The 72089-nt window shown below is 42.9% G+C and overlaps 3 protein-coding genes across 3 annotated transcripts; 2 read left to right on the top strand and 1 right to left on the bottom strand.

The window, feature by feature from the left end:
* Positions 1-6321: 6321 nt before the first annotated feature.
* On the bottom strand, positions 6322-11248 carry fgg (fibrinogen gamma chain). Its single transcript, XM_080533973.1, has 9 exons — positions 11098-11248; positions 10775-10834; positions 10216-10399; positions 9493-9577; positions 8955-9085; positions 8445-8578; positions 7853-8037; positions 7219-7496; positions 6322-7050 (listed from the first exon to the last, which is right to left on the bottom strand). The coding sequence occupies exons 1-9, from the start codon at positions 11155-11157 to the stop codon at positions 6863-6865; spliced, it is 1305 nt and encodes a 434-aa protein (XP_080390099.1). The 5' UTR covers positions 11158-11248; the 3' UTR covers positions 6322-6862.
* A 22944-nt stretch (positions 11249-34192) lies between these two features.
* lrata (lecithin retinol acyltransferase a) lies at positions 34193-35727 on the top strand (the record flags this gene model as incomplete). Its single annotated transcript, XM_080533633.1, has 2 exons — positions 34193-34741; positions 35281-35727. The coding sequence occupies 2 exons, from the start codon at positions 34193-34195 to the stop codon at positions 35431-35433; spliced, it is 702 nt and encodes a 233-aa protein (XP_080389759.1). The 3' UTR covers positions 35434-35727.
* Positions 35728-36865: 1138 nt separating this feature from the next.
* On the top strand, positions 36866-59771 carry LOC308160374 (lecithin retinol acyltransferase; the record flags this gene model as incomplete). The annotated part of the gene is made up of 2 exons (XM_080534289.1): positions 36866-37369; positions 59616-59771. 2 exons carry the CDS (start codon positions 36866-36868, stop codon positions 59769-59771), a joined length of 660 nt encoding a protein of 219 aa, XP_080390415.1.
* Between the last annotated feature and the right edge of the window lie 12318 nt (positions 59772-72089).

The raw sequence follows: 72089 nt of genomic DNA, 5'->3' as shown, positions 1-72089 counted from the left end.
TGCTTGTAGTTTCCCATGTCTTTGACATGTTGGATTCACCCGCTATAGCTACGAAAAGACAACAAAAGAGATCACCCCTAGAGTCTGCGAGAGCGGGGGCGGAAGATGACTCATCGGCTGACTTTATGGTAACAGACCCTGGACCGGAAACGACTATGAGTATCGGGAGCACAGTGCAAGAGAGTGCCACAACAGTTGCCCCAGCTACAGCCACGTCAACGGGCCACGAACAGCAGATATGTCCCTGTGGTTGGAGGAAGAATACATCCTACCGGGGGTTGAGAATTCACCAAGGAAAGATGAAGTGTTTGACAGAGGAGAGACAGAGGCCTCGCGTTGGTTACTTTCTGCGAAAGGAATCGAATAAGTCGAATGAAGTACAGCAACTGGACGCAAACCATAGCTTGCAGTACATCAGTACCACTGTCGTGGAGGAAGCAAACACAGAGGGGATAACAACAGTGGTAGAACCGACCCAACCCCCTAGACCTGTAGCCGAAAAGAGACTAGCAGGGCATAGACTGCATGTGAAGTGGCCTGGTGCCGGGGATAAGAAGCTGTGGGAAACTATCAATACTGACCTGACCCTGTCTCTTGAGCAACTTAAAGGGACAGTGGAAAAGAAGTTGGAGAGAATGGGGGATATCATCTACCAGTATGGGGCAGAACGCTTTGGAGTGCAAGAAAGGAAAGGCGGGAAAGATGTTCCAACTGCACCCGTTTCCAGGAGGAAACGGTGGAAAAAAGCCTCTGGAGTGGAAAGGGAAGGCATAAACGCACTTCAAGTCGACATCAAATCACGGCTGGCATCCCTCCGTAGAGCAGAGAACCTCCGGAAACGTAGAAGGAAGAAAGAACAAGCTAGAACACGGTTCTATAAGGATCCCTTCAAGTTCCTTAAAAGTATCTTCACAAAGGAAAAAAGTGGAGCTCTAAAAACAACAAAGACAGACCTGGAAAATCACCTGAAAGAAACACACTCTGACCCAAGGCGGCATGAACATCTGACCATTCCCTCTGATATCCCACCAATCGACCCCCCTGAACACCACATGCTGATCAGCCCTCCAACCTGGAAAGAGGTGGAAAACACAGTGCGTCGAACAAGAACGGCATCAGCCCCGGGGCCAAACGGAGTCCCATACAAGGTGTATAAGAACGCATCAGATGTCCTGAGGTTTCTCTGGAGGCTCATGAGAACAGCATGGCAGAAGAAGATAATACCTAAAGCGTGGCGCAGGGCAGGAGGAGTCCTCATCCCAAAGGAGAAGGATGCAGTCAACATCAGCCAATTCCGTCCAATCTCCCTGCTAAACGTTGAGGGCAAAATCTTCTTTAGTGTCATTGCACAGAGGATGGCCGAGTATCTGAGAAGAAACAAATACATCGACACATCTGTACAGAAAGCAGGAATATCAGGATTCTCGGGGTGCTCAGAACATTTCAGCATGATCTGGCACCAGATCCAAACGGCAAAGGTGGAGAGACGGGACATTCACGTCGTCTTTCTGGACCTTGCCAATGCCTTTGGCTCTGTGCCCCACAAACTCCTGTGGTCTGCCTTCGACTTCTTCCACATACCGGACACCATCACAGCCCTGGTTAAATCCTACTTCCAAGACATGCAGTTCTGCTTTACCACCTCTGACTTTACCACCTCTTGGCAGTGCCTGGAAGTAGGCATCATGGCGGGATGCACTATTTCACCCCTGGCATTTGTGATGGCAATGGAAGTCATCATCCGAGCCTCAAAATGGGTTGTAGGCGGACAGCGAGTTGACTCTGGTCAGCGTCTCCCTCCGCTCAGAGCTTACATGGACGACATTACAATGTTGACCACCACCGTCCCATGCACCAGGAGGCTGCTCAGAAAACTGGAAGAGAACATCAGTTGGGCCCGTATGAAGATCAAACCATCCAAGTCACGAAGCATCTCAATTGTGAAGGGAGTGCTCTCTGACCTGAAATTCTTCATCGGCGATGATCCAATCCCAACAGTGTCTGAGCAACCTGTAAAAAGCCTTGGCAGGTGGTATGATGCAAGCCTGAAGGACAAAGACCAGGTTCTACAACTGCGCAAAGATATCAGCAGTGGCCTGCAGTCCATCGATAAAACACAGCTACCTGGAAAGTTAAAGGCTTGGTGCCTGCAGTTTGGACTCCTACCACGGATGCTGTGGCCCCTCGCAGTGTATGAGGTCCCAATCTCAACCGTAGAGAAGTTGGAAAGAGGAGTCACAGGCTACATCAAGAAATGGCTCGGAATTCCACGATGCCTTACCACCATAGGTCTCTACGGAGATAGCATCCTCAAGCTGCCCCTCACCAGTCTCACAGAGGAGTTCAAGTGTGCAAAAACAAGACTCCAGATGACACTGAATGAATCCAGAGATTTAGTGGTGAGCAACAACGCACCAACCTTGACAACCGGGCGCAAATGGACACCAGCCAAAGCGGTGGAGGAAGCAACAGCAGCCCTCAAACATGCTGATATTGTGGGGTATGTTCAGCAGGGAAGAGGAGGCTTCGGGCTAACAGCTGCTCGCCCTGCTTGGAGTAAGGCCACAGCACCAGAACGGAGGAAGATGGTGGTGGAGGAAGTACGCCATCAGGAGGAGGCTGGAAGATGGGCCAAGGCAGTCTCTCTTGCCAAGCAGGGACAGTGGACGTGATGGGACAGTGTGGAGAGGAGGAAGATTAGCTGGAAGGACATGTGGGCCATGGAAGCGAGGCAGCACAACACCGCGGCTGGAACACTGAAGTCCGCCCAGTGGAGGTGGGGTGCAGAGGGTTTGTGGCAAGATCTACCACCAGATTGTTTACAGACCTGGGAATCAGAGGCCAAAGCCTGCGTTCAGCCGTCAAAGCTGCATCGGAAGCAGCCGAAAGAAGCAGCCAGTGGCTTTTTATGAGAAGGAAAGATCCCTGCTGGGCCCCGAAGTAGCCAACCAGAAGGTATGCGGTCAGCTTAGGCCTGACTCAGGGAAAAGGACGCCCCTGCCTTGCATAGTCTCATGAGACGTCAGCCATTCTCATGACGAATTAGGATTGACGCAAGTTCGGGGCTGATCCCCCTGAGCTGGCCACCTCTGGCGAGGGTGTATAGTGTGATGGCCGAAACACCCCATGACCTGGAGGAACACTACTGATGTTGCATCCGAAATTAAACCTAATCCCAGCCCCCCCCCCCCCCCCCCCCCCCGCATGAATCACTCACCATCAAGACGACACACACGCACACACACACACACACACTCTCACGTACGTACCTGCACAAAGGAATTTACATCTTATCCTGTGTTTCATAAATCCAAATCTAGTGTTTTAAACTCATGGCTGTTATAGTGTTTTAAACTCTCATGACTGTTATAGTGTTTTAAACTCTTGACTGTTATAGTGTTTTAAACTCATGACTGTTATAGTGTTTTAAACTCATGACTGTTATAGTGTTTTAAACTCTCATGACTGTTATAGTGTTTTAAACTCCCATGACTGTTCTAGTGTTTTAAACTCTCATGACTGTTATAGTGTTTTAAACTCATGACTGTTATAGAGTTTTAAACTCTTGACTGTTATAGTGTTTTAAACTCATGACTGTTAGAGTGTTTTAAACTCATGACTGTTATAGTGTTTTAAACTCATGACTGTTATAGTGTTTTAAATTCCCATGACTGTTAGAGTGTTTTAAACTCATGACTGTTATAGTGTTTTAAACTCATGACTGTTATATTGTTTTAAACTCATGACTGTTACAGTGTTTTAAACTCATGACTGTTATAGTGTTTTAAACTCTCATTCCTGTTACAGTGTTTTAAACTCATGACTGTTATAGTGTTTTAAACTCATGACTGTTATAAAGTTTTAAACTCTTGACTGTTATAGTGTTTTAAACTCATGACTGTTAGAAAGTTTTAAACTCCCATGACTGTTCTAGTGTTTTAAACTCTCATGACTGTTATAGTGTTTTAAATTCCCATGACTGTTAGAGTGTTTTAAACTCATGACTGTTATAGTGTTTTAAACTCATGACTGTTATTGTGTTTTAAACTCTCATGACAGTTGTAGTGTTTTAAACTCCCATGACTGTTCTAGTGTTTTAAACTCTCATGACAGTTGTAGTGTTTTAAACTCATGACTGTTATAGTGTTTTAAACTCATGACTGTTATAGTGTTTTAAACTCTCATGACTGTTATAGTGTTTTAAACTCTTGACTGTTATAGTGTTTTAAACTCATGACTGTTATAGTGTTTTAAACTCATGACTGTTATAGTGTTTTAAACTCTCATGACTGTTATAGTGTTTTAAACTCTTGACTGTTATAGTGTTTTAAACTCATGACTGTTATAGTGTTTTAAACTCATGACTGTTATAGTGTTTAAAACTCTCATGACTGTTATCTTGTTTTAAACTCATGACTGTTATAGTGTTTTAAACTCATGACTGTTATAGTGTTTAAACTCTCATGACTGTTATAGTGTTTTAAACTCATGACTGTTATAGTGTTTTAAACTCTCATGACTGTTATCGTGTTTTAAACTCATGACTGTTATAGTGTTTTAAACTCATGACTGTTATAGTGTTTTAAACTCATGACTGTTATAGTGTTTTAAACTCTCATGACTGTTATAGTGTTTTAAACTCCCATGACTGTTCTAGTGTTTTAAACTCTCATGACTGTTATAGTGTTTTAAACTCATGACTGTTATAGAGTTTTAAACTCTTGACTGTTATAGTGTTTTAAACTCATGACTGTTAGAGTGTTTTAAACTCATGACTGTTATAGTGTTTTAAATTCCCATGACTGTTAGAGTGTTTTAAACTCATGACTGTTATAGTGTTTTAAACTCATGACTGTTATATTGTTTTAAACTCTAATTCCTGTTACAGTGTTTTAAACTCATGACTGTTATAGTGTTTTAAACTCATGACTGTTATAGTGTTTTAAACTCATGACTGTTATAAAGTTTTAAACTCTTGACTGTTATAGTGTTTTAAACTCATGACTGTTAGAAAGTTTTAAACTCCCATGACTGTTCTAGTGTTTTAAACTCTCATGACTGTTATAGTGTTTTAAATTCCCATGACTGTTAGAGTGTTTTAAACTCATGACTGTTATAGTGTTTTAAACTCATGACTGTTATTGTGTTTTAAACTCTCATGACAGTTGTAGTGTTTTAAACTCCCATGACTGTTCTAGTGTTTTAAACTCTCACGACAGTTGTAGTGTTTTAAACTCATGACTGTTATAGTGTTTTAAACTCATGACTGTTATAGTGTTTTAAACTCTCATGACTGTTATAGTGTTTTAAACTCATGACTGTTATAGTGTTTTAAACTCATGACTGTTATAGTGTTTTAAACTCTCATGACTGTTATAGTGTTTTAAACTCTTGACTGTTATAGTGTTTTAAACTCATGACTGTTATAGTGTTTTAAACTCATGACTGTTATAGTGTTTAAAACTCTCATGACTGTTATCGTGTTTTAAACTCATGACTGTTATAGTGTTTTAAACTCATGACTGTTATAGTGTTTTAAACTCATGACTGTTATAGTGTTTAAACTCTCATGACTGTTATAGTGTTTTAAACTCATGACTGTTATAGTGTTTTAAACTCTCATGACTGTTATCGTGTTTTAAACTCATGACTGTTATAGTGTTTTAAACTCATGACTGTTATAGTGTTTTAAACTCATGACTGTTATAGTGTTTTAAACTCTCATGACTGTTATAGTGTTTTAAACTCTCATGACTGTTCTAGTGTTTTAAACTCTCATGACTGTTATAGTGTTTTAAACTCATGACTGTTATAGAGTTTTAAACTCTTGACTGTTATAGTGTTTTAAACTCATGACTGTTAGAGTGTTTTAAACTCATGACTGTTATAGTGTTTTAAATTCCCATGACTGTTAGAGTGTTTTAAACTCATGACTGTTATAGTGTTTTAAACTCATGACTGTTATATTGTTTTAAACTCATGACTGTTACAGTGTTTTAAACTCAAGACTGTTATAGTGTTTTAAACTCTCATTCCTGTTACAGTGTTTTAAACTCATGACTGTTCTAGTGTTTTAAACTCATGACTGTTATAGTGTTTTAAACTCATGACTGTTATAGTGTTTTAAACTCATGACTGTTATAGTGTTTTAAACTCCCATGACTGTTAGTGCTTATCCTCTTGTGTTTTGTCTCGTTGTCTTTTAATAGTTTTTATTCATATTCCTGTAAAGTGCATTGTGTTGCATCCATGTATAACATGTGCTCTCTAAATAAAGTTTGATTTCATCTGATCTGATATGCAATGACCACAACAGACAGCTTAGATTTAGAAAAGATGTGACATTTATTCCATCATGTATTTAACTAACATACCAAGATCCAACAAAGACACATTTAGACAGTGGGTTGAAGGTGTTTGAGAGTAACCTATGAAATATTACACACAAAGATTAAACAAGTTTGTTTGATCATAGGCAGTCGTTTTAAGGGTAGGTACACTACACACAATTGGTAGAACCAACCAGCACCAACCAGCAAAATAAAGGGCTATAGTTTCTTAGAGACATATTAAGGCTATTCCTGCACTAAAGGCCATGTTAAAATGCATTCTAGTCCAGGAGTACATTCAATGTGGGTCAGGGAAACCAGCCTGAGATGTTCCAAGGCTGCATTAGCTGCAGTAAGTTATCAGAGTATCAGGGACATACGAAGGATGTACTAGCGACATCAGGAAGTTAGCATCTCAGGGACGTACTGTCCAGAGACACTGTATGTATCAGGGAGTTGTTGTGTTTGTTGCTGTGTGTGGGTGTGTGTGTGTGTGTGTGTGTGTGTGTGCGCGTGTGCGTGTGTGTGTTTGTTCACTGGTCTCCCAGGCCTCCAAACTGTTTGACCCCACTCTGCTGGCCTCCTCCTGCAGTGATCCTGCTGATGGGGATGATCTTCATGGTGGTCTCCTTCAGGGAGTACCAGCGGTTGTGCCACGTCACCCAGATGATACCGTTGTCGAAGCCGAACTCGCCCGCGTCCTTCTCTGTGTATTTGCCGCCTGTCAGGAGGAGAGAATGTTCAATGTTCAATTGAAAACATCAAGTGAGCCACAGTTGACCGACAATGAGATGTCTTACGACTAGGTCTTGACCTATACATACAGTATTGGTCGTTGCAGGAAAAGCGCTATACAAATAAAAGTGATTATTATTATTGTTATTATTACCCGTGTAGTATTTCCCGTTGAGGTGCGCGGCGTGGCAGCGGTTCATCCACCAGCCCGAGCCGTCCTGCTTGGCGCAGTTCCCGTCGTACTTGTCGTTGTCCTTGTCATTGGTGCTGAACTGCATGCCGTTGTGTGAGGTGTAGAACTTGTCGCTGGGGTCGTCCCCGAAGTCGAAGCCGTCGAACGCGTCACCGGCGTCACCGCCGTAGTAGTAGGCGTAGGTCAGGCGGTACATGTCGATCTCGGGCCCCACTTTGAACATGGCATAGTCGGCGTACCTGAGGGAAGGTGGAGAGAGGGAGAAAGAGAGAGAAAGAGAGAGAGAGAGAGAGAGAAAGAGAGATACAGAGAAAGAGGGAGAGAGGAGGTACAGTATGTTGTATGCTTTGCAGCTCTTCAGTTATGTAACCTGGTAACAAATTAATCTATTTCAACAACTTTAAGTGCACAGGTTTGAGTTTTTGATTTACAGTTTTAAAAGCAAATGATTTTGGAAGGCAAACACCTTGTCTCATTATCAGTCAAAAGGTTAACATCCAGTTCCATTATTTTATGAACATGATTCTATGATTATAGAATGTTCTAATGTCACTACCACAGGTACTGGTCCCTCTTCTAAGGGGGTAGTACTTACTTCTTGTCGCCAGCCCAGTCAACAAGCTCTATCCTGAGCACGTAAGGGATGGCGGACTGGGTGGACAGCAGGTGCATCTTCTCCAGGCCCAGCCAGAACTCAGTGGTGTCGTCTGGGGAGAGATACCCGAAGCCCTCCTTGTACTGGGTCCAGTCCTTGTTATAGTCTACGCTGCCATCGCGTCTCTGAGGAGATGAATGAAATGAAATAGTTGTTAGCAATAGGCTAATAATGTTTTTTAGAATACATTTTCAAACTTGTATTTATCCTTTATTTACATAGGTAAATCCCATTTTGATAGAGAGAGAGCTGTTCCAAAGGTGGCAATAATACTAGGCTGCTTATTAGGTCTGCTTGGATAGGGTGGGGTGCACATCTACTTTAAAGGAAGAGTCAACCGGGGCGCGTAAGTGGCGTAGCACACAAAGGCGCGGACCATGTCATTGCTTGTCTGGTTCGATTCCGGCATATCCTGCATGTCGTCCTCTCTTTCACCCGTCCTTTCTGTCAATCTCTACTGTCTCTATCCCAATAAAGCAGAAATGGCCTAAAAACATAAACAAGCAAATAAAAAAAGGAAGCATCAACCCACCCTCTGCAGGACAGTGAAACCGCGGCCGAAGCTGTCGATCTCACAGTAGACCAGGAACTGCTCTGTGGCCTTGAGAGGTTTGACATAGTACAAACCACTGGTGGTGGCACCCTTGTTGGCTATATCCTGGCAATCTAGTGGTAACAACAACAACAACAACAGCATGTCATGAATCTGTGGTTAAAGTTATACTCTAGGATATTTTATCCACCAATAGGAAACAATGTAGTGTCGCTGACATTATCTTTCTCAGTCTGGTACTCCACAACTAAGTTGACTGTAGTTCAAAATGTCATTATTGCCCAAATTCACAGTAAACGTTTGGCAACAATATCTTACGTAATATTCTTTTTTTGCTGGATGAACCTGCCACTGGCTGGCTGACCCCTGCATTGATCGCCGATATTGATTTGTTTCTAAACTAAACACTCTGACGAGAATTGAACCAGGGTTGAGACACCAGGTTGTGTAATAGGAACCGACCACTGAATCGACCAGTGTGGACTTTACCTTTGCCTGTCGTGGGCTGGATCTCCACTGTGTCCTTGCAGGGGTCCTTACACTTCTGCTCCAGCTGGATAGACAGCTGCTTGACGTCCAACATCCTCTTCTCATTGGACTCCATGATCCCCTGAAGACGACTGAGAGGGAGAGGACACATTGACTATCTCTCTCAGATGACATCCTCAAAAATAGATATCGGATAGCGGAGTGCGTACTTAAAAAGAAAACGTGTCTGATCTCAGCAGGAATAGAAACCAACGCCAGGCTCTACCGACTGAGCCGCACGACACGACAAACAAAAGAAAATCAGGAAGATTTCATAGAATCAGAATGGTAATGTCTGCCGCCTCAAATAGCTGGTAAAAACCTAAGAATGAGCGAAGTTCTGGGTATCTGTATCTGGGTCTGTGGCCACCCCATCCTTGGAGATCACATGACCAAGATTTAGAGGAGTTCTTACTCTATTGAGTGGATCATGGCATCACTCTCAATTTGTTTGAGCTTGGGCGTTGATAAAGATGTGGAGGAGAAACGCAAGGCTTACTAGATCTGGTCCTCCTGGCTGACGATAGTCTTCTCATAGCGCAGGATGTCCTCCAACATGCTAGAAGACCTCTTGTAGTAGACGGCTGTGGGACATTCATAATCTCATTACCTTAGATTAGCTACTTGAAACAGAAATGACCATGATCAAATGAACCTAGGAAAAGGCATTTAACAGCCAAACCACAGATTAAACTGAAAGAATAATTCAGAAAGCTATAATTCAGAGTCAATGATGTACCTTTAATTAAATAGTTAGAGTTTTGCCTTTTCCTTAAGTTAGCACAAGCAGCACCTCACCTTATCAGTGAGTGTGTGATTTATTCATTATCTCAGCATAGTCAAACTACCAAAGACCCAGGCTATATCCCGATATCCACACACTAGCATACCACACACATTATCCACACTAGCATACCACACACATTATCCACACTAGCATACCACACACATTAGAATGCAGGGGAGGCTGGTGGAGGTAGAAATTGGAGGACAGTCTCATTATAATGCATGAAATGGAACAAGGAATGGTATCTGTCTCTGTTTACTATATCTATTCACTATTCCTCATTCCATTCCACGCATTCCAATGAGCCCTGTCCTCCGATTTCTACCTCCACAAGCCTCCCCTGGTAGAATGAGACAAATGGACTGGCCGTGCATTCTAAGCGCTATTCAGGATTCTAGCGTGAACATCAGAAGCTGTTCCTCACTACTCTCTTACCTGGGTCGGACTTCTGGGCCGAAGTTGTGGAGTCTTTCATGTAGACAACCTTGTCCTGCGCTCCCTTGGTGAGGTTGGCGATGTTCTCCAGGATGTCCTCCATGTCGTCCAGCTCCTTGTCCACCGCCGGCTTGTACTTGTGCAGGTAGTCTGCCACGCCACAGGTGGTCGGGCAGTACTTGCCCTGGAGGTGACACACAAACACAGACAGATTCAAACACAATCACAGAGATTTTAACCTTGTTGTACCTCTCTGAAGCGGTCTTCACAGTTCACACACATACAATTCTCTAAGTAAGCACGTAAACACACAAACACAGCACAAACTCAGACGGGATACCATCGTTGGATGGATTCATTGGTATCCTGTACAGGGCCCGGTTGTACAAGATATGAGAACTTGCATGTGTGAGCATATACTTTATACAGTATTTACTGTATACTTACAAAAGTATTACTTACAAAAATGGGAAAGTGTGTCCAAACTTTTGACTGGTACTGTATACACTATATATATGTATACTAACAAAGGCATCATATATAACATACTTATACTTACAAAGGCATCGCTTGGTGTGCATGAATCTGCTGCATATGGTGAAGAATCCCCTCTATATTGCTATTGGAACAGAAGCAGAAAGCCACAACGCTGCCTTAGCCTCTTATGACAGACAACCCAGAATCAAAGTGATTCACTTCATCTCTCTCTACAAGGGTGGTCAATAAAAAATAAAAAAGACCAAATAAACAATTCAAACATCAAACGGTATTTTCAGCACATTTCATTCACACACACACACACACATACACACACACACACACACACACACACACACACACACACAGACTTCAACGGGAAGGGAAAAGGTTGGTGGAACTTACCGCGGAGGAGAAGGAGAAGAGGAGAAGCAGTCCTGCGACTGACCGTAGTGAAGGAGCCATGTTTCTGTAGCACCCAGCTGTGCTGCTGTCCTGTGAGAATGTTCAGTCTCTGTCCCCAGGCGGTATATTTATCCGATCAAGGTCCTCAGCGTGTCCCTGTCTCTGGGTGATAAGGGTTAGGGTAGGTAAACATACCTGCTCATCCCACTCACTCACCGCCCACCCCCTTCCATGAGTCACACATGAGTTTGGGGACATTGCTATGACTCAGAGGGCCCTATGATGGTCCTTTGGTCATTTCGGAGATGTGATGCGATGTTTTGACAGACTGGCTACTATCACTTAGCCTGGCTAATAAGCCATCATGTGAAGCCATTGCTAGGTAGCGTGCTAAAGTAGGCCTACCATGTGATCTGGAAAGCCAGGTTATTATCACTAGTGGCTCCACTAGTGTATCCTGTATTATTTTTTTTCACTTGTGTCCTGTACTACTATCACTTTTTTTTATCTTGAATTATGCTTGAATTATTATTGCCTTATGTCTTGTGCTGCAATGTCAGGTACCGAAGCAAAGAATTTTACTCTCTTACACTCTTGTAATGTGACGTACCAACAAACGTGAAACTTGAAACTATACACCTCTAGCTGGCTCAGTCACAAGTTGTGTGTGGGTGGTTCACAGTATGGGGAAATCTATTTGATTGACATACCCCTTTTAACTTGTTGGATCATGAGTCAACAGAAAAATACAGGTCAGACCAAGGCAGGTCTCAAAAACTCATGACACAGCATTTTTACTCGTCCAGGAAATAGCTAATTATTTTTATACACAGATACATTCATGGTGACTTCTTACAGATAGACATTTGTCATTTGTGTAATGTACAGTATGTGTTTATATGTGTTATCAATACAATGTATCTATCTGACAGCTATAGGGCAAAGGGTTGGATAACATATATCAAACTCAATGTTACCTTCTAACTGTCTGTTTATGTTGTGGGTGGAGGTTGGTGGAGGGAGAAATCAGAGGCGAACTGGCTCATCATTGTAATGGATGGAATAGAATGAGGAATGATCTCAAAACATATCCTTGCCTATTCCTGCCCTACGATGTGTCTTGCCACCAGCCTCCAAAATACTGTACAATTACAGTGTAGTGTAATTCGAGGGAACTGTGAATAAGAATGTTCTTTCATCATTTGAAATGACCACACGCTCATTGACCTTCTGTCATTCTTCAAACAAAGAAGTCATGTTTATCTGTTTACAAATATATCGCCACCTACTGCATCCAAAGATAATAATTTTGCCATTTAGCAGACGCTTTTAATCCAAAGCGACTTACAATTACGAATTACAGGGACATTCCCCCTGGAGTAACTGAGGGCTAAGTGCCTTACTCAAGGGCACACTAGTAGTGGTGTGGTTTCAGGCGGGATTTGAACTCACAACCTTCCGATCACAAGTCCAACTCACTATCCACTAGACCACCACTACCAAGATCAGGAACGTGAACTTGATGTATCATCTCATCTGACACACAGAAGCCATGCTTCCCCAATAAACAAATATACATTGCAGAGAAAAAGTATGTGAATCGTACAGTTTTGTTTTGTTTGAAAACAAATCCAAAATTACAAATCTGCATGTGTTGGTTGAATAAGTATGTGAACCCCTAAGTCAGGATTTGTCGAATGCTCCTTTCTGAGCAATAACAGCATTGAAATATTTAAGATAAATCTCTACGAACATTTCCCCTGTACTGTTTCTCCTGTGTGTCTTCTAGCATGACGACTTACTTTTTCCTGCTATGATGATTGACAAATTATTTAGTCAAATGTACACTATGGACAAAAGTATGTGGACACAATGGTCTGGGGCTGTTTTCATGGTTTGGGCTAGGCCCCTAGTTCCAGTGAAGGGAAATCTTAATGCTACAGCACACAATGCGATTCTAGAGAATTGTATGTTTCCAACTTTGTGACAACAGTTTGGGGAAGGCCCTTTCCAGTTTCCTCATGACAATGCCCCTATACACAAAGTGCTGAGTTTGGTCTGGGAGAACTTGACTGGCCTGCACACAGAGACCTCAAACCCATTGAAAAGACACAGACCTCAAACCCATTGAACACCTTTGGGATGAATTGGAACGCTGACTGCGAGCCAGTCCTTCTCGCCCAACATCAGTGCCTGATCTCATTAATGCTCTTGTATTAAGTAAGTAAGTAATGATAAGTAATACAGTTTTCTGAGGTGCTGTGGAGTCTAGTGGGCATGTAGTGTCTTTTGCCTCTTCAGAACAGAATTCTCTGATCTTCTCAAAAAGATACTTCTGTCTGGCCATGTCAAGTCCGAGTGGGCCTTGCACATGAAGATCACCTCCGGGGGGCTTGACATCAGTGATTTTCAGCAGCTGAAACTCGACTGGTTCTGCCTCATGGTATTCCCTGGCCATAACCACGCCAGGTTCCTTAGCATCAAAGCTGGAACAGACTTTAAATGAAATAATATTACCGCCATACCATGTTCATATATGTTACGCAACAGTGGCGGCTGGTGCTAAACATTTTGGGTGGGGCACAGGTTATGGGGGCATGCTCCACGGGGAAGAATATCAACTTTAAAATCTGGATTTACAGTCGATTTTAGCATGAGAATAACAGTGTTTCCCCTAGGTTTGCTGCCTTGGGGGGGTGGCATGGACCGTGGCATGGACCCCCCCCCCCCCAGGGGGTAAGACCCTGCGACATACCAGCGTCATGTCCAGGGGGTGTACTAACTTGTACATTAAGCCGCCTCACGCTACGGAAACAGGAGATAGGCTCCTTCCCTATGGGCCATTAGGCTCGAGAACCATCGGTTCTCAAGGCTACTTACTTATGTGGTCTTGACTACCTGTCCACTTTCTCACCTGGTTCTTGCTCTCTCTCTCTGGTGTGCTGACACCATCCTGCTCTCTCTCCTTCTCTCCCTCTCTATCCTCCTCTCTCCCTTTTGCTGTCAACCAAAAGGCAAACATAACAACCAGAGTATTTATAATCTAATAAGAGGTATAAATTGATCCATATCAATTTATAACATAATTATAATTGAATTTTGGATTGCTGTGGGCAATGCAGTCAGATAATGTCATTTTGACATTACTCTCTCACCTGGAGAAAAAAAACATGTCCAACTATACTATACAAAACAGACATTTCAAATGCTTCAATCCACTGTCCATGTACTGTAAATATGCCATTATGGTATTACCAATGAAGCCCAATTCTAGCAGAATAAGAAAGATTGTATATCTACTTTAAGTAAAATAATAAAGTGCCTCCAGTTAGCTCTTTAGCTGGCATGTGTGCAGCAGACTAGCTCATCTCATCACCTCTGAGCATATATCACTACATCTTATATATCACTAGACACTACATCTTATATATCACTACATCTATATATCACTATATATTATATATCACTACATCTTATGTATCACTACATATTATATATCACTATATCTTATATATCACTACATCTTATATATCACTATATCTATATATCACTACATCTTATATATCACTACATCTTATATATCACTATATGTTATATATCACTACAGCTTATATATCACTACATCTTATATATCACTACATCTTATATATCACTACATCTTATATATCACTATATCTTATATATCACTACATCTTATATATCACTACATCTTATATATCACTATATCTTATATATCACTACATCTTATATATCACTACATCTTACACTATATCTATATATCACTACATCTTATATATCACTACATCTTATATATCATTACATCTTATATATCATTACATCTTATATATCACTATATCTATATATCACTACATCTTATATATCACTACATCTTATATATCACTATATCAGTGAGTTAGTTAGCTACCTAGTTAGTTAGTCAGTTAGTTAGCTAGTTAGCTACCTAGCTAGTCAGTCAGTCAGTCAGTTAGTTAGTTAGTTAGTTAGTTAGTTAGTTAGGTAGTTAGTTAGTTAGTTAGTTAGCTACCTAGCTAGTCAGTCAGTTAGTTAGTTAGCTACCTAGCTAGTCAGTCAGTCAGTTAGTTAGTTAGTAAGTAAGTTAGTTAGTTAGTTAGTTAAGCCCTGTCCGGACGGCATATAAATTACCTGAGGACCTCGGTAATATATGTTTTACCTGGGGTAATTCGTTAATTTTTATCCCGTCCGGACCGACCATGTCAGTGATTTACTCCGGGGACCCCAGTAATTATTCCGGCTGGAATTACCTACTGTGTTTCAGCAAACCCTGAGGTCCTCAGGTAATTTTATTACCTTCCGGATTGACATGTCAGTAATTGGTACGCATTGCATGATTTTGCGCGATATTAATACTAGAATTTACCGTTTTGACCGGGGTAGCTCTGTGCAAACAATGGATGTGGATGACATTATTAACTCCCTTGAATCTCCACTATCGGATAACCAAACCACCTAAAAGGTTAATCGACGACGACGATGTAAGTGACGATGGACTGATTTCTTCTTCTGAACCAGTTCTAGCGAATGTACCTAACATTAGCTTGTAAACTGTGCAGTTTGTATGGTCTGGATCTAGCACTCTATAAATCACGGTGTCTGACAACACACAGGGATGAAGTTAGGGGTGGGAATCGCAAGGTAACTGACGTATTGATAACCGTACAATATTACCCCCCGATAATCTATACATTGTAAGAGAAAATTCATCAACGATACATCCCATTATCTGTTAACTGATATTTCATAACGTGGTTCCAGTGTTAGCAGCATTCGGCAGAAACCTTCGTTTTCCACACCCCTGTACCGGCGAAGGTCCTTGAATGAATGAATGAATGAATGAATGAGCCCTCGGGGAGTTAAAGTTTGTTTTGAAATATAATCGTTCAAGACTTTAGATCTCGTATCTGTTTTTCCCCGCTTTGCGCCATTTCAGCCATTCATCTTCTTAATTTTAATAACATCAAAACATTCTGATAGAACATCGACATGCTAGAAACACATAACTACACATAATTAGATGCTCACACAGGGCCAAACGCGAACACATCCCAAAACGAAAGTATTTACAAATTATGAGTATTTCGTGATCGTTAAACTGCTGTTTATTATATCGAGTGGGTACTTTAAAACGTAAAGTTTCTTGTTATGAAAAAAACGAGTCTGCGAGTGGTGTCGGCTGCGTTCGTAAATTCGCTCTGGAAATCTGATCAGCAGTCATGGAATGCCTCTTGTCCAATCAAATGACTTGTTGTTGCTACACGTGCGTTGTGTTGTGGGTCTGACAACATATCCAGCGGGAACAGCTTCTTCTTCTGTGATGTTAAATGGCAACTTGCACGCGAAACGCAAACATGCATGGAGATTTTTTATTCCATCCGGATCGGTCATTAAAATCACTGGGGTCCTAGGGTAAAACAAATATTACCGAGGTCCTCAGGTAATTTATATGCCGTCCGGACAGGGCTTTAGTCAGTCAGTTAGTTAGTTAGTTAGTCAGTTAGTTAGTTAGCTACCGAGCTAGTCAGTCAGTCAGTCAGTTAGTTAGTTAGCTACCTAGCTAGTCAGTCAGTCAGTCAGTCAGTTAGTTAGTTAGTTAGCTACCTAGCTAGTTAGTTAGTCAGTTAGCTACCTAGCTAGTCAGTCAGTCAGTCAGTTAGTCAGTTAGTTAGCTACCTAGCTAGTCAGTTAGTCAGTTAGTTAGCTAGTTAGCTAGCTAGCTAGCTAGCTGGTTCCTGCGTACCTCTCCAAGGCCTTCACCGCGTCCTCGTCGTCCCTGAACACCACGTAGGCGTTGATGCTCGCGCGCACAATGTTGTATTTCTGGTTTGGAGCCGGAAATTGCAAAACGTCACGTTTGACGTCAGACTTAACAACCGGATATTCAGGGCGCAATTTATGCGCCCCGGCTGAGAAATAGGAGACAGCCAATTGGAGCACTGCTACAGCTCACGTGTAAGCGAAAAGTATTTGGCCTGCGATAGACTTGCATTCGACCGGCGCCTCGACTCCTCCCCCTATGTATTTTAACAGTGAATTTTACACACACACAGATAAAATGTTTATTGTATTGGAGGATTTTTAATGAATGCTGATAGGCGCCGACAGAATATCAGCCGCATTTTGTGAATGAACAATGTTTATTTAAAAAAAAAAACGTTTACAAATCGCAACTAGGAAGTGAAGGTGGGGAACTAGGAAGTGAGCCCTCTATCGGCCAGCCGCCACTGCTTGTTGAAGAACCAAAGCGAACTATTTTTATTCTTGTGTACTGTAAAATAAATTCTGATTCTGATTGAAGACTTTTTTGTATCATTAAAAGACTAACAATAACAGTTACAACAACCATAAATAATAATAAGCTGGGTAATTAGCTTAGGTAATACCTTGCTAGGTAATAATGTTATAGCTGTATAACTATAGCTGTCTGACCCAGTGACCAATACTGACAGGTATTGACAACTGATAGCTGTCAATCTAGAGGGGGAGTGGTTGGGGGTGGGGTTAACCAGCTATTGTTACCACCCATTACCTGCCGGTGTGAAGGTGTGAAAAAGTCCCACATCTTCGAAGGGCTTTTTCTCAGGATTTAGTTTTCAGGGTTAACAAGTTTCAAATACTCATGTCGTCTTACATTTTTTCCCGATGTCTATGTATGACACATCATTTGAAAGCTTACAATCTGTAGTTTAAGCATATTATGTAAAAAACAGGAAAATGACTTTGCCCCCTCCATGATCATTCCACCAGATCGCGTCACATATGTGTATGCATAATAATAAACGTTATCTGAATCTGAATCTGAATCTGACCTGAAATTTGTGTTACAGAATGACGAAGGTGAGAGGTTCTGAGAGATGACACCTTGATGAGAGTCATCAGCACTTTTTTTGGTATTTGTCATTGTCATTGCAGTAGCAATTCTATTTTTATCAACATAGTAGTATTTCCTAAAAATTGTGTGTTGTAACAGTGGACAATCATTTTAAATGTACTGTCTTTTTTTTATTACAGCTTTGATGCCCAGATGGGATGGGAAGGAACTACACCAAAGTCCCACTAGATGCTTTATGGAATATAATGATAAATGCATACACACAGACACAGCATTATTATTTTTTACCATTTTATTATTGTATTGCTCAATTGTATCTTGACAAATTGTTTCCATTGCCATGAATTTTACTCTTTTGTACTTGTAATGGGATGTAATAAACTTTTGGCACACATGGAAATACAAAATCATGAATCTTGAATTATTATTATTAATATTATTTAGCAATTTAATCATGTCAGCCCTGCAAGTTTGTTTCCTGAGGGTTAGCTGACAACCCCACTGACAGATGACAGGTAGATCATGACAGGTAGTGTAATGGGGAGTGGTTGTTTTTAGGGGGTGGTTGGGGTGGAGTTAACCAGCTATTGTTCCCACCCATTACCTCTGTGAAAAAAGTCTCTGAATACTTTGAAGCTGGATTTCTCAGCACAGTGGTTTGGGGGGTATCAACATTCAAATATGCATGACTTCTTCAACTTGTTTCAGATTCCAATGTGTGACATATCATTTGCAAGCTTACAATCTACCCTTTCATAAACTGAAAAATGACGTTGCCAGACTTGCAGATCTTTTCATCAAACTGTCACATATTGTAAAATCTAGTCTATCTTCTAGACTCCCCTCAGATCTTCAACTTGGTTTATCCTCTGAATGTCAATGGGACTCTCCCGGTCATTCTCTCTCTTTGTGTTAAGCCATTCCAGTTTAGGACTTAGTGCTTGTGTACTTTTCCAACTGATGGGTGAATTTCTACCCCGATGGTCGAAAAGGTTTTTCTCTCAGTGATTAGCAGGTTCACCCCTTAAGGCCAGTTCAGACCAAAGAACGCAACAAGACGAGACCGTTTCAGAACATCCAGCTTGTAGTTGCAGCAGTCTGAATTATCTTTAATCTTTGGTCTGAACTGCCCAGTTTTAGAACGTCAGTTGCAAGTGGTTGGCAAGTTTTTCTCTGCGATATTCTAAAATGGTCTTGTCTCGTTGTGGATCTTTGGTCTGAACTGGCCTTTACTGTCGCTGCTTTGCTTTATACATTGTCCTATTGGTCCTGAATTATTCCTCAATCACTGCCAATCACAGGCATCCCCATATCATGATGCTCCACCTCACCCGTTTATTTTCTCTCTCAAAGTACTTTCAAGTAATGCGCCTTCTGTCATAGGGACTGTTCTTCTGTCAGTTACTGACTGACCCATGTTGGACTAAGTAGTTTTGAGATAATGAAGTAGCTTTTCCATCTCACGGTAGCTTTAGTGTAGTTCAACTTCTTGTAAAGTCATTGATAAGTAGAATTTGAAGAATTTACCGTATTTACAGTATCACTCAAATGTTTGTGGCAAACTCAATGCAGGAAGTCTTTCTTTATCAGTAAAGGTTTTAATCTGGCCTTTAAAGAGTGACTGGGATGCCATTGACCCATGGAAAGTTTCTCCCATCCTAATGTTTAATAACCAGTTCAGTGGGCTTGCAGTTAGAGTGTCCGCCCTGAGATTGGGAGGTTGTGAGTTCGATCCCCGGCTGAGCCATACCAAAGACTATAAAAATGGCACTCAGCATTAAGGGTTGGATTGGGGGTAAGACCCTGTGTCATGTTCAGGGGGTGTACTTGTACATCAAACCACCTCACACTATGATAACAGGAGATGCTCCTGCCCTATGGGCCATTAAGCTCGAGAACCATTGGTTCTGTACTGGCTGTTAACTTTGGAGGAATAGCCTAATCTAGTACTCACTATCCACGTTTTAATGATAGATAGGAACCTTTCAGAGAGGTTAATGATTATTAATAAACAATCTGAACTTCTTTTTGCACAAATGGAGTCCATCCAACGACTGTGTGACTTGGAAGCCTAGTTTTGATTTGTTATTGCCAAAGGTGTACATACTATTTCACACAGGACGTTTTAGTGATTCATTTTGAACTACTTCTATACATTTATTTTTACCATGTTTATTTCACTTTGAATGTGTGGAGTAGATTGTGTAGGTCAGTCAACAAAATCTAAATGAAATGCATTTTAACTGCAGGCTCTAGCATAACAACATGTGAAAACTGTGTTCAAATATGTTGTTCTCAGCCGTGCATGGCACAGAGCCATTACAGCCTGTCACCAGGTAATCATTACCACCAACATGCCATTTCTCTCTCACATTGAAAGTGCATGTTCTTCTACTCCAAATCTGTCAATAACATGTGAAAATTAATTTAAGAAATACAATTAAAAATCACAGATTCCATCATTCCAGAGAGTGATCAAGTTTAACAAGTGTTCACCAGTAAAAAAGTAAATGTTCATAACGGGCAGAACATAAGAACGCAGATATGAACAATATAAGTATGTTATTGGTTGATTGATTTATATGTTTTTGTTGTTCTTGTTGCAATTTTCAGGGTACAAATCCCAGAGGATAGGATACATTCATGTATTGTACAACGCATTTTAAATGTAGCCCTCGGTTTGTCTGACTGATGACTGAAGCAAAATTCAACATGTCATGACTGCAATTCTCAGGATCACCACTAGTAGGAGTCAAGCCACCACAATCTGACTGAAGGTTTTCTGAGGAGGCCTTCAAATGCAAGACTGTACTGAGCTTTTACTTCCATTGCCATGATACATTTGTTCTCATTCATCCATGTGGCAGCAATACAACCAGAATGTGTCCTGCTGTAGGTTCATGGTGAAAGGTGATGGTTGACTGACATCTCTTCAGTCCCAGTCCTACAGACACTGACAGAGAGGGGCTGTTTCCATAGCATTCACAGCATGAGGGAGAGGAAACAGAGCCACCAGCTGAATAACAAGAGTCGTTACGCCTATGAAATCAATCAACTTAATGAACACAAATTATGTTTGTTTTATTTCCCCAAAAGGCTTTTTGTTTCATTGAGAAACAACACGGTGGATACAAAGACAGGATACCTCACTTGGTGGTGGAATATCATGGGTATTCCCTCTCCATGGCAATATCTCACCCCATCTCACTGTCATAAAAACATATTGTTTTCCAAAGAGTGGTGTTGAATTATTATTTTGACTAACATAACATGTTAGAGTATTAATTGTAGTTTATTTTTGTTCGGTTGGACTAACACGCTTTCATAGGTGGTTCTTAACAGAGCAAAGCAGCTTTTTTTCTTTTTTTTTACAGGATTAAAGAAAGAGGATTTGGTGAGTTCTTGAATTCTTGAGACGCTCATTCTCACAAACAACTAAGCTTTTGGGGGCGGAAGGGGGGGGGGGGGGCTTTGTGATGTGAGCAGGAGCCAGAGCACCCTTGTGTAGAAGGAAGTGAATAGAGTTAACGAATAGAGAAAGGAGTGTTTCCATCTCTGTACCCCCCAAAAAGCACTGCTTACGTATGTTGCACGCAAATGCCCTGTCTCAGAATTTGCAAGGACAATGTACTATGTTCAAGTACCTTTAGTTAGACGTCAGTAGACTGCAGCATGCCAACCAGAGAAGGACACTAAAAGAGAGGACGTATGTTTACTTTGCAGTGGTTAATAAAGATTGCAAAAAAAGAAAATTGCAATTTTCAGAGGTCATCAAATTTACATTACAATGGTAATTTCTTCATTACTATCATCAAAGAGGCAAAGGGAAACACCAAACGGATCTGGGAACAAATCCAAAATGTCATGGGAACCAACCACAGGCCTAGGAAACAGATACAGCTGAAACTGAATGACAACTTAACACAAGATCCAGCCCAAATAGCTGTAGCTTTTAACACATATTTCATTGACTCTGTAAAAGAGATTGCACAGAATTTTCCTCAAATAACCAACAATAATGTTGAACTTGATGAAACCAAGCCCTCTTTCAGCATTCAGCCCATCTCGGCACACAAAACCCAAGTCATAATTTCATCTCTCAAACTCTCAACAGCGAAGGATATCTATGGAATGGACACTACAATGCTGAAATCTCTGAAAGAACACCTAGTCCACCCCATTACACAAATTATCAACCAATCAATACTTGAGGAAACAGTCCCTAGTACCTGGAAAACAGCTATTGTTTCTCCCATCTTCAAGTCAGGTGACCCCCAGGATGTTGGTAACTATAGGCCAATCAGTATTTTACCCATTATCTCCAAGGTCACTGAGAAGTGGGTTACAGAGCAGCTCGTTCACTTTTTAAGCAATAGCCCATTTCCCCTTCATCCAATGCAGTTTGGCTTTAGGACCCTACACTCTACAGAAACGGCCAACTGCTACTTCCTCGAAAAGGTCAAAGGTATGGTTGATAGAGGAGGTGTTGTAGGTGCTGTGTTTTTAGATCTCTGCAAAGCCTTCGACACAGTCAATCACCAGGTCCTTATCACCATCTGTCTGCCTTTAACTTCTTGCCATCAGCCCTTAAATGGTTGGACTCATATCTCAGTGACAGAAATCAGCTAGTCCAGATAAACAATCAGCGCTCACCTACCATCATGTCTTGCACCGGGGTACCACAAGGCTCCATACTTGGCCCACTCTTGTTTAGCCTATATATCAACGACCTACCATCTGTCTGCCCAGAAGTTCATGTACAAATGTATGCTGATGACACTGTTTTATATGTGCATGACAAGAACAAACACCTGGCAGCTGCCAAACTTAGCTCTGCTATGGAAAAGGTCACCAAATGGCTCAACAGCTCTTGCCTCCAGCTCAACGTTAATAAAACTGTAGGAATGTTCTTCTCCAAACAACACAATATGACCACGGCAAACATAACCATTTCAGGGCAAAACATTAGTATAGTTCCGTCGTTCAAATATTTAGGGATCATCATTGATTCAAACCTGACTTTCAAAGAGCACATCAAGAAAGTGTCTGGTAGGGTGAAGTTTGGCCTGGCAAACTTCAGGTACATCAGAAGCTCACTGACCATGAGTGCTGCCAGACTATATATGGACGCATCAATTATGTCGCACCTCACATATTGTTTGACAAGCTGGGGCCATGCATACAGCACTTCCCTAAAGCCATTAGCCACCCTATACAAGCGGACCCTTAAGGTCATGGACCAGAAGCCCAACAGCACACACTACTGTACCATCCTAGACAAATGTAAATACCTTAGCTGGGAAGACACCATCAAATACAAAAACATCTGTCTCATCCATAAAATTCTGCATAACAAAGCTCCTCCCCCGCTTAACTCTTTCATAAACCAGCGTGACCACAGCTTACGGCCCACCAGAAGCACCTCTCGTGGCGACCTTATAGTTCCATTCAGGAAAAGCACCTTCAGTAAGCAATCCTTCTCAGTGATAGCAATAGAAAACTGGAACTCACTACCCAACCAACTCAAATACATACATACTTACTACACCTTCACAACACACATGAAAGCCTGGCTGACACAGAACTACTATACTTGTCCTCATTAATCCCTCTCTGTGCTGCCTCCCCATAATGCCTTTTTTTGTATGTTTTGTTTTGTTTAATGTATTGCTGTTTGTAAGTGCTTAATGTTGTGTGGCCTGTAATTGTCCTGTGGCTTCTATGTGCTTGAAATGTCGCTGCCCCCATAAGTGTGTATGTGGTGTTTGTTGTAGCCCCTTCAATCACCTCAGCTTGCTTACGTGTGTTTTTTGTCAAGTGTGATGTTGGGGTACCTTGTCTCAGCCACGTGTTCTTAGAATATTTAAATGTTTTATTTTAACTAATGACGTTACTTTTCAGGATGCCATGTTGCAACTGGCCAGGGACTTCAGCTGAAAATTAGCCGACTAGGCTAACGCTGCCTTTTTTACTGTATTTTATATGGTTCATGTATTTATATTGTCCTCGATATAATAAACGAATAAACTAAACTAAACTAAACTAATTTCTTTTGAATATGTATCACCGGCCACTTTATTAGGTACACCATTTCAACTGCACGTTAACACAAATGTCTAATCAGCCAATCATGTGGCAGCAACTCAATGCATTTAGGCATTTAGACATGGTCAAGACGATCTGCTGAAGTTCAAACCAGCATCAGAATGGGAAATGGGTGTTGGTGCCAGGCGGGCTGGGTTTTTTCAGAAAGTGCTGATCTACTGGGATTTTCCCACACAACCATCTCTAGGGGTAATAGAGAATGGTCAGAAAAAGAGAAAATATCCACTGAGCGGCAGTTCTCTGCGCGAAAATGACTGTGTGATCATCTAATTATCTGTAGCTATGTGTTTTTAGCATGTTGATGTTCTATCAGCATGTTGTGATGTGCTAAACATGCAGTTCGATGTTCATGGCGATGTTCCTTTTTAGCTACTAGCAGCTGTTTTGTGTTGATTCAGAGTGAGTTTCTCCCATTGTTCGTTTGAGGTGGACCAAATAAATAAGCATTCAAATAAGCATATCTTCTTCAACTATTTCAATGTGAGACACATCATTTAAAATCTGCACTTTCATAATCTGGAAAAACTGAAAAATGTTATGTACGTTGTCCTATGTGGCATGCATTGAATGACACTACTCTATAAATCTATAAATATATACAGTATCTCTCTCTCTCTCTCTCTCTCTCTCTCTCTCTCTCTCTCTCTCTCTCTCTCTCTCTCTCTCTCTCTCTCTCTCTCTCTCTCTCAGAAGGTCAACACATTGTTAGCCCTGAGCTATGCAAAGAGAGAGAGCCCAAGAACATTGAGGGAGGCGTTGGGACGAACAGCCAAGTTTGGTTCTAATTGGCCGTGGTATGTATTTTTAGGGCTTCAGGAGGCAGAAACAGATGTGAAACAGACAGTAAACATCCTATCGCTGTCCTCATATGTCCTCACGCTCAGTTCATTTAAGTCCATCCAACCAACAATAACACAAACACTTTGTCTTCCTTCTACAGCCAGCCTGAGAAGATCTACCCTACAGAATCCGAAATGACACTGAATAAATCGAATTTAATTTAAATGAATACATTTACTGAAAAAAATCAACCCTCAGTTAATATGGATATGTGTATCGATTGGGTTTACGACGGTCTGACACAAAGGACCTGTCAAGTCACAACTCTCTCGCCTCAACTCGAGACACGTTATGAGACCTGAAAGAGTAGGATAAGTATTAGCAATACGCTGGTACTGTATCTCAGTGTAGTAGAAGTTTCAACATACGGTTTCTGTTTAAATCCCTTTAGATCTAAAAAAAACTAGGTTAGGGATTAGGAGCTACAGGTCGTTCGTGGACAGGCCCTGTCTTTGATACCACTGCTAACTGTTGCTTGGCATTAGCGTGAGATGTATTAGGACCAAGAGTTCAAATCCATGCAAAATGCCAGTCACCCGCCTTAAGCTGTTTTTTTCCCCCCAAGGATTTCACATTGGCGGCTGATGTCGTTGGAATGTGTTCCATGGGTTGGACAGGGATAGAGATTTCCATAGCGGGTACACACACTGTCATATCTCTGTTTGTCTCAGTAATGGATGGCACGTTTTCTCTCAATATGCTTGTGTGTATATGTGTGTATATATATATATATTGTTCGCTTTCTTTTCAGAAAATATGTCAAATGAGGGAGAAGACAGAAGAGGATGATGCAGCAGCAGAAAGGGGTAGTGGGGTAGTGGTGGTCTAGTGGATAGTGAGTTGGACTAGTGATCGGAAGGTTGTGAATTCAAATCCCGCCTGAAGCCACACCACTACTAGTGGGCCCTTGGGTAAGGCACTTAGCCCTCAGTTACTCCAGGGGGAATGTCCCTGTAATTCGTAATTGTAAGTCGCTTTGGATAAAAGCGTCTGCTAAATGGCAAAATTATTAAATTATTAGAAAGACGCAGCCTAGGGGTTGAACCCATGCCTGTAGGGGGCAGTGTTAACCACTTAGCCACTCAACCGAATACAGAAAGGCTGTTCCTCTATGTCAAAGGGGTTCAGTTGTTCGAGGGGGATCCCGGATCCGTATATTATCCTATCCGACAATACCAGGATGAGTTGGCTTGCGGGGTCAGCTAGGGATCACTGGATCAGCGGTACTGTACTGTGCTCCTTTCACATCTGGGTTCAAGTAGCATTTGAAATCATTTCAAATATTTTCGCTGTGTTTTATTGTGTTTGCCTGGTGCATTTTTTTAACCAACAAAACAGTTCCAAAAGTGCAAGCCCCACCCATCTTTGGCAGTCGAAGAAGGCTTGAGCAAACGCTCATTTGACCCTGGTCTGGCCTGGTCTCCCTTTGGCCTCCAACTGTGAACATGGTGTTTCCTCACCAAAATGATAGACACAGATGTATGACTGTGATCTAGCTGGTTAACGTGCTGTCATGTCATCCTCCACAGTCTTAAGAGTGTTTTTCAGATTTTTATTGGTGGAAAGCACCTTCAGATATATTCAAAAAACAGTACTCTGGCCCTCGTCTATTTCAGCGAGTGATAAGATGAATGTCAGATGATGGGCGGCGACCTAGATTTGTTCCTTCCCCGTTAATTGAATAATTAATAGATTTGCTCAAGTAGACAATTAAGATAGATTTATTCCATACAGCGCTGGGCAGCCTCTCAACACACGGCAAGCAACGAGGAGAGGCACGCCCCGAATGACACTTTGCAGCGGGCTTATATCCTAGATTTCCGCTGACACCGGAAACAGCTGTACCTTGCCACTAAAGTTAGATGTGGCTTTCGCCTCTTTCCAATACCATAACGGTTTGTTCGTTCCGGTCAACAGTTACCTGACTCTCAGTCAGCTGACCGTTCGTTCCCAAATATACTGACAACAGTTCCCAAATAAGTCTCCATCCTGTGTCCATGCTGTTCTGTTTTGCTGACCACTGGTAACCTATACTGGTCTTACTACCCGTGCTCTCTAAATCTGGCCCAGGTCCAATTACAGAAAAGCCTGTTTACAGTTTGTGATGATACAGCGAGAGAGGTTGGCTCACTTCTCAATAGTCAGATGTTACAACTTGCTGATAATCACCAATGATTAAAGTATTTAGGGTTTACCTAAGCACAATGTAAAACGCATCCTATCAGCGAGGGTTGACATTGTTGAGCAATAGCCCATACAATGTTTGAATTAATTGTAAATGTGTCACACGTGATACAAATATTAGCAATTTAGTGCTGTATTTGACCAAAAACATTTTCCCTACAATGAAGACCCAGTTGTATCTTAATAATTATCTACAAGTAGGCTAATATCACTGCCAGGAGAGCACTATGATAACATCCTCTTAAATGTACCTCTCTCTGTTTTTCTTTCCCCACCAAGACAATAGGGACCTAGAACCTGATGCTAGCTAGCTACACAGCTACGAAGCTACATAAAGCGACATCTGCAACACCCAGTGTAAGCTTGGTGATAAATCTCACTTTGGCTACTCTCTTGGGTGATCCATTTTTATGATGGGAAAGAGCAGAACAGAGACAGAGAGAGATAGATAGAACGCCTGGCTGACCCGGGCCTGAACCGTCTGGCTCTTGAACCTAAACACCAACTGAACTCCAAATGAACCGGCCCGCCCTGGCCCTCCTCCTCCTCCTCCTCCTCCTCCAACGTCTCAACGGGGAAGTGCCTCCCTACATGGAGAGGAGAGGAGACTCATTCTTCAGGCTCCGTGATAAGAGACTCAGACTAAAGGCTCCGGGGTCATATTGGTGCCACTGTGTGTTTGTTTAGGCAGATTTGATGTTCGCCATGCAAACGCTCTCGTTCCTAGGGACATCGACATCATTATGTTCAATGACTGTTAAAACCATTCACTCTCACCGAGCACACAGGCTTGTCTTGTTCATCTCCTCAAGTTTACAGGGCCTGGAATAAGGCCAGTACAGGCTTGCTAGAGGGCCATGCACAACCCGCACAGGCCACAACGAACCCTAAACATGGGACCGTTTGACCATGTGGGTAAACCTTTGAGGAGGAGAAGGCCAAAGGTTGGTTTTAATGCCGCTAGAGCGTTAGAGGGTTCAGGCTGTGGTCACTGACCTGTAAGCCCACTCAGCTGAAGGTGGTATGACCCCCCCCAGAGCACCATGGGACATGCAAAAGCATGCGGCGGTGGTAGCCTAAAGGTTAGAGAGGGGCGGCTAGCAATCGGAAAGGCTGGTTCGATCCCCGCCTCAGGAGGGAGCTGCATGTGCCCTTGAGTAAGGCACTTAACCCCTAATTGCTCCAGGGGCGCCGACTATTGCTGACCCTGTGCCTAGACCCTGTGCCTAGGAGGTGTGTCGGATTTTAGATGAGCAGATCTGGCTGGGATTGAACCAGACAGAGCGATGGGAGAAAGTACTTGCAATTTCATTGCACGTTCCATTCCTTGAACCCTCTCCTCGCATGCCCGTAAGATGTCTGTTAGTTGTTATGCATTGTCTTTTCTTTTTAGAGCTCTTTTTGGAGCTCTACCCAAGCAAGGTATTTGATTGGACAACCTTGTCACAATGTTGGACAACGGCATATGTGACAGGGTATGGTGAAAAAGTAGGGCAAGGCCATTTTTCAGTTTTTTCCATATTATGAAAGTGATTGTCAGCTTTCAATTATGTGTCATACATTGAAATCTGAAAATAGCTGAAGAAGATGCTTATTTGAATGTTGGTTCACCTCAAACCAAATAGCGGAGAAACTCTCACAACTTTGCACATCACAAAATGTTGATAGAACATCAACATTCTAAAAACACATAACTACACATAATTAGAGGATAACAGTCCTTGCTTTTGAACACGTCCTAAAACGTAAGTTTGTTTACAAGCCATGTATCACTTATGCAGTAACCTACGGCAGACGATACAGTGAATCCAATTCGCAAATTATAAATATTTGGTGACCCTAAAACTGTTGTTTGTTATATCGAGTGGGCTCTTCAACACTTGAACTTTCGTAATATGCAACACATTTTGTTGGTTTTTAAGAAGCTTTTTGGTCATTTGCCCGACTTGAGATTTGCCGACCTCTGGACGTTTTCACCAGACCGTGTCACATATGCTAAGGATTCAAAACATGTCACATTTAACCCATGTGCAATTGTGTAGCAACGTTAGACGATGACCATCAAATGATAAGCCATTGTGAAAAGTAACTATCACATTACGTCAAATAAACTGTTAATTCAATTTCCAACCAATATGTCACTGAGCAGCAACCATAAAATAACAATGTCAATCCAACATTGCAACAGCAACAGAGCTCCAGCATTTGCATTATGACATTTAAAAAACTTGACAAACAATAATCTCACAACTGTTTGACAATATCAGTTTAGTTTGCACTCGACCATTGCACAACTGTAACACAACCCAAAAATGCCCATGTGGTATTGATGTGTCAGGCATTTCTTCATACTTCAGGGGCACTAAAAGTTATGTTCTTCAGCTCTCCCTTGAAAAAAAGGTCCTTCCTGGTTTAATAAAGGTTCAATCAAAATAAAATAAACGTTTTGTCATTACAACAAATCATAAAGATTAAAAATCAAAGATGTTGAGTGAACAAGGCCGACCACTGTGGGGCATCCACAATACGGCAACTGTTGTGAGCACAGTATCCAGGAGCGTTTGTTGTTAACACCCTTCATGAAGAAACCAGTCTGGGTTGAGACTGAGGGGAATTTTAGGGTCAACAAGTTCTTGACTTGACCTAGATTTGACTCCACACAGGCGCGCACACAGGCGCGCACACACACACACACACACACACACACACACACACACACACACAGACACAAATCTGGCCAGAGACCGTCATGTATCAAACCCCCAAATATTTGGTTGATAAGGAGGAGGGTGAGGAGAGGTTCATGAACAGTCTTGTCCTTCAGCTGACCCTGCTGTTGTTTAGCGTTGTCTTATCAAGTGAACTTAATGGTCATTCCATGACGAAACAACATCGGACACATGTCTGGCAGTAAATTAACTCTGGAGCTCAAACGTTTTTACAGTTTGATTGGTATGGCAGTTGGCGCACCTACCAACCAAAGTAAACAGACGCCGTTTAGCGGTATGCCATCTGCTTCGATCCTCCTCCTTACTGTATGTAACATTACAGAGAGTGAGCTACATAAACACATACTGTATATAGAATCTTATACATATTTATCGGAAATGTATGATGCTATAGCAATGTTTGCTTTGTACTGGGGTCTAATTGAACTTGACATATTTCAGAATCAGTTCACCCAGAGAATGTGCAGGTATCTGGGTCAAACACTCCCTTTTCCCATACTCTAAAAGAGCAGCCACTTCGAAACAGTGCCAAGAAATGCCAAGAAAAGCAAGTGGCTTATCTCTCTCTCTCAGTTCCTAAAGGGTTCCATGTTGAAATGATGAACGTGAAATTGGAAGCTGATGAGATTATCAATTAATCCCTGTTCTGGGGAAATGTCCTATTGCAGTCTCAGTTTCGGAGGGTCTTAATTAGTTTGGTTATAGAAGACAACAATCCCTCTGTCTCTCTAGGGGTGGCTGTGGTGCAGGTGGTCATGCTAATGATAGCAAGGTCGGCAGATTGGTGGTTCGATCGGCGGCTGGCCACATGTTCGAGGTGTCCTTGGGCAAAACACTGAACCCCAAATTGCTCCCAGTGAGTTGGCCGGCCCCTTTGCGTGGTAGCTTTCTGCCGTCGGTGTATGAATGTGTGTGTGAATGGGTGAATGAGAGGCTATTGTAAAGCGCTTTGGAATAAGCCGCTATATAAGTCAGTCCATTTACTCTCTCAACGAACCTGCATGGAAGACAGAACAGAACAGCCAGGCCACTGTATCAACACAACAGTCAACACAACCATTATTGTCTGTGAAGCAATTGTCTACATTGACTAATTACACTCTCTGGCCCATGTTTATCAAGAGTGCTCATCTACGATCGGTTTGGCCTTTTGAATACAATCATATGGAAAGGTGAGGACCTGATCTTAGATCAGACGCTTTGTAAATATCACCTTCATATTTCATTAACACAGTCCAACAAATGCACCGAAGGCCACAACAGTTTGCCAATCCACATCCAGGTGAAAGGGCTGGAAATGGATGGAAGAGCTAAACACACTTGTTCACAAAGACACACTTAACGTTACTGTAACGAGAGACAAGTGATTTATCTCACTATGAGGTTTGTTTCAAAAGTAACAGTAGTAGTAGTGTTGAGTGTTTTCAGTTCAACATCAAGGAGAGTCTGGCAAACATGGTTACTTTGACTCAAATAAAATAAATGTACACAAACTTGAAGTGGATCAAACGGAAAGACAATAATATATCAGACCATAAAATGAAAATGCATGCATGACTGATAATGAGGGAAATCCAAGGGATAACACTTACATAAATCACTTTCAACTGCCTTTTTGTTGTAAACAAAAACTAGTGATGGGTAAAAACAATACATGTTATCAATGTGATACATTACAATAGTGTTTTTACAATTCACCTTACTCTTGTGAGCTCATTAATAAACGCCATCCTCAGTGCCGTGTATGGAGCTATTTTAGTGCCACCAGAAATGGAATTGTATTTGACAGATTGAATTGAATATGAGCTCAAATTGAATTGTATTTCACAGATCTGAATTGTATTTGACAGATTGAATTGAATCTGAGCACAAACTGAATTGTATTTGACAGATTGAATTGTATTCAATTCAGTTTTCATTATTTTAATTCAGTTTTCAAATTCAGTTTCTCTAAATACAATTCGGTTTTTCTCAAAATACAATTCAGTTTTACTCAAAATACAATTCAGTTCTCAAAATACAATTCAGTTCTCAAAATACAATTCAGTTTTAGAGGCACTCATCCGGGGACTCTAGGCTAGGTAGAATAATAGAGCACCGATTCTAATCCCTCCCATCCGAATTCATGAGCAACGCATGCGGGTACTTTGCTTTCCCGTCATGTCCACGCCCCTTTTTGTGTGATAGAAGTGTAGAAGTTTGACTGGCGGTCAATGGACATTTCTGGTCTTTGCTACTTTAATCCGATAAAATAAGAAAACCGTAGTGCTTTTTAGATATTAGGAGCCCAAATCCGATGGCTAGTTAGGCAAACTATTATATAGTGTCGTTGCCGATCAATGATCGGCGTCGTTATATAGAGAACATTTATGAAATAGGGGTTGATTCATCAGAGCAGTCATATGTCATCTCCCTGTCATCAGGGATTTGTAGTTCTTCATTTGATTTGCCATGTAAATCCCCAGATGAGTGTTACATTAGTTTTCTTAAGATAGGATAATGAATAAATCTGTTCAATGGGCATTTGCCAAAGTAGGGTTAGTGTTAGGGTGATTACTGTTAATCAGTATTTAACCTGTATGGTGTATATAAAGATGTTATAGCTAGATAGCTATGATTTATCATGAAAATAATGAACAGCAAGCTAGATCCAAAACTAGGGCCGGTGGAGGAGGGCAAGTGTCACATTGGACAGACTACCAAACAGAAAAATAAAGTATCTTAACTCAGGGCTCTCACGTCTCACGCATTGGGTGTGAGACACACGCATTTCAACCCGTTCACACGCTCACACGCCGCGTGTGTCTTACGCCCAATGCGTGAGACTTGAGATCCCTGATCTTAACGACAGCAAAAGTGATGGATGTCAGAAATACATTAGCCTACCTGGAGATTCAATAAGTTACTTTTATATGACAGGATATGGGTTAGGGTTATATGACACCTGTAGCGAGATAGATAGATCGAGCCAAAAGTAAAAAGTCGCTGAGAGACGCAAGCAGGGTCTGGGCTGGTAATTGTATGACGCGCCAAACAATCCGCTGAGATGAAAAGTAAGTTTTAGAGCATTTATTGAATAGAACAATCAAACTTGGCGACGTACAAAAATAATCCAGAAGCGATCAAAACCAGAAAAATAACAAACAATGCGTATAGAATATGCATATAATGCGGTCAACAAAAATACATCGCTCCCCTCTCGCTCCGCTACCGCCATGCAAGATGCGCAGGTGCTTAAATGACCTTGCAATATCACCCCCCATAACCATATGACTTCTCAATACGGTGATCAAGGCAATAAACAAACAATCAAAGTAAACTCACAATAAACCCATTAGCCTGTTATACTAAATAGGCTACCCCCCTACAACACCTCAGGACTTTGGGTCGGGTGGTTCATCCACATGGATGGAGGCAGACAGAAAGGACACACATTCATTGCCTATTTCATAAATGTTCTCCATATAACGACGTCGATCATTGATCGGCAACGACACTAGGCCTATATAATTGTTTGCCTGACTGGCCATCGGATTTGAGATCCTAATATCTAAAAAGCGATACAGTTTTCTTATTTTATTGGATTAAAGTAGCAAAGACCACACATTTACATTGACTGCCAGTCAAACTTCTACACTTCTAGCACCCAACAGGGGACGTGATCGTTCTGATGACAGGGAGATGACGTGTAACTGCTCTGGAGACAGACTGAAAGGACACACATTGCCTATTTCATTACTTTTCTCCATATAACGACGTCGGATGGGAGGGATGGGAGTTAGAATGGGAGTTAGAATCGGTGCTCTATTATTCTACCTAGTCCCCGGATGAGTGCCTCTAAAACTGAATTGTATTTTGAGAAAAACTGAATTGTATTTTGAGAACTGAATTGCATTTTGAGTAAAACTGAATTGTATTTTGAGAACTGAATTGTATTTTGAGAAAAACTGAATTGTATTTAGAGAAACTGAATTTGAAAACTGAATTAAAATAATGAAAACTGAATTTAATACAATTCAATCTGTCAAATACAATTCAGTTTGTGCTCAGATTCAATTCAATCTGTCAAATACAATTCAGATCTGTGAAATACAATTCAATTTGTGCTCATATTCAATTCAATCTGTCAAATGCAATTCAATTTCTGATGGCACTAAAATAGCTCCATAGCCGTGCACCAATTGGTAAAACAACAAACAGATTAACGGTAGACATAGTAAAATGGAAAATACCATGGGAAGGTCAGCAGGGGCCAATCGCATCATCCGGATTTACCTCCTGCTCAGCTCTCTCCTCCTCGTGCACTTGAGGAGGATATAAACCCCTCGCCTGGACAACCTCAGCAAAACTTTCTCTCCAAAGTTTCACCATGCTCCACTTGTTGAGATTCCTCGTGGAGAAGCTGTGGCTTCTCTCCAACTTTCAACTGTTTGAGCTCCAACGGACGCATGGCGCAGAGCGCGGAGAACGCAAGGAGCGCACGAAGGCGACGCACGGCCACGCACCGTCCTTACGGAGAGGGGACCTCCTGGAAGTTCCGCGGACGTTGTTCACCCACTACGGTATCTACCTGGGCGACAACAAAGTCGCGCACCTGATCCCCGACATCCTGCCTGTGCTGACCAACGACAAGATGCTCATCAGAAAAGTCATCACGAACAACAGACTCATCCTCGGGTGCATCTACAAGTGCGCCACGGTGCGAGTGGACACCGTGGAGGACTTCGCGTACGGCACGAACATCCTAGTGAACCATATGGATGTGGTGTTCAAAACGCAACCGATCCCGAATGAAGATGTTGCGAAGAGGGCTGAGAGACTGATCGGGGCGATACCTTATAGTTTATTATGGAATAACTGTGAACATTTTGTGACCTACTGCCGATACGGTTCAGCAATAAGTCAGCAAACGGAAAAGGTACATTTGATTTTAATTCATAATTAGGCTACTTTTTATGCACGACTTTTCGGTCTACACAGGATAAATTAACGGTAAATGTAATATCGTCAACGCTGCGCGTAATGTCATTGACATTATGAGTAATTATATATTCAAAATATTTACATTACTTTGCAACATTCTCAGGGGATACTGAAAACGAAGCCTGACATTCTAGATAGATTGGAATAGTAATCATCATATATCATTTAGATTTACATTTAGATGAAAACACTTGCATTGTATTGACTATTATTTCTCTGCTCCATATGCTATAGGCATATTGCATTAAAATAGTGATCCAAATAAAGGTAGCTACATGAATAAATATTTGCTTGTATTTCAACTAACTTTGAGATTTTATTTGGAGCGCCATACTGGAGTGATTATTTTGGATCTAAGGTGTTAGGTGTGAACTGTGTGGAGATGTTCAAATGAAACATAATAAATAGTTCTGAAGTGTGTAGCCTACATAGATTGGTATGATATGGTAACTGTTTAATTGCTTGGCTTTACAGTTCTGTGAGTGTCTGAAGTCCGTCATCCGAGACCAGAGGAGTGTCATCCTCACTGTTCTCCTGGGAATCATCTCCAATGTCTGCTTTGGCCTGGCCCCTGCAACTACACTACCCACAATCCTCATCCCCTTCACTCTGTGGATGGCCAGTTGAGAGGCATGAAGCCTCACACACCTAACATTCCATTGACATTGAATGTGCTTGTTTAATGGTTCTCCTGTGACGCCTGCAAGATGCAGGACATGACACTTGTGATCAAAGTCTGATCCATTTCTGCTTACAATGGCTGAAGTGCCTTTTTTCTACTTTGACTTATTTGTAGCTTACTGTGTAAGGCAATATAGTGTAATATGTCAATAATGAAATTCCTTCAATGATGATGTGCTTGTAAAATGTATGTATAGTTACATTCAGTTTGACACTCTAAGAGTACTACGCTGATTAATACAATACCTTTAAGAATGTATATTGAGAACTGATACTTGTGTTTTCATTCAATGACGTTGTACATAATGTGAAATGTGAATAAAATAAAGAAAGACCTACTATAATGGACTGTATCTTTTGGGGGGGGTGAAAGTCTGATTCAATGAAAATAATAGTAAGAAAGTATTGCACACGGATATGGGTTAATTTTATCACAAAGCATGACAAATGATACCGTGATCTCTGTGATACTAGTTTTATAGTGCAGTAGATAGTTCTTGCAATAGTTGTCGATCAAGCAATAGTTCTTGCTTGATTCATATGATCAAATTGGAGCACTTTGAGCTGAAACGTTTGCAGGAAAAGTGCTATACAAATAAAGGTTATTATATTATTATTATTATTATTATTATTATTATTATTATTATTATTAATAAATACTCTGCAATCAGTGACATTGATACAGTTGACATATATGTGTGGACAGTGCTGCTGAGTAATAATAATAATAATAACTTTTATTTGTATAGCAAACTGCAAACATTACAGTAATGACTAGCAGGATTTCCTTTTTACTCACCAATGCTGTCCATGACAAGAGTAAAACTACACATGGCCTGAGGTGGTCCAGTGGTCTAGCACCACAGTCTACAGTGCACACATATGCCCATTTCGGCATGGATTAGAATCCGGCCCGACTGACATGCCCTCTCTCTCCCTTCTTCTCCTTACTTTCCTGTCAGTCTTCACTACATATGTCCAATAAAATGAAAAATATGAGTGGGACTGCCCCCAATAAAGAATAAAACTACACACACACTACCTAGAGCATATTCATGAGCTACTGTAATCAAGGGCTTATGTTTATGACTTGCCAATCAAGGCCCTGCGAATTACTTACAGCACTTGTGCTGACTAAACTGTCAACCGGTCCCAGGGCTCCCAGTGAGTTGTGAAATCAAGTCATCCAACCGCACTAAACCCTGGGATTGAGGAAAGTGCCTTAATTCCTGTCAAAAATCCGTCTGAGAAATTGGCCAACTCTTAATCCACATCTAGTAGCTCCTCCCAATCCCTGCCCACTCCGATATAAAGCCAAGCGTCGAACCGAGTCCCCACCAGAGTTCACCTACCGTCGTTTCACCACCGACAATCCAGAATGTTCTCTTTCCAAATCCTCAACCTGTTCTTTGTGGCCTCCGCCGCCTCCGAAGACGACGACCGACCAGAACCACCCGGATACGACCGGTCCCTCTACAAGCGCGGGGACCTGCTGGAGGTTCCCCGGACCCTATTCACCCACTTCGGCATCTACCTGGGGGACGGCCGGGTGGCCCACCTCATCCCCGACATCCTCCCTGCCGTCTCCAGGAACAGAGACGCCATCGCTGCCATGGTGACCAACAACAGGCTGGTCCTAGGCGTGATTGCCAAGCAGGCCAGCGTCCGGGTGGACTCCCTGGCCGACTTCGCCTATGGCTCGGAGGTCCTGGTCAACCACACGGACAGGGTGTGTGGCGGGCCCCCGCTGGAGGGGGAGGAGGTGGGCCGCCGGGCGGAGAGGCTGCTGGGAAAAGTCCGCTACAGCCTGCTGTGGTACAACTGTGAACACTACGTCATGTACTGCCGGTACGGCCTGTGTATCAGCTACCAGACATACAAGGTAACGGACCTCTAGAATGTTCTGTGTATCAGCTACCAGACATACAAGGTAACGGACCTCTAGAATGTTCTGTGTATCAGCTACAAGACATACGAGGTAACAGACCTCTAGAATATTCTGTGTATCAGCTACCAGACAGGTAACAGACCTCTAGAATGTTCTGTGTATCAGCTACCAGACATACAAGGTAACAGACCTCTAGAGTGTTCTGTGTATCAGCTACATACAAGGTAACAGACCTCTAGAATGTTCTGTGTAACAGCTACGTACACGGTAATGGACCTCTAGAATGTTCTGTGTATCTGCTACATACACAAGGTAACAGACCTCTAGAACGTTCTGTGTATCAGATACCAGACATGCAAGGTAACAGACCTCTACAATGTTCTGTGTATCAGCTACCAGACATACAAGGTAACAGACCTCTAGAATGTTCTGTGTATCAGCTACATACAAGATAACAGACCTCTAGAAAGTTATGTGTATCAGTTACCAGACATACGAGGTGACAGACCTCTAGAATGTTCTGTGTATCAGCTACCAGACAGGTAACAGACCTCTAGAATGTTCTGTGTATCAGCTACATACAAGGTAACAGACCTCTAGAAAGTTATGTGTATCAGCTACCAGACATACGAGGTGACAGACCTCTACAATGTTCTGTGTATCAGCTACATACAAGGTAACATACCTCTAGAATGTTCTGTGTATCAGCTACCAGACATACAAGGCAACGGACCTCTAGAATGTTCTGTGTATCAGCTATATACAAGGTAACAGACCTCTAGAATGTTCTGTGTATCAGCTACAAGACATACAAGGTAACAGACCTCTAGAATGTTCTGTGTATCAGCTACCAGACATACAAGGTAACGGACCTCTAGAATGTTCTGTGTTTCAGCTACATACAAGTAGACCCCTAGAATGTTCTGTGTATCAGCTACAAGACATACAAGGTAACATACCTCTAGAATGTTCTGTGTATCAGCTACCAGACATACAAGGTCACAGACCTCTAGAATTTTCTGTGTATCATCTACATACAAGGTAACAGACCTCTAGAATGTTCTGCGTATCAGCTACATACAAGGTAACAGACCTCTAGAATGTTCTGTGTATCAGCTACCAGACATACAAGGTAACAGACCTCTATAATATTCTGTGTATCAGCTACGTACAAGGTAAAAGACCTCTAGAATATTCTGTGTATCAGCTACGTACAAGGTAACAGACCTCTAGAATGTTCTGTGTATCAGCTACCAGACATACAAGGTAATAGACCTCTAGAATGTTCTGTGTATCAGCTACATACAAGGTAATGGACCTCTAGAATGTTCTGTGTATCAGCTACCAGACATACAAGGTAACAGACCTCTAAAATGTTCTGTGTATCAGCTACATACAAGGTAATGGACCTCTAGAATGTTCTGTGTATCTGCTACATACACAAGGTAACGGACCTCTAGAATGTTCTGTGCATCAGATACCAGACATACAAGGTAACAGAACTCTAGAACGTTCTGTGTATCAGCTGCCAGACATGTAACAGACCTCTAGAATGTTCTGTGTATCAGCTACCAGACATACAAGGTAACAGACCTCTACAATGTTCTGTGTATCAGCTACCAGACATACAAGGTAACATACCTCTACAATGTTCTGTGTATCAGCTACCAGACATACAAGGTAACAGATCTCTAGAATGTTCTGTGTATCAGCTACCAGACATACAAGGTAACAGACCTCTAGAATGTTCTGTGTATCAGCTACATACAAGGTAACATACCTCTAGAATGTTCTGTGTATCAGTTACCAGACATACGAGGTGACAGACCTCTAGAATGTTCTGTGTATCAGCTACCAGACATACAAGGTAACGGACCACTAGAATGTTCTGTGTATCAGCTACCAGACATACAAGAAAACATACCTCTAGTATGTTCTGTGTATCAGCTACATACAATGTAACAGACCTCTAGAATGTTCTGTGTATCAGCTACCAGACATACAAGGTAACATACCTCTACAATGTTCTGTGTATCAGCTACCAGACATACAAGGTAACAGACCTCTAGAATGTTCTGTGTATCAGCTACCAGACATACAAGGTAACATACCTCTAGAATGTTCTGTGTATCAGCTACATACAAGGTAACAGACCTCTAGAATGTTCTGTGTATTGGCTACAAGACATACAAGGTAACAGACCTCTAGAATGTTCTGTGTATCAGCTACCAGACATACAAGGCAACGGACCTCTAGAATGTTCTGTGTATCAGCTACCAAACATAAAAGGTAACATACCTCTAGAATGTTCTGTGTATCAGCTATATACAAGGTAACAGACGTCTAGAATGTTCTGTGTATTGGCTACCAGACATACAAGGTAACGGACCTCTAGAATATTCTGTGTTTCAGCCACATACAAGGTAACAGACCTCTAGAATGTTCTGTGTATCAGCTACCAGACACACAAGGTAACAGACCTCTAGAATGTTCTGTGTATCAGCTACCAGACATACAAGGTAATATACCTCTAGAATGTTCTGTGTAACAGCTACCAGACATACAAGGTAACAGACCTCTAGAATGTTCTGTGTATCAGCTACATACAATGTAACAGACCTCTAGAATATTCTGTGTATCAGCTACCAGACATACAAGGTAACAGACCTCTAGAATGTTCTGTGCATCAGCTACATACAAGGTAAAATAGCTCTAGAATGTTCTGTGTATCAGCTATCATACATGTAACAGACCTCTAGAATATTCTGTGTATCAGCTACCAGACATACAAGGCAATGGACCTCTAGAATGTTCTGTGCATCAGCTACATACAAGGTAAAATAGCTCTAGAATGTTCTGTGTATCAGCTATCATACATGTAACAGACCTCTTGAATATTCTGTGTATCAGCTACCAGACATACAAGGCAATGGACCTCTAGAATGTTCTGTGCATCAGCTACATACAAGGTAAAATAGCTCTAGAATGTTCTGTGTATCAGCTATCATACATGTAACAGACCTCTAGAATGTTCTGTGTAACAGCTACATACAAGGTAACGGACCTCTAGAATGTTCTGTGTATCAGCTACCAGACATACAAGGTAACATACCTCTAGAATGTTCTGTGTATCAGCTACATACAAGGTAACAGACCTCTAGAGTGTTCTGTGTATCAGCTACCAGACATACAAGGTAACGGACCACTATAACGTCCTGTGTATCAGCTACATACAAGGTAACAGACCTCTAGAATGTTCTGTGTATTGGCTACAAGACATACAAGGTAATGGACCTCTAGAATGTTCTGTGTATCAGCTACATACACGGTAACATAGCTCTAGAATGTTCTGTGTATCAGCTGCCAGACATGTAACAGACCTCTAGAATGTTCTGTGTATCAGCTACAAGACATACAAGGTAACAGACCTCTAGAATGTTCACTGTATCAGCTACAAGACACACAAGGTAACAGACCTCTATAATGTTCTGTGTATCAGCTACCAGAGATACAAGGTAACAGACCTCTAGAATATTATGTGTATCAGCTACCATACATACAAGGTAACAGACCTCTAGAATGTTCTGTGTATCAGCTACGTACAAGGTAACAGACCTCTAGAATGTTCTGTGTATCAGCTACCAGACATACAAGGTAATATACCTCTAGAATGTTCTGTGTATCAGCTACCAGACATACAAGGTAACAGACCTCTAGTATGTTCTGTGTATCAGCTACCAGACATACAAGGTAACAGACCTCTAGAATGTTCTGTGTATCAGCTACATACAATGTAACAGACCTCTAGAATATTCTGTGTATCAGCTACCAGACATACAAGGCAATGGACCTCTAGAATGTTCTGTGCATCAGCTACATACAAGGTAAAATAGCTCTAGAATGTTCTGTGTATCAGCTATCATACATGTAACAGACCTCTTGAATATTCTGTGTATCAGCTACCAGACATACAAGGTAACAGACCTCTAGAATGTTCTGTGTAACAGCTACATACAAGGTAACGGACCTCTAGAATGTTCTGTGAATCAGTTGCCAGACATGTAACAGACCTCTAGAATGTTCTGTGTATCAGCTACCAGACATACAAGGTAACAGACCTCTAGAATGTTCTGTGTATCAGCTACCAGACATACAAGGTAACAGACCTCTAGAATGTTCTGTGTATCAGCTACATACAAGGTAACATACCTCTAGAATGTTCTATGTATCAGCTACATACAAGGTAACATAGCACTAGAATGTTCTGTCTATCAGCTATCAGACATGTAACATACCTCTAGAATGTTCTATGTATCAGCTACCAGACATACAAGGTAACAGACCTCTAGAATGTTCTGTGTATCAGCTACAAGACATGCAAGGTAACAGACCTCTAGAATGTTCTGTGTATCAGCTACATACAAGGTAACAGACCTCTAGAGTGTTCTGTGTATCAGCTACCAGACATACAAGGTAACATACCTCTAGAATGTTCTGTGTATCAGCTACATACAAGGTAACAGACCTCTAGAGTGTTCTGTGTATCAGCTACCAGACATACGAGGTAACAGACCTCTAGAATGTTCTGTGTATCAGCTACATAAAAGGTAACGGACCTCTAGAATGTTCTGTGTATCAGCTACCAGACATACAAGGTAATAGACCTCTAGAATATTCTGTGTATCAGCTACCAGACATACAAGGTAACAGACCTCTAGAACGTTCTGTGTATCAGCTGCCAGACATGTAACAGACCTCTAGAATGTTCTGTGTATCAGCTACCAGACATACAAGGTAACATACCTCTAGAATGTTCTGTGTATCAGCTACCAGACATACAAGGTAACAGACCTCTAGAATGTTCTGTGTATCAGCTACCAGACATACAAGGTAACATACCTCTAGAATGTTCTGTGTATCAGCTACATACAAGGTAACAGACCTCTAGAGTGTTCTGTGTATCAGCTACCAGACATACGAGGTAACAGACCTCTAGAATGTTCTGTGTATCAGCTACCAGACATACAAGGTAACAGACCTCTAGAATGTTCTGTGTATCAGCTACATAAAAGGTAACGGACCTCTAGAATGTTCTGTGTATCAGCTACATACAAGGTAACAGACCTCTAGAATGTTCTGTGTTTCAGCTACAAGACATACAAGGTAACAGACCTCTAGAATGTTCTATGTATCAGCTACCAGACATGTAACAGACCTCTAGAATGTTCTATGTATCAGCTACCAGACATACAAGGTAACAGACCTCTAGAATGTTCTGTGTATCAGCTACGTACAAGGTAACAGACCTCTAGAATGTTCTGTGTATCAGCTACCAGACATACAATGTAACAGACCTCTAGAATGTTCTGTGTATCAGCTACCAGACATACAAGGTAACAGACCTCTAGAATGTTCTGTGTATCAGCTACCAGACATACAAGGTAATATACCTCTAGAATGTTCACTGTATCAGCTACCAGACACACAAGGTAACAGACCTCTAGTATGTTCTGTGTATCAGCTACCAGACATACAAGGTAATATACCTCTAGAATGTTCTGTGTATCAGCTACCAGACATACAAGGTAACAGACCTCTAGAATGTTCTGTGTATCAGCTACCAGACATACAAGGTAACAGACCTCTAGTATGTTCTGTGCATCAGCTACATACAAGGTAAAATAGCTCTAGAATGTTCTGTGTATCAGCTACATACAATGTAACAGACCTCTAGAATATTCTGTGTATCAGCTACCAGACATACAAGGCAATGGACCTCTAGAATGTTCTGTGCATCAGCTACATACAAGGTAAAATAGCTCTAGAATGTTCTGTGTATCAGCTATCATACATGTAACAGACCTCTAGAATATTCTGTGTATCAGCTACCAGACATACAAGGCAATGGACCTCTAGAATGTTCTGTGCATCAGCTACATACAAGGTAAAATAGCTCTAGAATGTTCTGTGTATCAGCTATCATACATGTAACAGACCTCTTGAATATTCTGTGTATCAGCTACCAGACATACAAGGTAACAGACCTCTAGAATGTTCTGTGTAACAGCTACATACAAGGTAACGGACCTCTAGAATGTTCTGTGAATCAGTTGCCAGACATGTAACAGACCTCTAGAATGTTCTGTGTATCAGCTACCAGACATACAAGGTAACAGACCTCTTCAATGTTCTGTGTATCAGCTACCAGACAAACAAGGTAACAGACCTCTAGAATGTTCTGTGAATCAGTTGCCAGACATGTAACAGACCTCTAGAATGTTCTGTGTATCAGCTACCAGACATACAAGGTAACAGATCTCTAGAATGTTCTGTGTATCAGCTACCAGACAAACAAGGTAACAGACCTCTAGAATGTTCTGTGTATCAGCTACCAGACATACAAGGTAACATACCTCTAGAATGTTCTGTGTATCAGCTACATACAAGGTAACAGACCTCTAGAATGTTCTGTGTATCAGCTACATACAAGGTAACAGACCTCTAGAATGTTCTGTATATCAGCTACATACAAGGTAACATACCTCTAGAATGTTCTGTGTATCAGCTACCAAACATACAAGGTAACATACCTCTAGAATGTTCTATGTTTCAGCTGCATACAAGGTAACAGACCTCTAAAATGTTCTATGTATCAGCTACCAGACATACAAGGTAATAGACCTCTAGAATGTTCTGTGTATCAGCTACCAGACATACAAGGTAACGGACCGCTTGAATATTCTGTGTATCAGCTACCAGACTTACAAGGTAATGGACCTCTAAAATGTTCTGTGCATCAGCTACATACACAAGGTAACGGACCTCTAGAATGTTCTGTGCATTAGATACCAGACATACAAGGTAACAGACCTCTAGAACGTTCTGTGTATCAGCTACCAGACATACAAGGTAACAGACCTCTACAATGTTCTGTGTATCAGCTACCAGACATACAAGGTAACAGACCACTAGAATGTTCTGTGTATCAGCTACATACAAAGTAACAGACCTCTAGAATGTTCTGTGTATCAGCTACCAGACATACAAGGTAACAGACCTCTACAATGTTCTGTGTATCAGCTACCAGACAGGTAACATACCTCTAGAATGTTCTGTGTATCAGCTACCAGACATGTAACAGACCTCTAGAATGTTCTGTGTATCAGCTGCCAGACATGTAACAGACCTCTAGAATGTTCTGTGTATCAGCTACCAGACATACAAGGTAACAGACCTCTACAATGTTCTGTGTATCAGCTACCAGACATACAAGGTAACAGACCACTAGAATGTTCTGTGTATCAGCTACATACAAAGTAACAGACCTCTAGAATGTTCTGTGTATCAGCTACCAGACATACAAGGTAACAGACCTCTACAATGTTCTGTGTATCAGCTACCAGACAGGTAACAGACCTCTAGAATGTTCTGTGTATCAGCTACCAGACATACAAGGTAACATACCTCTAGAATGTTCTGTGTATCAGCTACATACAAGGTAACAGACCTCTAGAGTGTTCTGTGTATCAGCTACCAGACATACGAGGTAACAGACCTCTAGAATGTTCTGTGTATCAGCTACCAGACATACAAGGCAACAGGCCTCTAGTATGTTCTGTGTATCAACTACATACAAGGTAACAGACCTCTATAATGTTCTGTGTATCAGCTACATAAAAGGTAACGGACCTCTAGAATGTTCTGTGCATCAGCTACATACAAGGTAACATACCTCTAGAATGTTCTGTGTATCAGCTACATACAAGGTAACATAGCACTAGAATGTTCTGTCTATCAGCTATCAGACATGTAACAGACCTCTAGAATGTTCTATGTATCAGCTACCAGACATACAAGGTAACAGACCTCTAGAATGTTCTGTGTATCAGCTACCACACATACAAAGTAACAGACCTGTAGAATGTTCTGTGTATCAGCTACCAAACATACAAGGTAAAGGACCTCTAGAATGTTCTGTGTATCAGCTACCAAACATACAAGATAACAGACCTCTAGAATGTTCTGTGCATCAGCTACTTACAAGGTAACGGACCTCTAGAATGTTCTGTGTATCAGCTACCAGACATACAAGGTAACAGACCTCTAGAACGTTCACTGTATCAGCTACCAGACATACAAGGTAACGGACCTCTAGAATGTTCACTGTATCAGCTACAAGACATACAAGGTAACAGACCTCTAGAATGTTCTGTGTATCAGCTACCAGACATACAAGGTAACATACCTCTATAATGTTCTGTGCATCAGCTACCGGACATACAAGGCAACGGACCTCTAGAATGTTCTTTGTATCAGCTACCAAACATACAAGGTAACATACCTCTAGAATGTTATGTGTATCAGCTACCGGACATACAAGGTAACGGACCTCTAGAATGTTCTGTGCATCAGCTACCTACAAGGTAACAGACCTCTAGAATGTTCACTGTATCAGCTACCAGACATACAAGGTAACAGACCTCTAGAATGTTCACTGTATCAGCTACAAGACATACAAGGTAACAGACCTCTAGAATGTTCTGTGTTTCAGCTACTTACAAGGTAACAGACCTCTAGAATGTTCTGTGTATCAGCTACAAGACATACAAGGTAACGGACCTCTAGAATGTTCACTGTATCAGCTACATACAAAGTAACAGACCTCTAGAATGTTCACTGTATCAGCTACAAGACATACAAGGTAACAGACCTCTAGAATGTTCTGTGTATCAGCTACCAGACATACAAGGTAACAGACCTCTAGAATGTTCTGTCTATTAGCTGCCAGACATGTAACAGACCTCTAGAATGTTCTGTGTATCAGCTACCAAACATACAAGGTAACGGACCTCTAGAATGTTCTGTGTATCAGCTACCAAACATACAAGATAACAGACCTCTAGAATGTTCTGTGCATCAGCTACTTACAAGGTAACGGACCTCTAGAATGTTCTGTGTATCAGCTACCAGACATACAAGGTAACAGACCTCTAGAACGTTCACTGTATCAGCTACCAGACATACAAGGTAACGGACCTCTAGAATGTTCACTGTATCAGCTACAAGACATACAAGGTAACAGACCTCTAGAATGTTCTGTGTATCAGCTACCAGACATCCATAGTCATGGACCTCTAGAATGTATTGTTATCGTGGGTTATGGTCCATCTGGTCAATTTTAGCCCAGCTAAAGTCTAACCGTTAGAATTCTTCAGGATGGTTTCAAGCAACATACTGCACAGCAGAGATATGTGTTATCAGAATAAGTTTTTCTCTTTTTTTATTGCCAAGTATATTTGCACATACAGGAAATTGACTTGGTGAGGTTGGTTGCATAGGATAGCAGTGTTATATAATAGTCAGGGAGCTTGGACTGATGAACCCAGAAGGGGGGTGGGTTCTGTCGGTTCAAACTCATGTCAGTAGAACCGAGGTTAACAATCTGAATATGTCATCATTGAGACATTTACTGTAGCCTGCGGCGCTTTGGCAAACACACAGCTGCACAACAGGCTGTCAGTGTGGATGAAGTGTTGGGGAAGTCAAACCGTGTTGTTCTCATGGATATGGAAGCATATAGTAGACCTAATTCAAATGCTAATGCAATATGAGATTGCAATTGCATGTTCCACTTTTGCATGCATTCTTTCAGACAATATTCAAATTCAAATGCAATTCTAATGATTTGCATTTTCATTTTCATGTACCTGATGTGCACATTCGCTGTCAATATTAAAATTATAATGCAAAGCCATTTGACATTTCATTTTCAAAGTCATGCGCTGCTTTGTAGCTGACAAAATTCAAAAGTTCATTCTAATGTGCAAATGACTATGCAATCCCAAAATAGCATATTCATTTGCCACTTTTGCCTGCGTTATTTGAGTCAATATTCAAATTGTAATGCAATAATGTGATACGCAATTGCATTTACATGTTCTAGGAAACACATCCGCTTTACAGCTGACAAAATTCAAACTCTCTATGCAATTCAAACGCATCCGGGTACTTTGCTCTCCCGTCATGTCCACGCCCCTTTTTGGGTGATAGAAGTGGAGAAGTTTGACTGGCGTTCAATGGAAATTTCGGGTCTTTGCTACTTTAATCCGATAAAATAAGAAAACCGTAGTGCTTTTTAGATATTAGGAGCCCAAATCCGATGGCCAGTTAGGCAAACTATTATATAGTGTCGTTGCCGATCAATGATCGACGTCGTTATATAGAGAACATTTATGAAATAGGGGTTGATTCATCAGAGCAGTCATACGTCATCTCCCTGTCATCAGGGATTTGTCGATCTTTGATTTGATTTGCCGTGTCAATCCCCAGATGAGTGTGTTACATTAGTTTTCTTAAGATAGGATAATGAATAAATCTGTTCAATGGGCATTTGCCTACTGTTAATCAGTGCCTACTGTTAATCAGTAGCCTGTATGGTGTATATGAAGATGTTATAGCTAGCTAGCTAGCTACGCTGAAAATAATGAACAGCAAGCTAGATCCAAAACTAGGGCCGGTGGAGGAGGGCAAGTGTCACATTGGACAGACTACCAAAACAGAAAAATAAAGTATCTTAACGACAGCAAAAGTGATGGATGTCAGAAATAGCCTACATTACCTGGAGATTCAATAAGGTACTTTTATATGACAGGATATGGGTTAGGGTCATATGACACCTGTAGCGAGATAGATAGATAGAGCCAAAAGTAAAAAGTCGCTGAGAGACGCAACCAGGGTCTGGCTGGTAATTGTAATGATTAGAATGAACTTTTGAATGTTGTCAACTACAAAGCAGCGCATGACTTTGAAAATGAAATGTCAAATGGCTTTGCATTATAATTTTAATATTGACAGCGAATGTGCACATCAGGTAGGCCTACATGAAAATGAAAATGCAAATCATTAGAATTGCATTTGAATTTGAATATTGTCTGAAAGAATGCATGCAAAAGTGGAACATGCAATTGCAATCTCATATTGCATTAGCATTTGAATTAGGTCTACTATATGCTTCCATACATGGAAGAATCACTTGTGTTCATTTATAGTCTAGCAGCAAGTCCTCAAAAAAGGCTTTAGTTTTCGAGATACCCCTACCCGAGGTAGAGCAAATGACAACAATTATTTTTCTTATCTTTAGGGTCTCCCATTAATGAAATTGATTGTTGTCAAATTTTATTTTTGGGGAAAAGATGTTTTTTTGGTTGTTCTTTAGAGCTACCCCAATCCCTGAAAAAGAGCCAAATTAGACCAGGCCGAATATGGGGAAGGTGACAAAAAAGCCCATAACTTGAGAATGATCACTCCTTTCCTCTTCAGATTTGCTGAGGTATGAACCAGGTGGTTGTCCTACATCACCAAATAGTCAGACAACTATTTACCTAAATAAATACTGAATTATAGTCCTGTAAACTTAGCTTTAGTTTAGACGGAAATTGTACTTTTTGGTGACAGGAACATAGGACTCCATCACTTTTCTCTCATTTATCAGAAAAACAGAAATCCCTGAAAAATATATCATTACTGAATTGTCTAGGGTGCTATTGAACAATAACCAGTAGTTGTATGGAAATATCTCATACAGTTCTATTGCAAATGAGATTTCTTTAGACATAGGCCTACCTCTTCTCTGATACAGTCAAATTCCGAATGGGGGATAAGTGGCATAATAGCCTATAAGTTAAGAATGCTCACTCTGATGGTCATTATATTTGGAGAGGGAAATACCAGGTGGCTGAACTACATCACCAAATAGTCAGAATAAGAGTAACCCAATCAATCCATTTTCCATTTTCTTTTTTCCATATAGGAGTAGCGCAAATTCTCTTGCGACTGGCAAAGACTCTTCCAAGCTGGCAGAGAGTCCAAAATGGGCCAGATCTTTGAGCTCGCTGAGATGGGTCTTGAGTTTGTTGAATGCTGTTGTCTTTCCTATTCTGTACAAACTACTTGTTGTGTCACAGCCAGTGAGTGCATGACATGCTGGTAGACAGTTAGACATGTCTTTTCCAATCTTCTCAGATATGGTGTTGATGGGGACATAGCTCTCTCTCATTCCATGGCCTGTATGCATGTACACCAGAGATGAACCAAACATTTCTTTGCTTGCATAGTATATGAGCAGTACTTCCACATCTGTGTCATCAGACCTCACAATGATGCGGGAATATGACTCTGCAAGATGTATGGCATGGAGCACCATCCTTGTGTCTGCCTCCTCCTGATCACTGTACAGTGATGTCAAACTGCTGACTCCTGCTGTGCAGATGCTCTTCACCTCCTCCCCTTTGTCAAATCCACCTGCCAAGATGATGGAGTCATCTGAGTGTAGTCTCTATGGGGCTGCAGTGACAATGTAGTTGCTCACAAACATGCACAGTGCAGTCTTGTTTCCACTACTCCTCAAGTACTTCCTGTAGTTTGGGACATTTGTGTTGCCAGTGATAACATGTGTAGGCCTTCCATCACTTGCACCTCTCCTTTGCCTCTCCAGGTCTTTGATTGACTGTACCTGTCAAATACCATGACCACACATTGCATTTCATCCTGCCAGCAGCCCGGAACCATGGTATTGCTTCAGACATGCAGTTGAGATGAAGGTCAAAGTTAGCTTCACGCTCTGATCGTAGCATTCTGAGTAAGAGATCAGCCCCTTTGAGGAAATTCAGCCAGTACTTAAAAGTTGCTGATTGTTGAACTCCCCTCTCTGAAAACTGTTGTATTCTTCTCCTCAGTTCAGGAAGGTCTGTCTCCACTTCACTTAAGAACTGTCTGGCAGAGACCTGGTCGTCGCCATGAAAGGCATGCTGCACATCTCGCAGGAGGTGTTCTTGTTCAGCAGACAATGGACTTTGGCCTTTTTTGTTCAGCCAGGAGACCAGTGCCATCCAGAAGAGCCTGAACAGAGCCTCTGAAACAACCTTGATGCTCCTCACACCTCTTGTCAGTTGTTTCCCCTGAAGCATCTGCCGAGCTGTTGCGTCAGCATAGACTCCAGACTCGGTTATCATGTCAAAGAGGCCCCCGTCTGCATACACCTTCCCAATGCTTGCCAGAAAGGCCATGGTGACGTGCATTCCTCCAATTCTCATGGTGATCTTGCCATCCAAAGCTTCAGGTTTGCTCCACAGAATTTGCTGTGCTTTGCTGTAGATGGCAAGGTCAGCAGTTACAAGTATATGCCTCTGTCCCAGTTCTTGAGCAAGCTGTGTGAGCTGCAAAAGAGCTGTATAGATTGTAGATAGGTCTGATGGTGAAGCTCTTATGAAGGGCATATATTGTACTGTTGTTAATGGGATGTCTGACGTGGATACATAGGCATTGAATGCAGACCATCCTGGGATTCTCTGGTCTTCTTCTTTCATGATACGGCTCACCTTCCAAAGTAAGTCTTGGCCTTCTGCTGCCTGAGCTTTTGTGCTGTCTGATTTGAGGACCTGTGGTAGAACTGCTGGTGGTTCAGATCGCCTACCTGGCTTGATGTATCTGAAATTCAAGAACAAGTCATTAGGCATCTTTTGTCATATAATTCAATCTTTAACAAAATGCCCTTACAAACAACAACACTCCAGATTCCTTAGATTATGATGTGTGACCTCACAAATAATGTGTAACTTGAATATTGGACAAATGCTAGTCTGACTTACACAAGTGTAATGTGAAACTTGAAGCCTCCAGTGCACATTACACATTTTACATTTTAATATTGGATTATATTGCATTAACATACAGTATATCAGAGCCATTTCAATCAAGTATTGCATGTGTCTGGCAGATAGTTGGTCTATAATATTTACCCCTGAACCTCTTCATTATCCAAATCACAGCTGTCCAGGGCATGGAGAGATCTCTCTGGGATTCTCAGGATGGGGTTGTGTGCTGTGGCAACATCACCTCTTCTGTATACAACAATTGCCATGGAATCTGTTGTATTTTTGCCATCCAGCGTCTCTTCATTCTGGTCAAAGTTGTCAATGGCTGCATCAATTATCCCATGTTCTGTGGTTCTTGTCAGTCCATTTGGAATGTAAACACCTTTGCTTCTCTGTAATTGATCTGCTGCTACTGATGTGAGAAATTGACGCACTTCATCATACGACACACAATGACCCATCATGTGTAGCTTGTTGATAAGGGCCTTGCTGCCAAACTCATGATGGATCATAATCCCAAGTCCTAGTGTGATAGGTGTACGCCTGCTGCAGCACTGTGCAATTAGATCATGGCAAAAGGTTATAACACTTGTGTTATTCTTCAGAGCTGGGTCCTCATCACAGGTCTGCACATTTTTAAATGCACCTGAAATCATACAGAGTGTTTGGCACATATTCACTGCACTGGAGAAGGGAAAGCTTGTCACTGCTTATGTAGAATTGAGGCTCATGCTCAACCTTTTCCATAGTTTTCCTCAATATACCTGCAGCCTGGTGGAGGATTTGATTGTCAGTGAGGGTCTCTGTTCTCTGTGGAGGCATTGTCTCCCTGTCTTCTGTTATGTTTTCTCTGAGGAGAGAAGCTTCTCTCATTGCATGGCCAACAGTCATGGCACCAGAACAGATCAGATCAGATTTTCCAGGACGTTCAATGAAGATGAGTTTATCCCCATAATGCTGGTTCATCTTTTCTTTGAGTTTCCAGGATTTATACATTGTTGGTTCTGTAGCTGTACTCAGTTTTCCTTTATAGCTCTCAGTTACAGCACTCAGTGTTGTGACAGTCATATGCTTTGAAAAAACTGTCTTAGTTAATTCTTCAGTTAGCTCAATGAAAGCTCTTTCATGTTCATTTAACTTCTTTTCTGTTAAATGTTTGTTTCTAGCTGCTAGAATGTTCCTTTCTGAAAGATAGTGTCCTAGGCAACTTCTGATACTTTGCATCATAGGCAAAAAGAAAAAAAGATCAAAAAGATCTTCATAGGTCAGCATACGGTATTATTTCATCAAACCTCTCTGAGGCTGTGTTGAGGACCTTTGACCTTGTACTTTCACCTGTACCGGTACATATAGGGGTCAGGCCTTCTCTCTTTGTGACTTTCTGGCTGCAATTGAAACATTGGCTGCAAATGAAACACTGGCTACGGATGTCAAATCTAGTGTCTCTGGACAGTCTAAGTCTTTTACTGATCCTGGGGTGGTTCTTGATCACTGGTTGTAGGTGTATAGTTATGTGTGCTTGAATAACTGGCCCGACATGACCTGTGATATGAAACCTTGACCTTGAAGGACAGTATGTCATCTGAGTGGGGCGATAGTCTCTTATGAACTTCATCATCTCGTCCTTGAGCAACGTTCAGTATGGTTCTGAGTCCTTGTAAGCTGGGCTCTGCTAGCCTCTGCCTAGATCAGAATGCCTGCACTATGGTTTAAAAGCTCACAAATCTATCAACATATTCAACAACATATTAATATCATAGTTGGACATATGTGTTACCTGTTATCTGTCATTAGATTGGTGATAATCTGAACAGAACTGTCAATCCACAGCCCCTCTCCCTCTGAGATGGAGATTGTTATGGCTGCTGCTGCCCAGTTGGCTACACAGTTTTGAAACATGCAGCTGTCACTCAAACCAGAGTGGCAGAGAGTGTTCCACTGTCAAGCTTCAAAATTATTTCTATACTGTACTTTGAATTAAGGTTCCAGTTTTAATAAAACCTGTACTATTTACACCTATGTTTTAGAGGCTTGCAATTTAGAACTAATAAACTTTATTTTATTGGGTTACTCTTATTCTGACTATTTGGTGATGTAGTTCAGCCACCTGGTATTTCCCTCTCCAAATATAATGACCATCAGAGTGAGCATTCTTAACTTATAGGCTATTATGCCACTTATCCCCCATTCGGAATTTGACTGTATCAGAGAAGAGGTAGGCCTATGTCTAAAGAAATCTCATTTGCAATAGAACTGTATGAGATATTTCCATACAACTACTGGTTATTGTTCAATAGCACCCTAGACAATTCAGTAATGATATATTTTTCAGGGATTTCTGTTTTTCTGATAAATGAGAGAAAAGTGATGGAGTCCTATGTTCCTGTCACCAAAAAGTACAATTTCTGTCTAAACTAAAGCTAAGTTTACAGGACTATAATTCAGTATTTATTTAGGTAAATAATTGTCTGACTATTTGGTGATGTAGGACAACCACCTGGTTCATACCTCAGCAAATCTGAAGAGGAAAGGAGTGATCATTCTCAAGTTATGGGCTTTTTTGTCACCTTCCCCATATTCGGCCTGGTCTAATTTGGCTCTTTTTCAGGGATTGGGGTAGCTCTAAAGAACAACCAAAAAAACATCTTTTCCCCAAAAATAAAATTTGACAACAATCAATTTCATTAATGGGAGACACTAAAGATAAGAAAAATCATTGTTGTCATTTGCTCTACCTCGGGTAGGGGTATCTCAAAATCTGAGGGCCCTTCCTGCTAGACTATTAGGTGCTTTAGACATTCACACATCAAATAGCTGATTAACAAGGCGTTAGGTTCAGCCAAGAACGTAGCCTCTCCGACGAATATGAAATCACCCGGTCGCCAGTGTTAGTATGGAAGCACAAAGAGAATGCTTTCTTTGTCTCCGCTCACCTATGTGACCACAGGATCAGAAAGGTCTCACGTGAGGGATATTGCTGTGTGTGTAGGGGGGGGGGGGGCTTTGGTGTCCAAACGGACCAATCGGACGATAACCTGAGGCTGTGGGCTGTGTTATGTTCAATAATGGAGACTGAACTCAGAGCTTCAAGTTGGAACGTGTACTCCATTTAATCAAACATGAGTGTAACACAAAACGTAATACGGCACATGTCGTAAAGCCCAAACTGTCGTAAAACACAGACGTAACATTTCCCCCCCCCTCACACAACCTAGGTGTGATACTCAGTCATGTAATCACGCAAGTGCTCGGGCCTGTTGCGTGCTCGAACCAGACGTGGCTCTGGTGCAGCCACAGCCACTGGTGGCGGCTCCACGCCTTGGGGCTGAGCCTGGTAGGCCGGGGTTGCTGCTTCATCCAACCGTGCGGCTGGCAAGACTGTGGAAGAGGCCACACTCAGCGCTGGGCCAGGGGGAGGCTGCACCTTACGCAGGCGGGTAGCATGCCAGCGAGTGCCGTCGGCGAGCCTAAACGAGGCCGGGCCAAGCTGTTTGCTGACCTGGACAGGGTCAGACCAAAACGACTGGAGTTTGTTGTCCCGATGAGGTCGTCGGATCCTGACCCAGTCCGACACAGCGATGACAGGTGGCCTAGCACGTCTGGCCCTGTCGAAACGATCCTTCATCAAGCGCTGGTGTTTGGTGACTGTGGCTTGAACTGGATGGACCGGGGGCTGAGCTAGTATAGGGCGGAGCCTATCGAGAGGCAGCTGGAGCTCCCGCCCCAGCATGAGGGAGGCTGGGGAGACTCCTGTAGTGGCGTGTCGCGTGGCCCGATAATGCAACAGCGTCTGGAGGAGGCTGGTGGTGAGCGTGCACCCTTGTGCCAGGTGGGCCCTGATGCCATTCTTCAGTGTTTGGTTCAGCCGTTCCACCCCCCCGTTCGCAGCAGGGTGGTAGAACGCTGTGCGGATGTGGTGGATCCCTTTACCCACTAGATAGGAGGACAGTTCATGGGAAACCATTTGAGGACCGTTGTCAGTAGTGATCCTCTTGGGCAGGCCCCAACGCGCAAACAGAGCGTCGAGAATGTCGATCAGCACCTTTGCTGTGACCGAGCCCACAGGTGTCACCTCTGGCCACTTAGAGTGGAGGTCGTAGGTCACAACGAGAAAACGCTGGTGATGTGGTACCCCATGCAGCTCGCCGCAGATATCCAGTTGCAGGTGCTCCCAGGGTTGAGATGGCCAGTCCAACGGCTGCATGGGCGGGGGTGGAGCTGGAGCCCTGGTCTTACCACTAAGGAGACAGGCAGTGCAATCCTTGACCAGGGTTTCGAGTTCCCTGTCGATGCCTGGCCACCACACAACCTCACGACAGCGCTGTTTGAGCCTGACTATGCCCAGGTGACCCTCGTGCGCCATAGCAAGGATACGCGCCCGAAGGACACCTGGGACCACAGTGCAGAACCCGCGAGCGACACAGGTGTCATTCCAAACCGACAACTCCTCCCTGATCCTGGAGTAAGTGAGTAGCTCGTCAGGTACTCTTACCGGCCACCCCTGCGTGATGTAGGTTGAGAGTGTAGAGAGGGTGGGGTCATCGGCTGAGGCATCCCGGAGCTCCTTCAGCGACACCGTCTCCTGAAGGGGTGTGTGGAGGAGCTGGACGAGGTCATGCTCAGCCTGGTCCAGTCCGGGGGTCAAGGTTGGGGCTGTGGGTGGGCTGGGGATTGCGCGTGATAGCAAGTCGGCTACCACGTTGTCTCGTCCTGGCGTGAACTGTAGCCGATAGTTGTACTGTTGCAGGCGGTCGGCCCAGCGGTGGAGGCGGAGTGGCTTGTGACCGGTGCCAGACGTGGCCAGGAGGGTGATGAGGGCCTGGTGGTCTGTCCTCAGTGTGAATAGCCGTCCATAGAGGTACATGTGCCAGCGCTCACATGCCCAGAGGCATGCTAGGGCCTCCCGCTCCCCCACCGAGTACTTCTGTTCCGTGGGGCTGAGAGCACGGGAGGCGAAGGCGATCGGTCTCTCCACCCCCCCTTGCAGCTGGGACATCACCGCACCAATGGCTGTGGCAGAGGCGTCGCACGTGACAAGAGTGGGGCTGGCCAGGTCGAAATGCGCCAGGATCGGTGGCGAGGTGAGTTGGGCCTTCAGGAGGCGTACGGCGTCTGAGCAGGCAGACGTCCAGAGCCAGGGCTCGTCATGCTTCAACAGCTTCCGCAGCGGTGTGGTTGTGGCCGAGTACTGTGGCAGGAAACGGAGGTAGTACGCCGTCATGCCTAGAAAGGAGGCCACCTGAGCGGCTGTGGTGGGCTCCGGGACATGATGGATGGCCTCGGTGTTCGAGTGCAGCGGGTACGTGCCATCAGCTGAGAGGCGGAACCCCACAAAGTCAATGGCTGGGGCGGCGAATACACACTTCTCACCATTGAGTGTGAGGTGATGCTTGGCCAATGCACTGAACACACTGTGGAGACGCTCGTCGTGGCTCTCGACGGTGGCCCCGTGAACCACGATGTCATCAAGATAGATGGCCACACCTGGGATCCCAGCGAAGATGGAGGCCATGATCTTTTGGAAGCAGCTGGGGGCGGAGCTTAAACCGAAAGCCATGCGTTTGTAGCGGAAAACCCCTCTGTGAGTGATGAACGCTGTGAGGTTGCGGCTCTCGGGGTGTAGTGGCACTTGGAGGTAACCCTGACGGAGGTCCAGTTTAGAGAACACGCTGGACCCGTAGAACTGGGCGGTGAGCTCCTCTATCGTTGGCAAGGGGTATTTGTCAGGGATGATGGCCTTGTTTACCGCTCTCAGATCCACGCAGATGCGCAGCCCCCCAGACTTCTTCTTCGCCACCACCAGGTTGGAGATCCAAGGCGATGCATTCACCTGCTCAATGATGTCGCTATCGAGCATGCTCTGTAGTTGAGAGGAGATGTCATCGCGGAGAGCCAGGGGGGAGCGGCGGAGGGGCTGTATAACAGGCATCACTGTAGGATCTAACAGAGGCTGGTGGGCAAAAGTGTCGAGGCAGCCTACACCGCTGAACAGCGCAGGCCACTGTTGCTGCCAGGGGATGGAAACGGTGTGAATCTCTGAGCCAGCTGTGTCTAGCAGGGTGAAACCGAGGGCGTTGAACAGGTCGAGGCCTAACAAGTTGGTCCCGTGGCGTGCAACGTTGAACCTGAAAGCCGGCAGTGTCCTCTCCCCGTACTTCACAGGCAGCTGAAAAGAGCCCACAATGTCAATCTTAGAGTTGGCATAGCCACGCAGGGTGGTGGAGGGCAACCCCAGGGGCACATGGGAGAAGAACTGTGTATAGGTCGTCAAGTTCACAAGGGACACTGTGGCTCCAGTGTCTAGGAGGAGCGGCAGAGTGACATCACCAACCATCAACGAGCATGTTTTGAATGGCGCTCGTCCTGAGCTGACATTATGGATGACTGTGGTAGGTGACTGGGAAGCTCTAGCTGGGGCAGACCTGCAGACCTTGTGAAAGTGGTTTAGTCTCCCGCAGTTGGAGCAGGTTTTACCACGGGCTGGGCATGTCTGAGCTCTTGAATTGTGTGCAGAAGAGCCGCAATTCCCACACGGCTGGTGTGGCTGGTCGCGTGACCGAGAGGCCAGTAAAATGCTCTCCCCGCCGCTGGTTGCACTCACGTGGAGGAGGGGCACCTGTAGGCTGTGCGCGCCCTCTGCCGGTGAGCTGGGAGAGGCTGAAAAACTAACTGCACATTCTAAAGCTGTTTCAACCTGGACCGCCATGTTCAGAGCTGCTGATAATGTAAGTTCATCATTTTCCAGTAACAGTTTTTCCCTAATCTTGTCACAGTTCGTGTGTAAGATGAGTTGGTCTCTTATCATCTCGTTCTGCAATGCCCCGAACTTGCATAAGCTCGCCAAGCCCCGCAGATCAGCCACATACTGTGTCACTGTCTCACCTGTTCGTTGGTGTCTTCGTCCGAATATGACGCGGCGGAGAAGAGCGCTTTGTGGAGGGGCGAAGTGTTGCTTCAATAGTTCCACAGCGTCTGTGTATCTCGCCGCAGGGCCAAGAGTTTCAAACACGCGCTGACCCTCCGTTCCCAGGCAGTGCCGCAACAGCGCATATTTCCTCTTGTCTGATACATCCTCCAAGCCGGCAGCCAGGATGTATGTTTCGAAAGAGGAAATCCAGCGGCCCCACGGAATCGGTGGTTCTGCCGGGACTGCTAGGAAAGGAGGGGGTGTTGGTAGAGAACAATCAGCCATCGCTCGTCGCCAATGTTATGTTCAATAATGGAGACTGAACTCAGAGCTTCAAGTTGGAACGTGTACTCCATTTAATCAAACATGAGTGTAACACAAAACGTAATACGGCACATGTCGTAAAGCCCAAACTGTCGTAAAACACAGACGTAACAGGCTGTATATCTGGGCTGTACTACAAGGGAATGTGGTGGTGGACAGACGCTCTCCTCATACAGCAGTCGTGTTGTTTGTTGAGTTTTCTAGTGCTGTTTCATGGCGACATTGAATGATTGTGTTGAATGCGATGGCGAAACAACGGATGAGCTCAACTCCTTAGATCTGAGAAGGAACACACAAAACATCTTGTGTTCTAACCAGTAATAACCCCCGTTAAAGAAAGAAAAAAACGGAGAGCAAAATCCTTCTACTCCTAGACGTAGACCAGAAAAGGCCACACACACACACACACACACACACACACACACACACACACACACACACACCGCAGAGCCCAAGAATCAGGAATGTCCACGCCGCCTAGCATTGACAATAGCCAATGAATACGATGGAAACCAGGTGATATGGGACGACTACCTCAAATGCACATGCACATGCAAACTATTGGGACCATTGGGTGCACTGGTGAGCAGCGCCATCTAGTGTTGGTTCAATCAATCAACTGGTTCAATCATGCTCTCTACAGTGTAGAGTCTACCCCTCGCCCCCTCTCCTGTCCACACTGCACATCTAAGTAAGATTAAATATCTTAAATCAAAGCAATATATACTTTATTTTTTGTCTGACTGCACTAGTTTTCTGGCCAGTGAAAATGTCCTGTTCTGTTGGCAGATAATGTAGCTTATGTTAAGTATTATTTCCCCCATGTTCTTGTTTTTTTTCTTGTTTTTGAGAGCTGACATTTTGCAGTGAACATTCCACCATGCCACACCAGTGCAGCTGTCTATAGCACATTCATGTAGATAGGATTTTTTTCTTGCTTTTCATTGAGTTACTTCTACTACATGACAGTGGACTTTGAGATGCTTTATGTCAAGCACTCTACAAAGAGCAGGGAAATGGAAATTATTAATACCAACAGTCCCCGATACCATCCTGTTGAATAAATACACTGGGCTGCTAAACCTACATATCATGCTAATATAATCTGCTTTTACATTGCAAAAAGTAAATCAAGGCAAAAAAAGCTTGTTTTTTGTCCGACTGCACTAGTTTTAAGATATATTTGACTTATTTTAGGGTTAGGGTTAGGCAATATTGGCAAGTGACATTTTCCTGTTCTGTTGACAGATACTTTAGCTTATTTTAAGTAATATTTCCCCAATTGTGCTGCTTTTTTTTTTAGAGCTGACTTTTTGCAATGATGATGTATTAATGAGGTCTGGTGTTCCTTCTCCAGTTCTGTTCTGCGGTGAGGAAGATGGTCCTCAGCAGGATGAACGCCTACCTCACGGCCCTGTGTGGCGTTGCTGCCACCTTGTACCTGGGGACTCTGAGCCCCCTCACCACCCTGCCCACTCTCCTCATTCCCTTCATCCTGTGGATGGCATCATGAAGGAGCCTCTGTAATACCCCCCCCCCCTCTGCATCATGAACGGCCTTCAAAGCCACGGCCCCTAAAAGATGCAGAGATATCTATTGTAGGGCCTTACTGTTGTTCCTGATAATGACACTATTCAAAAGCATATGCCAGATGTTCTGTTTTGAGAATAATGGCACACAAGTGATGTTACAAACACTGACTCATCATCAGGCGTCTCATTTCACAGTGACTCGTGGATAACGACTCACGGATAGCGAGGTCCGTTTGGATGGCGTATGTCGTACTCTTAAACATGGCACTGTGTGTTTTTTGGGCTTTCAAATAAAGATGCATGTCTACTCTCCCCACTTTCCATTCTAATTTATTATCCAACGGATAGATCCGGTCCATTGTCTCTATTGGTCAGTTTACGTTCCAGCGGTGCCGTTATCCATGATATACGCACGGCTAAATGGAACGTTGACACATCTTTTCATATTTATCTGCGTTTGTATTACCGTTATCGAAGTTATATTATTACCGTTGCTTAGCAATCAATAAACAACTGTTCAGCGGATGAATACACTTACAATAAAACATAGTTCCATTAAAATACATTCATTCAAAGTTTGTCTTGTCTTTCTTTTGTGAAATATTGATAGATAAATGTGGTAACCGTTGTATAAAAGCGTTATGGAACGAGAAGCCGTGGTATATCGTGGATATCGGCACAGCTAGCGGGGTGGGTAGGCACGACGCGAAGCGCTCCATAACGCTTAATTTACTCCATCTATCTGAAGGTAAGTCCCAGACATATTTCCAACCACAGAAATATGAAAAAAGTCCCTTTTTTTCTTACTCTGTGGTGCCATTTCCTATAGTCCCTTTAGATGGTGCTAGACAACACAGCCAGCTCAACCAGTGCAACTATATTTAAAGATGATGTGGGAAGACAATAGGCTTCAGATCACATGATCAAACCGGAACACTGGTCGAATCACATTGTCGGAGAAGGATTAGATCCCATATTTCTGCACTGGTTCAGTCCATCAATTTATTGATGATTTATTTTCTTTGGCACTGCTCATAGTCCCCCTGTCCCCTTGCATCTTTGTCCCCATGGCGTGTATTTATTGTAGATAAAATCGTGCACTTTAGTTTCGTTGGTTTGGTGTGCTCTCTTTTTGTTTTCGACTCCTCTACACCCCTAGATGTAGACTTGTTTGATCATAAGTCGGAATACCCTGTCAATACGTGTTACGGATCCGATAGAAACCCAAGCGCAGACACAGACCAGAGACAGTTTCAAGTAAAACCCCAATGCAGTGTATTTATTAAAGGGAGTAGGTAGATAGGATGGTTGTAGGCAGCGGGGGGGGGGTCAGGCAGGAGAATTAGTCGGCAGGCAGGGAGAGTAGTCGGCAGGAAGGCAGAGAGGGCAGGCAGGCAGGAGGGCAGGTAGGGCAGGCAGGCAGGAGGGCAGGAGAGGCACTGCCCGCTACCTCGAGGTAGAGGGCGTGACAATACGCTTGTCTCGGATCTGCTTGCCAAACTGATAATGGATCTCCCTCGATTCTGTTTCTTTTCTCTCTTTTTGTGATTAAACAATAACACTACCATTTCAACAAGAGCTGGATTCTCTGATGTTGCAGATTTGAGACATATTCTATGATACATTTGTATGTAGCAAAACAAATGTTGCCAAGGGGACCTGGTCATGATCACTGATTAGTCTTCTCTTCCTCCTACCCTGAAAGACTGGAACTATACAGAGACCTGGAACAGAGCAGCCAACCCATCCCTAACGTTACTCTCAGGCTGTGTGGCTTCTCGCTTTTCCAGTTTTCATAGAACTGTGACAGGCTGACCTGAAGCTGACAGCACTGTTCAGCCTGTCTTTGTTCGATACTGGTGAAAAATAAGTGACAATATGATTATGGAGGTCTATAGCCAGCAATCAGAAATCAGAAATTCGCAGAGTGACACATATTCTATCAGCTAAGATTGTTTTAGCATTAGCTTGCTAGTGGCTTAGGCCTACTAAGCACTTTGAGCTGCAAGGAAAAGTGCTATACAAATACGTATATTTGTTAAGTTATTATTATTATTATTATTATTATTATTATTATTATTACTACTATTATTACTACATTAACCCCATTCAGGATGACCAATGTTAGCTGATGTTACATACCATCATAGTCGCATACGTCTGAGGAAGCATGTAGCTTAAACTCCTTATCCATTTTGGTGGTAGAAGTATGCATATGCGATGGACATCAGTTAAACTCAACTTTGATAGCTCCTGGAGGTATCTTTAAGTAAAAATACTACTATGTTCAACACAGAGGACCTGAACCAGAAGCAACCTGTTTGACAGAATATGGAAGTTTGTTGTGCATAACCCCTAATCAACAGAATATTTCAGGCTCCGAATAAACATCCAAATGATTGAAGTCACATTCAAACAGCTGAACTCTTGCCCATGATTATTTTCCGTGGCAGTCGAGCGTCAATTGTGTTTAAACACAGCTTCTGAACAACTAAGTGCCAGCAGGCAATGTTCTCTGCCTTCCCTCAGCTCAGTCTCCAGACCCAGGGAGAGAGAGAGAGAGAGAGACAGAAACAAAGACAGAGAGAGAGAGAGAGAGAGAGAGAGTTGAGAGAGAGTCGAAGCTCAGAGAAGTGCCAAAAAGCCAAATCATTAAAATCACGAGACGTTCTGCGATCGAGCAGCAAAAGGTCAGTGCTGAGAAAAAAGTTAAAGAAATAAACAAATTATTAAATTCAATTATAATTCGAGAGCTATCTGACAAAAAAACAACAACAAAAAACAGGCCTTAAAAGAGCGGAATGAAATCAAGTGTTAAAGCTCAGTCAGTACTGACAAACAAGGAAATCATTAATAACAAACCATTAAGTTCCCTATAAGAGTGTAATATATTCCCTATAAGAGTGTAATATATTCTACTACCAACTGACAACGCTTGGTTTTGTCATAATGAAAAAAAAAAAAGACTTCAGCCGTGACGTACTGTACATATAGCATAACATCTGTACATATAGCATAACAACTGTACATATAGCATAACATCTGTACATATAGCATAACATCTGTACAGCATAACATCTGTACCGTACATATAGCATAACATCTGTACATATAGCATAACATCTGTACATATAGCATAACATCTGTACATATAGCATAACAACTGTACATATAGCATAACATCTGTACATATAGCATAACATATGTACAGCATAACATCTGTACATATAGCATACTGTATAGCTGGAACGTTTGCAGTTTAGCGGAAGTGCTATACAAATAAAGGTGATTATTATTATTATAAACACTCATTAAGGGTGATTAGCTTTGAGCCTCACATCAAATCTATCACTATAAATGCTTTTTTAATCATCTACGGAATATTGCAAAAGTTAGACATTTTCTCAGACAAGCTGATGCAGAAGTGTTAATGCATGCTTTTGTTATTACCCGTTTGGACTATTGTAACAGTCTCCTTTCTGGTCTTCCGAAGAAAGCTATTGGCCAGCTGCAATTAGTCCAAAATGCAGCAACGAGAGTTTTAACCAAAACAAGCAGACAAGCTCATATAACTCCTATTTTAGAGACTCTACACTGGCTTTCTGTTGAGTTTAGAATAGATTTCAAGATCCTTCTGCTTGTTTATAAAGCTCTCACTGGCACAGCACCAGAATATCTGAAAGACCTTTTGCTAGCAGACCAGCCCAATAGAGATCTCAGGTCTTCTGACGCTGGTTTTCTCTGTGTACCACATGTAAAAAAAGAAGAGATTTGGTGAGGCTACATTCTCATTTTATGCTCCCAAATTGTGGAATGCACTGCCAGTTTACATTAGGGATGCAACCTCAGCAAATTATGTTCAAGTCAAGACTAAAAACCCATCTTTTTAATATTGCCTTTAAATGACTAAATAATTAAATTATGATTTTAGAATGATTGGGGCACTTTGAGCTGCAACGTTTGCAGGAAAACAAATAAAAAGTTGTTATTATTATTATTATTATTATTATATGAACACTCATTAAGGGTGATTAAACATGCAACTTAAGTAATTGCAGAATCCGAAAAACAGGCTGACAGTGTATTCTATGCGATTGCATGCTATATTACCCTGCTGCTACTGAAAACTGTTAGAGCAGGGGTCTTCAACCTTTTCAGCCCAAGGACCCCTTGGACGAAAGACAACCAGAACAGGGACCCCCACATGTAATAAACATTTTTAAGTGTGTTCCTCTCCTGTAGCGGCGCATAAAGAAGCGAAGAGGCGAGTTTGTAGGGCACTCTTCTTAATAACATTTACAGCCTTTACAACAGTGTCCATAACATCGGCAAACTCAGCCATCAGTCCACTCTTTTGCCCAGTCATAGCGCGCGCACCGTCGGTACACACCGCGACACACTTTGCCCAACTTAAGTCATTTTCACCGAAAAAGTCATCAATCACTTTGAAAATTTCAGCACTTGTTGTGCGTTCAGGAAGCTTCTTACAAAACAAGAACTCTTCACACATTTCGTCTTGGTCAACAAAGCGCACAAATGCCAAGAGCTGGGCGTCTTTGGACATGTCCACTGATTCATCCAACTGGAGTGCAAATGCCGCCGCCGTTTGTAATTTCTCAATTAACTGCACCCTCACATCCGATGCCATTTCACCAATTCGCCGAGCAATTGTTGTGTCTGACAACGGGATAGTCTTCAACTTTTCTGCATATCCATCATTCCCAAACATGGTCTTGCACATATCAGTGGCCGCAGGCAATATCAAATCTTCTGCAATTGTGTATGGTTTTTTACACTGGGCAACGCGAAGAGCAACTTGATATGAGGCTTTCAAAGCAAGCTCACCGACTTTCGCAGATTTTCTTATCATTGTCTGTTGGCCTTGGAGAGAGTGCAGACGAGCCTGAAAGTAGTCCAGTGCTCTATCTTGTAAGTGGCCATGGTTCGTCTCCAAGCAGTGGAGCCCCTAGACTTTTGGGGGCCCTAAGCAAACAACATTATGGAGGCCCCTGGTAAGGGTCTTAGGCGGGTGACGATGTGGACATTTTAAAATGTATTTATTTCCCTGACACTAAAATATAATATGGTTTTACGAAGTTCGCGCATATGCGCGCGCTCGTGTGTGTGTAAGTAAAAAAACAGTCTGAAACAAAGGAATTCATTATAAATGTCATAATGTATTAATTAACAGTCACACACACGTCCGAGTATTTGATCAACAAAGGAGCCATGTGTAGTAACATCAAATTGGAGCAATATAAATAATGAAATATCAACTCACTTATTAGATACATACAAATCACTGTGCTTATTACAACTCTTAACACACTTACATTCTGAAACTGCTGGTGTTTTCACATTCTGAAACAGCAACATTAATATGTAATATCAAACAGAGCAAGAACAACAAATAAATAAACAAATAAATCAAAAAATCAATAAACAAGTATATTCTGAAACCGCTGGTGTTCTTATTTACATTTTACATGACTCCACTGGGTCTGTCTGTCTGTCTGCCTGCCTGCTTGCCTGCCTGCTTGTCTGTCTGCCTGCCTAAGACATCTTACTTATTTTGCACTCTGCATCTTATTTACATTTTTGCACTCTGCAGCTTCTTACTTATTTTGCACTCTGCATCTCCTTGCTTATTTTGCACTCTACTTATGTTTTCTGTTTGCTATTTGCTGAACCCTACTCTGAACCTGCTCTATACTCTGAACCCTGACATACAGTAACCTTTTAGAATCGCTGCTTTCGTGCCTTGGCTGCAGCGGGTGGCGTTCGTAAAGTCGCTTTTGGAAATCTGACCGGCACTCGTGGAACGCCTCTCGTCCAATCGAATGACTCGGTCCCCTTTAGACGTTGAACCCAGTGTGCGCGCCGGCGCTCTCAGAGCGAGTTTACGAACGCACCAAACAAGCTGTGCGAGCGCAGCGCAGCGCGAGCAGACTCAGAGCGACTGAACGCTGAATGCCATGATTTCCATTGAAAATACATTCATCCAAGGACAGCTTTAGTTTGACAAAAAGGGCCTTTTTGTTTGGTGGCCCCAAGCAATTGCCTTGGTTGCCTCTATGGACGGGGCGCCTCTGTCTCCAAGTGTCGTTGCAGCTTTGATGGCTTCATGCTTTCGTTTGAGAGCGTCGCCGCACAAACAACACACACCGGCAATTCCACTCCTTCGGTTTCTTTGAAAGTAAATCCAAACTTTAGGTACACTTCTGAATATTTTCGGGACTTTTCTCTTTTGCGTTTATCTGCCCCTGGGGCAGGCGCTGCTGGGGCCGAGGTGGAAGGAGTAGCCGTTGGATCTCGAGCTCGAGGTCTCGTTACTGTTACAAATGTATCCATCCTGCTTCACTAATTAATAGTAGTAACTAATAATATATTGTTTTTACTTTTATTATTGTTATGCTAAATATTGATTGCTAACGATATGCTAATTATTGACTATTACTTCAATGTAGTTCTGTTGTTCTGTTCATGTTCTGTTGTTCACAACACCTAGCTTGCTATAACGGCTAACGTTCGATTCTGCTCCATGGGAATAATTTATTTTGTAAATAGTTTTTCGTCAAAAGTAGCTTATTATTGCCTATTGATGCTTGTAGTTTACTCAATATAACTTTTGTTATATTTTTTAATTGTGACAAATTATTTTGGTGAAAATTGTAAATTATTCAGAAAAAAATTGGCGGACCCCCTGCAGTACCTCTGCGGACCCCCTAGGGGTCGCGGACCCCCGGTTGAAGACCACTGTGTTAGAGGTTTTCTGATGAATGCTACAATAGGATAAACAGCATCAGCTAAGAACAACTCTCATCTCACATAGGCCATCCAATACATCTCACTTAAAAATGACATAATTTACATATGAAGATGAAAGATACGTCTTCTCAGTAGTACAAATAGCTGTGGTGAACGGCTGTTACTCCATTCTGTCAGCTTAATGAACGCCTGTGTGTGTGTGTGTAGGGGTGTGGGGTGTGTGTGTGTGTGTGTGTGTGGTAGTTAGTTGGGTGGCCACCTCACTGCCATCTCATTAAAACAAACAGCCCATGGAATATAATTGCAAAATAATCTGTTTACATCCAATGGACCCATCTCACAGCTCTATCTCCTTCACTCTCCCGCTCTCTCTCTCTCTAACAGACTCTCTCCCTCACTGTCACTCCCCCTCTCTCTCTCTCTAACTTACTCTCTCCTTCATTCTCCCCCCTCTCTCTCTCTAACTTACTCTCTCCTTCACTCTCCCCCTCTCTCTCTCTAACGTACTCTCTCCTTCACTCTCCCCCCTCTCTCTCTCTAACAGACTCTCTCTCTCCCCCCGCTCCCTCTCTAACTTACTCTCTCTCTCTCCCTCTCTCTCTAACTTACTCTCTCTCTCCCTCTCTCTCTCTAGCAGACTCTCTCTCTCCCTCCCTCCCCCCCCTCTCTCTCTAGCAGACTCTCTCCCTCACTCTCTCCCCCTCTCTCTCTCTCTAGCAGACTCTCTCCCTCACTCTCTCCCCCTCTCTCTCTCTCTCTAACAGACTCTCTCCCTCACTCTCTTCCCCCTCTCTCTCTAACAGACTCTCTCACTCACTCTCTCCCCCCTCTCTCTCTCTCTAACAGACTCTCTCCCTCACTCTCCCCCACAGTGCTCTCCTCCATCCATCTCTTCTTAAACACGTCGGCTCTCTCCCCCTCTCGCCCCCCTCTGTCTCTAGTAACGACATGGACGTGCACACGCGGACTGACAACCTCACCCAGGCGGAGATGGACTGATTACAGTGGGGGGATGGCTTCACTATTCAATAACTAGGCCCTACTTATTCAATACAGGAGTCGAATGATTTCTATCAGAGACAGGTTTACTGAGGCTTCAAAATGTTTTCTGGTTTGTCTGTCTATGACTCACTGAAAGAAAAAACGGATACTAGCTAGTCGGTTTTCGTAGCTTTATTATTTGTATTCCTTTTATCCAAAGGAGCTGCACTACAGTAGAGAGAATGCATACATTTATTGTCTAGGTGGTCCCAGAGGGACTCAAACCCACAACCCCAGCCTTGTGAGCGCTACGCTCTACCGACTGAGACCGCTGTTATCACACACAAACACCTGGCCCCCCCTTACCTGACTGACCTCCTTCTCCCCCAGTGCCCTACCCGTACCCTCCCATCCTCATCCACTGTTCCCCTCACTGTCCCACCCTCGAAACTCAAAGGCTTCGGAGACCGTGCCTTTTCACGAGCTGCACCCCACCTCTAGAACTCTCTCCCTCAACCACTCAGAGACTCACCCTCACTCTCCACTTTTAAATCCCACCTCAAAACCTACCTGTTCTCCCATGCATACAACCTCCCCTACCCCTCTCCCTCTCCCCTAACCCTGCCAACTACCTCCCCCCCTGGACATTACTGTGTTATTCCTTCCCTGTGCCTGTTTGTTAACTCTGTGTTCTATGTGTCATGTTATCTGTAAATGACCCATATATTTTATAACATGTATAACAAGTTAAGATAAGGACTTTTATTGATGGTGCTTTGTATACCACATATTATTTGAGTATCAACATGTTATTATAGCCTACCGCCTTTATTTTGAAGAACACAACTTTAATTTGAAGAACACAAGTATGTTCTCCCTGTGTAACTGCACGAGAGTTAGAACAGAGTTAGAACAGAGAAGAAAGCAAGGTGGTTAAATCTACGGTTAAATGGTCTACGGATTTGTGAAGAATATCTTCTCATTATCGTTTTATAGCAACTAGCTGGAAGGCGAAGAGGTATGTTTGTATTGACTGTCAATTTAATTTCATTGTTGTGTATGATTTGAATGTATTGATGAATGCTAGCGGATGGATGCTGATTGTAGCTGTGTGTTATTCTGTTTTCAGCTCTTACGGTGTGTCTATGGTGCTTTTGGTGCGTGTAAATAAAAGGTTAAACTGCATCATTGACTATCAGTTATTAATAAGGAGTCACCGTCTATACTAAGTCCGTCTGGAATGCTACATTATCTGTTGTTAACTCTGTGTTCTATGTGCTCATGTTATCTGTTGTTAACTCTGTGTTCTATGTGCTCATGTTATCTGTTGCTTGTTAACTCTGTGTTTTCTGTTTTTCCCATATTGTCAGCAGGCCCGGATTAACCCCCTAGGGTGCCCTAGGGTGACCAGACTTGATGTGTGCCCCCCCCCCCCCCCCCCCCCAACACACACATTTTATTTTATTTTTTACTTTGCAAGTGAACATTTGATATTTACTATGGTTACAAAAACCATAGATTTACAAGAGCATATTACTACAGTACTGGGTCATCACAGTTATTTACTATGATGGTGAGTAAATTAACCAGTCTCTACTGCTTGTCTGCTTGTTTGGGAGGCGACAATGCAATAAATCATTGGTGAGTGACCGCGTTTGTCCTCCAAGACCAATGTCCCGCACAGATGCTGGGTATTTGCGGGCCCTATTCTGGAAGGACACCGGGCCTTTAGAAATTGCCATTTCCCTCACATGCTCCGTGATGTCTCCCCATAGTTCCGGGTCTGTTGAGATGTTAAAATCCACCAGCGGCTGCTGATCTTCGGCAATATTTCCAGGATCCACCTCGTCGTCTCCGTCATCCTCGCTCTCATGCACCTGACTGTTCTCAGCGCCATGGCTCACGTCTGCCTGAGCTGTAGAATCGTCTGCTGGACAGTTAGCATTAGCTTCACCGCTCTCGTCGTTGTTCTCGTCGTTGTTCTCGTCGTTGTTCGCTATGTTCGCTCCCTCGCTCGCTCTGCTGCCCCCCCCCACTGTTAACTTCAGTGCTCATTTTAGGCCTAGGTGAAATAAAAAAAATCCCAATTGTTGGGACATTTTTAAGAGCGGCCGTATGTCTGGAGTCTTTGCCTTTCTTAATTTTTCGCTTGGCAGAGCCACTCAGTTGTCGCCTGTCCATTTAGATTTCTTAGGTGATAGTTTGGCCGGGCGTCACTGCGTCATCGCGCTGATTCGCGCACCTGTCTGTGATTGGGGGGGGGGGGGCACTTGTCTGTGACTGGGGGGGGGCACTCGCAATTATTTATCTTTTTTATCATGATAGCCTAAATATAACCGTTAGTTTTGTACCTGTGTGGATGTCTTCCAGTAAATATAGCCTATAATTTAAAAATGTGCCCAAAATATATATATATATATATTTTTTTTTTTTTTGGGGTGCCCCCCCATTGGCTGGTGCCCCAGGGCATTCACCCGATGCAATATATGGATAATCCGGGCTTGATTGTCAGCATCTTTGAGCCCCGGAAAAGCGCTATATAAATACAATGACTTATTATTATTATTATTACACACAACAGCCTCCAATTATCCCTTTTCTTCAAGTCTGTACATATACCTTCTCTTTAAGGCTGCTATTAATCTGCTCCATTCCTTCATTAACACATTTTTTCCAAAGAGAAAAATGTGGGGTAAGAATTGGCCCTTTGAAGTTCTTGGTCGGTTCATGCATAGGGCCTATCGCACCAATCAGGTTTAGAGAAAAGAGCCGCACAATAATCCCCCCAAAATCCCCTAAATCCTAGGCGTTACCATTTTCCAGAATCCTGCTACATTTCGGGACACGTAATTCCTCTCTTCCATCAAGCGAATCCAGGTGCCTAGTAATCACCTCCTCCTCATATCCTCCTCCTTCATCTGCATACTAGGGCTCATCTAATTAGAATTCCATGTCTATCACAACACCAAGACGCTACGTGTCACATGACTGCCCTAACCCCCCCACAGTAGACTGAACTGTGGCTGTGTTCGGAATGGTATACTAGCATACTGCATACTAGCATACTCAATGAATGGTATACTAGCATACTGAATACTAGCATACTCAATGAGTATATACTGCATACTGCCTACTAAAGTAGTGGTGGTCTAGTGGATAGTGAGTTGGACTTGGGATCGGAAGGTTGTGAGTTCAAATCCCGCCTGAAGCCACACCACTACTAGTGTGCCCTTGGGTAAGGCACTTAGCCCTCAGTTACTCCAGGGGGAATGTCCCTGTAATTCGTAATTGTAAGTCGCTTTGGATAAAAGCGTCTGCTAAATGGCAAAATTATTTAATTAATATAAATTAAATTCATAATAAGTATGTGAAAACCAGCCGACCATTTACACAGAATGCATACTGCCTCCCAGAATGCATTTCGCCGGGAGCGGCGAATTTAAACCTCCATTTTAAACATTTGAATTAGCTAAAATATGTAATTTTGGCTTTACAAGTGTTAACATGTCATTTTATGAAGTTTTAATATGTTTTCAGGCGAGAAAGTAACCACATATTAAATAAGAACGATATTCCATTTGTTCATTCGCTTCTTTAATGAAATAACTCTGCAAAATGACAATAATCAAACAAGTCCTGAGCAGGGCGAATGCAGGTGTACACATTATAACAGTAGTCTATCCAATTCCGTTTCCGGTGCGTGCACCTAAATATATGACCGTAGTGCAATATTCCCTATCTCCCCCCGAGCCTTTAACACGACTACAATAAAGGCTGAAACAACAACAAGCCGATAAGAAGAGAATAACTCAAGTGTCCGTACAAAACACGAATCAACAAGCAAAGTGCACAACACAATACAACGCCCATATAACCTAGCAATGTCAACCCATGGAAAAGTCTCTGTGCCAGGCAGGCACGCAGGTCGCCCTAGCGGACCGGCGTAGGCCTGACGGCGGCGGCGGCAGCGACGTGACCGGGACTGGCGGGGAAGAGACCACTGTGGCCCCAGGGGCCGGCAGCGACATCTGGGGGACGGCACACCCTGGCGAGTCTCGAGCTGGTGTCACAGGCGAGGCGGATGTGGGGTGTGTCCCACGCCGGGGAGAGCCCGCTGATGGCAGCGCCAGCGGCGGGGCGGACCCAGGCTCCGATACGGGTATTCCAGGGCCGCTTGTGGGGTCAGGCAGCCGCGGCGCACCAATAGGCGCCGGCCTGGCGATGCGGATCGCCAGATCATCATAGATCGATCGGGGCGGAAGCTGGTCATTGCGAACCGGGTAGAACTTGCGCAAGAATCTCCTGTTCCGAAGTGTGATCCTGCCCGAGCCGTCAATCTTGATCACGTATTGATCGTGCTGACGCACCTCCACGGCGCAGCCCGTCCGGTCCCATTTGTTGGGGTGGGGTCCTGTCTGGTTCTGTACACGGACCAAATCCCCAACTACGAGCGGCGGAAGGCGTTTAGTGTGCTCCGCCCAGGTGCCCGCTGTGCGGATATGGCGTTTGCGGAGGGCCTCCTCCCTCGCTGTCAGTGTCTCACGCCAAGT

Source organism: Nansenia antarctica, assembly GCF_963989245.1.
Source record: "Nansenia antarctica genome assembly, chromosome: 6".
Taxonomy (NCBI): Eukaryota; Metazoa; Chordata; class Actinopteri; order Argentiniformes; family Microstomatidae; genus Nansenia; species Nansenia antarctica.
Note: the sequence above shows the minus strand (reverse complement) of the source record. Positions and strands in the feature narration are given on the sequence as shown.

Bases quoted from the DNA above. Each gene is read 5' to 3' on its own strand.
- fgg (XM_080533973.1), bottom strand. From the start codon at position 11,157: ATGGCTCCTTCACTACGGTCAGTCGCAGGACTGCTTCTCCTCTTCTCC. The intron at 8,579-8,954 runs GTAAAGTCCACA...TGTTACCACTAG, and splicing joins CCAGCCCACGACAGGCAAAG to ATTGCCAGGATATAGCCAAC. The intron at 7,497-7,852 runs GTAAGTACTACC...ACCTTCCCTCAG, and splicing joins GACTGGGCTGGCGACAAGAA to GTACGCCGACTATGCCATGT.